Here is a 72,089-nt window from a genome sequence, read left to right as displayed (position 1 = left end):
GGAGTCTCTAGCCTCTATATAGGCCTCATACATACAATACCATAGGTCATTACCATGGTTCCCTTAATACCATCTATGGGCTTATTACATTATTGCTAACTACTTGTGGTCCCTTACATGATACTGGTTAACCACTTTATTTATTACTATGCCCATCCAATTATTACATTATTCCCTTGGGTACCTCCCTCTGTACCCCATACTGTCCCCCCTAGGTATACTACAGGATTGCTCACCAATTTTTCCTTTAGTCTGTTTAGCGCTACTTGACGACCTCTATCCATTTGAAGGCGTTTTTCTTCTTTAACAGTCTCTCCATGGGAGCAGTAATAGATGTGTAGTTTTGGATGAATCGATGGTAATATCTTGTGTGGCCCAGTGTTGATCACAACTGCTTCATATTGTTTGGTGGATCCATATTTATGATGGTCATAACCTTTGTGGGATCTATGCAAATGCCATCCTTGCAAATGATATGGCCTAGCAATGTTTCGAATGGAACTGCAAAGATACATTTCTTCAAGTTTAAAGAGATTTGCAAAAGGACCACATCCAGCAAAAGAAGATTCAAAAGAGGAGATCAGAGAACCATGGGTTGCACTTGATGAAGAGAATGCATCAGAATCAAAGATCGAGAAAGCGCTCTCATGGTTACCATCAAATCCTCCATGTACTCAAAAGAAAAATCAGCAAAAAGAGGAAGATGAGAAGGTCATGATAGAAGGTGACATGAAACATGATCCAGATCAACAAAAGGACCAAGGATATCAAAGCTATATTGAGACATGGTTCCAGACGGTCACTAAGTTGCAGCAGTACTCTCTTCTTCAGCTATGTTTGATCCCTTCAAAGTAAAATCATTTGGTCTCTGAAATCTGGATAGTTGTCAAAGCATGCATTTCAAGCCTCCACATCATTTTGTCTCTAATCTCGATGTGCACATGGCTCCATTGGAAGTATTCTTATACTTGAAAAGATTTTTGTTTTTCAAGTAGGGTAGGGTAGAAAGAAAAAAAAAATGGAAATAAGAGGAAAAATCTAAGGTGAAAACCTCCTCGGAGGCGCCTTAGATTGGCTCATTGATTGAAAACCTCCATGAGGCGGTCAATGGGTTGGAAAAAAAGAAGAAAAAAGAGAATAAGATCCCTGGGTGAAAACCTCCCTTGGAGGCGCCCAAGGCAAGCAATTAGGGTGAAAACCTCCATGAGGCGCCCTAGTTGTTTTCAAAAAAAGGAAAAAAGAAAAAAGAAAGCAGGACTAATCTCTGTGAAAAATTGCAGGTTGCAGTGAATACTTTGCAGGAAAAGAGGGGCGCACAAAACGAGGACAGGAGTCCGTACCAGGCTCCAGGACATCCCTTCAGACACTCCCTCCATGGCCACTCACCTCTCCTAGGATTTGGTCACATTCAGGTCAAGATTTGGCTTTCTACAGGAAGTTCCAGGCTTTTCTACAAAAAGCTCTGGGCGTTTCTACAAGAAGTTTTGAAACATCCTGTAGACCCTTCGGACGAACCAAATTCAATTTAAAAAGGGAATCTGATGGTTGGAATCTGTTGGTTAGGCCTGCAAGCACCCCTGTTTCCATCCCTCGCCTTTCTCCATCATTTTTCCACCTCATTGTGCTTCTACAGGAAGTTCCTGTAGAAATTAAAGGAAGCTAGAAATGGATTTCAAAAAGGTAGTTTGGCGAACATGATAGCTTCCTCAAGGGTTCAGAAATCCTCCTGCAATCTTCAAACTCCTCCTCCATCATCTCCATACCTGCATCACAGCCTAAGCTCATTTTTTTACCATGCAAAAACTTGCAGAATGCTTTGAAGAAAAAAATACATAGAACAGAATTTGTTTTTTCCCTAGCTTGAAAACCATGCATCCATTTGCAAAACTGTTACAGGGGGAGTTGTATAGGGACGATGGCAACATGCCCGAGCAATTTCAGCCAATTCTGGTGCATGGTTTCCAAGAAATCAACCTCCATCACCTTCAGCCATTTTTGCATTTTCTCCATATCCGTGCATCCATTTCAAAAAATGTTTCATGGGGAGATGCACATGGGTGATAGTAGCCTACCCAAGCAGTTTCAGCTGATTCCGACGCACAGTTTCCGAGAAATTGATCTCTGTAATCTTCAGCCATTTTCTGTTTTTCTCGAAATTTGTGAATCCATTGATCGTAATTTTTCTATGGGAGGTGCATCATGATGATAGGAACATGCTCAGCAAGTTTCAGAGTGATCCGATCTATCGTTCAGGAACAATGGCGAAACAAGTTTCGGTCCTGTGGAAAATCAACAACAACATCTTAAGGGTGCAGATCTAAACATGGAAGCCAGCTCCTGCAGTGTGGATCCAACCAGAGGATACCTGCATAAGAAAACAGCCATGAATCAGCAGCCAAGCCATCATGCAACCACCGAAACAAATGCATGCAGCAACAAAAAGCACCTCACATCAACCATTCGACTTCCAGGTATGTGACTAAAATTGGTTCCTCTATTGCATGAATCTAATTGAAGAACTGCATGAACGAATGGAATGGTGGGATTAAGCCTCGAATCTAGCAAGGTTAAACCGACATTGCCTTCTCTAGCGCTCAGCCAGAAGTCATGCAGTACACGTGGACAGTCGACTCACGTGAAAATTAAAACAACCGGGAGTGTTGGCCGCTTAAAACCTCAGTGCAATTGATGTCAGTGATTACAGAGGGAAAACATACAGTTCATGGACAACACTACTATCTGCATGTGGCCACGTACACCTGGCCACTTCACTCCCTCACCACAAATCATGCAGCAATTACAAAAATGCTCGGCTGACTCTCACCACCCTCTGTTCAACTACGGTCACAACTGGAGCACGCGTCCACCACGTCCAGATCAGTTAACCAGTGGTCCTCTGCAAGATTCCTGCCTGATTTCTCGAGATTTCTGCCGTTTTAAAAAAAAAAAATCCCGCCTATCGGGCTCTACAGGAAGCGCAGTTTCATTCTACAGGAAGTATTCTACAGGAAACGCAGAAAACAACCATGCAGAAAGAAAACCTGGGATTTTCGGCGAATTTCAAGCTCCAAATGAGGTAGGATCAGGGAAACTTCATTGTGCATGATTTGTTGGTGCAAAATGGTGAATTGAACATGGAATTAAATTTAAAAAATGAGAGGAAAAGTCTGCCTGCACATTGAAAAAAGGTGAAAAGTCTGCTTGCATATTTTCTGAGTTCTACACAGTTCTTTTTTCCCTCTGCATTCGAAGTTTGGCTTCTTCTTTCTCACCTTCTTCTGAAAAGAGAGATGCAACCATAGGAACTAAGCCTATGTGAAAGAATGAATTTGCAAGACTGTCCACTTTCTAGAAAAAAACTATGTTATTTGTTCTCTGATCTGTCAAAAAAAATTGATTTCTTTTCAAAAACTAAGAAGCAAATTCAGGTTGGAAAAGTTTGAAGAAAGGAAAAATTGGAGTTGTTGTTGTGAAATCCAGGAGAAATAACAAGTTTACAAGAGGGGAAATGAGCTATCTTTTTAGAAGAAAACACGGGTTTTTGCAAAATTTCTGGCTTCAAGAGAAGAAGAAAACAAACAGTTTTATTTGTTGCATGTTTATGCAAAAGCAGCGATGCAATTCTAGGAAAAAAACAGGCCTGAAGAATGTGAAAAAACCAATGATGAGGGAGCACAAATCATTCAAGAAGAGGGCAAAACAAAGGAAGAACAGAAAAGAAAAAGACTACAGCAGAGAAGGCAGAAGTTAAACAAGATGAGAAGAAAGCCAAAACAGAGCGTGAGGAAGCAAGCTAACAGAGGTAGAGAAGACAAAAGAAGAGGAAAAAAGGAGGAAGAGCCACATCCAGCCAAGCAGACCAAAATAGTTAAAACAATTTCTACAGGAAGCATGAAAACCGTTTCTACAGGAAGCCAGAAAACAGTCAGCACAGGACTTTCTACAGGAAGTCTAGAAACAGAGGAACAAAAAGGGAAAATCGCCTGAGATTTTAGCCAGGGAGGCAGTAGCTATGCTGGCCACCCTAAGCACATCTCCAAAGCAGAAAGGGAAGCGAAAGAGGGAGCCTTCCCTGTATATTAAGGCAAGAAGGAGCGTGAGGATAAAGACTAGCAGACCCCAACCACCATCAAAAGAACCAATCACGATTGTAGACACCCTAGCTACACAAAAGGAGAGGTCTCCCTCCAAGGCATCCATCACCTATGAACGGGGAAGCCCGAAGACATCCACCTGGAGAGAAAGAATGAAAATGTTGGACACAAAGGCCTCTCTACAGGATGCTGAGACAGTTCTACAGGAAGCTGAGAATTCTCTAGGAAAAAGAGCACAGGCAGTGGGAAGAAGCAGAGAGAAAAGCATGGTTTCATGACTGAGAAGAGGACATCACTTCAGAAGCTTGGCATGACAGGGAGGCCACCAAGGCCATCAAAGATGAGGAGATAGATTGGTTGCTCAGAGGATGAGCAACACTTTCAGTAGAGGAGTGATGATGAGCCCCAAAAATGGATAATTATATGGGCTCATTCAACCTCCTAATTCGACTTAATCCACCATTCTCATTAGTTTATTGCATGTTTTTTATTATATTTATGCTAATAGAGTGAATTGGGTTAGTCATTATGCCAACAAGTCTAATGGGTGCTTTGTGCGGAATTTTAGTCAATTTTGAGACAAAATCAAAGGTTTTAATAAGAACTTGGCGGCCAAATTCATGGAAGAACAAGGGCGAGGATTTGTAGCAAGGTGTCCCCTTCATTTATGGGCCCTTACTTCGAATTCTCCACCATCAGCTCGGAGTTCAAGGGCCACCAAATCAATTATCACAAGGGCAGTCGAGCAAGTGCTAGTAAAAGTGTTGTTAACTACAAGTTTTGGCAGCCGAGTTCCTAAAGTTTAGGAGGGTTGTTGGGGTCCTCAATTTGTATAAATAAGAGGGCTTAGGGCCTCATTTCAGTTAGTCACTTTGTAGGCAGAAGTTACCTAGTTTTTAGTTCGATTTTTAGTCATTTTTTAGGCAGTAGGTTAGCTGTGCATTTCAGCACATTTTCAAGTTTTCCTTGTGGACAGTTTTTGGAAAGTAACTATTATTTTGATCAATAAAGATGAATCCAGCTTTGCACCAGCTCTAAATCTCTCTTAGGAGGCTGTAGCTCTTAGGGTTGGGCCCATCTCAAGTCCCTAGTACCTCCTTTGTTTATCTTTATGTGTTTTTGTTGCATTCTTAGAATAAAATCTTCTATCTAGATTGAAATCTTGTTTTGTTATTTAGATTACTTTTGATTATTAAAAAGGAATTTTATGTCCAGATTGATTTGATAGGTTATTAACAGGGAAGATCTTCAGAAAAAGGCCATCAAGCACCTCTGACTTCACCTCTCCCTCAGTGGGATCAGGATCTGGGATCAAGGTGACCTTTCTGCCACCAAAAACATTGTCTTTGCTTCGCCATGAAATCATTAGTGTTCGATTTTTAATTGCAGAAGTTGGTTACATGTTCAGATTCTTGATTGCTTCGTTGCATAGTTATTTCATCTGATTTCAGTGCAAATAAACTTCAATTCCATTTCTTTGCAAAATAGACTAACGTAACTAGGTCTTTGATTTTCCAAATCCTTGTTTGTTTCGTTTGAAAAAACAACTTACAGAGCACCTGTTATCCTTCTTTATCTACCCATTCTCCATCAATCCCACCTACTTCATCCTCTACTTATAATCCTTGCCTTACGTTTTCCATTTGCTCACTCTGCCCTAAATTCCCATATTGTTGTGCAACATTGCTCTACCTCTCCTTGAACAAATCCAACCATCCTCGCCACTTCTCAGCTCCATTCCGCAAGTCCTGGACCTCCTCACACCCTTATCTCACCTCCATACCCACTCCTTCATCTTTCTTCCTCCATCTATCCTCCAAAATCCCATTTCTGAGAACCCTGTAGAAAAATTACAGACATCCTGTAGAAATTCCAAAACATCCTGTAGAACCCCTGCAGACTTCCTGTAGAAGCTCACGAATGAGGTTTCTTGATAGCCAAACTTTTTGAAACTCTCTGGAAGGGTGTTAGGGGCCCCTTAGGCCCTCTCTGAACCTTCCCGACCTCATCCAAGCATTCCCCCTCGCCAATCCACCTTTGCACAGTCCAAACAGTCAAATTGCATGCATGATAATTCTGACAACTCATTTAAAAATACAAAAAGATGTTTTTTTCAGATGTTACTGTAGAAGTAGCTTAAATACATGTATTTACCTTCCTAGAAGTCAATGTCATATCTTTCAGTAGCTTGCATCCTCTTTATTGCATCGGTAGGGATAGCTGGTAAAATTAGGGTTTGCTAGGGTTACGTTTCCTTTCAGCTTTCTAGTTTCTTTCTGCAAGTAGATCAGCCTTCTTTGAGTTAGATTTCTTCCATCAGTTAAAAAGCTTCTTCTCAGAGCTCATAGAAGTTGGCTTAAGCCCCTAGCAGACTTATGCCAGCTGACCAAGTGACAGCTGCGACAAGAGCTAGTACTTGTGCATACAGCACCATCGCTTCTAAGTTTGTTACGAACTACCGGGTTGATAAAAGTAAAGAAGGGAGTCCCAGGAGTTGCAGCATTATTGCTGCAATACTGGAGCTCACCATCTACATCGCTCAAACATCACCCGAAGGAGGTTGGTATGTTTCTTTAGCAAGCTGTAAATTGTCCAATCATTCATGTATACTTCTAAGAATCGGTGGATGTAATCCCTAAAGGTAGCTATGACAATACGAAAGAAGACAACAGGTGCATTATTCAGACCAATTGGCATGACATGATATGTGTGAGACCCCAATTCTATGGTGAATGTTTTTTTCTTCTTATCTTCTTCAGGTATGTGAACTTGATGGTATCCATGGAATCCATCAGTGAAAGAGTATGCTTCCTTGCCTGCAACATTATATAGGACCTCATCACTGAAGGGTGTTGGAAATGGGTCATGTACATATGCGTTATTTAGGCTCCTATAATCTACGCAGACCCTGATTTTCGTGGAATCCTTCTTATTTTGCATTACAATTGGGCTGATCCATTCTGCTTCGTCTACTGGGAATATAAATCTTGATTCTAACATCTTATCAATCTCTCTCTTGACCTTCTCTTTTACCCTTGGGTTGAGCCTGTATGGTTTATGCTTTACTGGTTGTGCATCTAGCTTTAGTATAATCTTCATTTCCCCAATGTTCCCTTTTATTCCTTTCAATTCAGCAACTGAAGCTAGGAATAAGTCTTCATACTCACGCAGCAAATCAAAAAAAAAATTAGTTGTTTGCTCATCTCGATAATCCCCAATGGACGCCATCTTAGGTTTATCTTCTGAGCCAATGTTTTGCTTCCGCAATTTTACTAAGAGAAAATGGGGGGTGTCTGTTGCAAGTCCCCCATTGAATATCTCGTTCTCTTTAGTTTCTTGAAATGTCAGATGTCTAAGTCCTTCCAAATCATCCTCATCTGGATCCACATTAACTTTTTTGTAAGAGATGAACTCTGGATACCCTGATTCATAGAAATATTGTAGGAACCACTCATTGATGCACCATTCCCATAATTGTCCTAGAGTGAATAGGATCCTTTTAATGGCATGCGGGGATTAATTCAATCATTGGTCACTATCTCTGTATGAGAAATTGATGTTGAATTTTTTAGCCATAGCATCCCAGTTTCCTATTTGTCTTCAAAGTTCCTCCTGTATATACCATGCTTGGGGAATCATACTAAAGTTATGTATGAACATGTGTACCCAAAATTCGTTTGGAACTCAATCTTTTCTCCATCTCTTTGTGCGGTCCTCTAGATGTTTCTTGGGGTCAGAGTCCCCCCTATACTTCACCATCTCCCACGGACGGTCTCCTTCTTGTCTAAACCTTTCCCTCATGGCTCTCTTGATTTTATCCCAGTCAGAAAGGGTGTTTCGATGTGCTCCCCACCATTATGATGGGGTGGCTTGCAATGCAATATCCAATAACGGGACCTTGTGGCTCTCCCTTATAGTTCTATCAACCTTATTTAGAAAATCATCTATTGATTCTATGCCATGGAAGGTTGGGTAATTACTTACCTCTGTTGCAATCCAGTTTACTCGACATATCTTGGCACAATGTCTGGTATCAACCTCATATCCTCCTTGTTGCCAAGCATCCCAAGCGGCTTCTGAGCTGGCTTCTAAGCTCTGTATGCTTCTCCAACTAATTAATCCTCCTACTGTGGGATTGATGTAGTCTTCTCTTTTTCCTGCAGTTAGCCTGTACAACTGATCTAGCATTCTAGGCTCATCTCGATCATCTACAGGTTCAGTGAACCTTGGTCCCTAGTACGGATCTAGTGGTTGTATTACCTACATCCCTTCTACTTCAAAAATCATCAAATCCTTTTTAAGGTCAATGATGGCATAATTCTCATATGCCTAGTCGATACCAAGGAGTGTTGGGTAAGGGTCCTTGTCGCCCATTATATCTATCACTTCAAATTCGGCATGAGTCTTTACCCCTGCTACATCTATCTCCATGTCTTCTAGCCTCCCAATGGGTAAGATGTAGTATTGGTTTGCCATCCGTAGTTGAATTGGTGAATACTTCAGTTGCGGCTTCCCCAACGCTTCCCATGGTTTCCTTGGTGGGATATTAACATCTGACCCTAGATCTAGCATTGTATCTTTAATCTGAAACCCTCCAACTTGAGAATCGATCTGGAATTCCCTACCTATCCTTTTCTTATTCCTCTAGATCCTCCTCATATGTCTTTCATTCATATTTATTGATACTGCTTCTTCTCTCACTTCTTCTTCGGGTAATATTTCTTTTAGACTCTTGCGCAACTCCCCTAGCATCTGTTCATTTTCAACAATTTGCAAGAATAGCCTAAACCATTCTTCAATTGGTTGAGAAATTGTCATTGTTCCTGAGTCCTATACCTTGTCCTTTTTAGCTTCTAGTAAGTTATCGAACAACTTGGTTGCTTCCTAATAGTATTTCTTTTGTTGAGTGGGATTGTACGACCGCTTTAGGGATGACACACAAACAATTGAGGGTTGTTTCGTCACTCCCTAATCATCCCCTGCCTTCTTACCCCCTCTAATCCGAATTTAAACAGGAACGCAACAAATTACAGATATAACCATAAATACAGAGATGCAGCAGAAATAACACTTCCTTTCATTAATATCAAATAATGAAATATGCTTACAAACAAAATGGAAATGAGACTAGCTTGGGTGATGGTAGCTTATCTTTGAGAAGAGATGTGGTGGCTACATGCCTCTGAACTAAGTTACAATGAGGCTCAAGGGAATTTTTATTATTGAACAATAAGAGAAAACCATAAACAACCAAAACCCTAACCCGAGGAGATGTAATACCAAGAGTTAATGGGCCCCATTGGGGTTAGTTGGGCAGCCAACTTCCTGAGGTCATAACTTGGTCATATTATCTCCGTTTGACGCACATGATACCTCGTTGGAAAGATCTCTCTGAGGACTACAACTAAAAGCACTATTGCAACAAAATCACTTAGAGGAATATTGCCAAAAAAATGTCGTTTAGGGCCTCAAAACGACTTCAAAAGTTTAGGACCCGAAAAACTGCAAAAAATAGTAAACTGCGTTATAATTAAGGAAACTGGAAAAATGAAAGAAACAATGGTGGGGCTCCAAGTGGTATAGGTGGGTGGCCACCAATATCCACCTGGATAATTCCTCCCACATTAGGAAGTAATGGTCTCCATTTCATTGATTTCCTCCATGAGATGAGGAAACTTCTACTGAACTTGGTCCCTAGTGAGCCATTTTCCTTGGTGCAAGAGTTGGATGGATTTGACAACTCGATAAAGTTGGATCTTTTGCTGGCGAACATTCTTGATCTACATGTCCATGATCTAATCAGTTGCAGCTTGTTCCATGCAGTTTGGATCTAACTATGTTGGTGTGAGCTGTTCTGCAATGTTAGATGTGTCCACTAATGGTGGAAAGTATGGCCGAAGGTGATCCACATTGAACACTAGGTGCAGGCCAAGGAATGGGGGAATGGAGCTCAAAAACATTATCTCCCACAGCCTTGGTGATGGTGTATGGCCCATATCAAAGTGGGCGAATCATGCGGTGGGGCCCAACGAGGCACTCCTTCTGCAAATGTAGCCAAAATTTGTCACCCACCTAGAACTTGTGTGGCACTCGATGTTGATCATGTCACTGCTTGTACTTAGCATTGGCTTTGTCCAATGTGACATGAACCTATTGGAGGATGTGTTGAATGTGCTCGATGAAGCTATTTGCCTTGTTAGCTTCGGACTAGACATGAGCCGAATCTGCCTGAGTCGCTGCAAATGGTATGGCCACATCAATGGGACATGATGGCTGGAATCACAAGCCCCCCTGAAAAGAGTTGTGGCTAGTCAAGTTGTGGAGAGCCCAGTTGTAGCTATGTTGTATATAGGGGAGGATCTCATCCCATGTGTGTGGATGCTTTGAGTTGTACATGCACAAAATTTGTACGATCATCCTGTTGACAACCTCTTTTTGGCCATCAGTTTGGGGATGGAAAACAGTGGACTTAGTGAGCTTGGTGTCTAGCATCTACCAAAGACTGGACCAAAATGTACTGAGGAACTTGTTGTCTCGATCTGAGATGATAGACTCTGGGACCCCAAAGTGTACCCACGCTCATTGAAAGAATAGTTTAGTAGTGGATTTTGTTGTGATACTCTTCTTGCAACCCGCCATAATGGCCATCTTCAAGAATCTGTCAATGACCACAAAAACACATTCGTTGACATGCTTAGTAGAAGTAAGGCCTGACATGTAATCCATGGAGATGGATTCCCAAGGTCGATTAGGGGTAGGCAGCGGAGTAGAGAGACCTTGCTTCTTGATGGTCAGTTTGGTAATGGCGCAGGCAGTGTAGGATCTTATGTACTTCCCGACATCCTATCAAAGATTCGGCCAATAGAAATACTTCTGCAGTACTGCCACCATTTTCTCGACCCCGAAATGCCTAGCAGCTTGATTGTAGTGCACTTCCCAAATATGTTGGGTGTGGAGCCTGATTATCTTATGTATTCAAAGGTATCACCACATTGGACCCCAGTTCGTAATGGGGCGATAACGCCGCCCGTAAAATATTCGCTGCAGCGCCCCCGAAGCTAAAAATAGATGTAAAATTGCCTTGTAAAATGTTGTAATTTTGTAGTCAATATGGGCCATTCATTAGGCGGAGATCTAATGGTAGAAATTATGTTTAATTTAGGGTTTTTTGCTCTAGAAGGAAACCCCTTGCTATATATAAGGAAATTTTATTGCGTCTATGTATATCTGTATTCTGAGCGAGGAAAAGAGAGGAGATTGAGAGCGAAGAGGGAATTACAGCAAATCTACTGTAGGTTTTATCTCTTCAGTTTGCTGGATACTATAAAAAGAAGGATTGGTTGTTTCTCCGTGGACGTAGCCCAAACTAGGTGAACCACGTATATCTGAGTCTCTCTTGTTTTATGCATTTTCTGTGTTTATATTTCTGCAATATTTTATGTGTTCCATTGCTCTGTAATATATAATTTTCTAACAAATGGTATTAGAGTCGAACGTCTATTTGGCTGATAAACTCGCAGGAGAGAAGGATTCCTGGTTCAAGTGGCAGCAATGGTGGAAGATGGTAGGTTTAGGGTCAAAAAATTCAATGGCCAAAACTACCATCTGTGGAATATGCAGATGGAAGATTATCTGTATCAGAGAGATCTGTACCAACCATTGAGTGGAAAGACAAAGAAGCCGATGAGTATGACAGACACAGAATGGGATATTCTCAACATAAAGGCACTTGGAACAATACAGTTGTGCCTAGCGGTGTCGGTAGTGTTTAATATTTCAAAGGAAACGACAACAGAGGGTTTAATGTCGACATTGGCCAAACTATATGAAAAACCCTCACCCTCAAATAAGGTATTTCTTATGAAGCGTTTATTTAATATGAAGATGTTAGAAGGTGGATCTGTCGCTGATCATTTGAATGAATTTAATACAGTTACAAGTTAGTTAATTTTTGTAGGGGTGACTATTGATGATGAAGTTAGGGCTCTATTATTTCTGTGCTCATTGCCAGAAATTTGGAATGGTTTAGTTATGGCCATTAGTAACTCTGTCTCTAGATCTAGTACTTTAAAGTTTGATGATGTTGTCGATGCAATCCTTAGTGAGGAAATGCGACGAAAAAGCTCTGGTGAGACATCAGGTAATGCTTTGACTGCAGAGACTAGGGGAAGAAAAATGGAAAGAGGAAAGAGCCTTGGATATCGCAGTAAGTCAAGAAAAGGCGGATCCAATTCTAGATCAGGGATAGTGTGCTGGAAATGCGGGAAGAAAGGACACCTGAAGAAAGACTGCAAGTCTCAAAAGGGAGAAGAAGGAGACGTGCAACAAGAAACTAATCATGAAGCAAATGTAACTGGTGATGTGTTTCAAGAAGCTTTGGTCCTTTCATTAGAAAATATTATTGATACCTGGGTAGTAGATTCATAGGCGTCATTCCATGCCACACCTGATAGGAAACATTTTTATGATTATGTTCAAGGAGATTTTGGACAGGTTCGATTGGGTGATGATAAGCCCTGTAAAATCATTGGAATGGGTACAGTTTTTATAAAACAGCAAAATGGAAATCAATGGCTATTGAATGAGGTAAGGCATGTTCCAGATCTGAAGAACAATCTGATTACAACAGGGTAGTTGAGAGGTGAAGGTTGCGTGACTACTTTCATAAATAAAACCTGGAAGGTCACTATAGGATCCCTGGTAATAGCGAAAGGAGGAAAGGTTGGTACATTGTATTTATGCAATGGTATTTCTAATTATGTTAATGCTTTAACCTCTACAGGAGAAGATACAGAATTGTGGCATCATAGGCTCGGGCACATGAGTGAGAAGGGGATGCAGATTCTTCACTCAAGAAATATGTTGCCAGGTTTGAAGCATGTTGATTTAAAATTCTGTGAGAATTGTGTTTATGGAAAACAAAGGAGAGTCAGATTCCTTAGAGTTGGGAAAGAAAAGAAGAGCGAAAAATTAGAGCTTGTGCATACAAATATATGGGGACCTGCTCAGGTATCATCTCTTGGTGGCTCTCATTATTATGTTATTTTTATTGATGATGCAACTAGAAAAACTTAGATTTATTGTATTTGAAATAAATCTGATGTATTTGATACTTTCAAGAAATGGAAAGCTTTGGTTGAAAATGAGACAAGAAAAAGGTTGAAGTGTCTTAGATCAGACAATGGAGGTGAATATTGCAACAAAGAGTTTGATAGGTACTATTCAAAGAATGGAATTCGTAGAGAGAAGACAGTTCCAGGAACACCACAAGAAAATGGTGTGTCAGAAATGATGAACAGGACAATCATGGAGCGTGCAAGGTGCATGAGATTGCATGCAGGATTACCTTTACAATTTTGGGCAGATGTTATAGATACTGTTGTTTATCTAATAAACAGAGGGCCTTCAAGTTCCTTGGATGGTGGTATTCCAGAGGAGGCATGGACAGGTAAAAAGGTAAACTACTCCTTTTTAAAGACTTTTGGTTGTGAAGCCTTTGTCCGCATTAATAAACAAAATAGAACAATGCTTGAGGCAAAATCAAAGAAATGTACCTTTATTGGATATGGTGTTAATGATTTTGGTTATCGCTTTTATGATTATGAAAAACACAAAATCATTAGGAGTAGAGATGTCATATTCAATGAAAAGGTTTTGTATAAGGATCAGTTGCAGGAAAAGAAACAGGAAAAAGAAAACAGAGAATACACAGTGCTTGACGAGATCATAGAAAAAGTGATGGTGCCTGAAAATCATAATGATCAACAGTGAGAACAACAACCACAACAGCAACAAGCACCTCAAACACCTTAAAGTGGTGTTAGAAGATCTACCAGGATAAGTAGACCCCCTGAACAATACTCTCCTTCATTATATTATGTATTGTTGACTGATTCTGGTGAACCACAATGTTATGAAGAAGCAGTACGGGTAGAAACCAAGAAGAAGTGGGAGCAAGCCATGAAATAAAAGATTGACTCCTTAGCACATAACCAGACTTGGGACTTAGTCAGGTTTCCTGCAGGTAAAACAACATTACATAATAAATGGGTTTACAAGTTGAAGGAAGAAGATGGAAGTAGAAAAAGGTATAAAGCTAGACTTGTGGTGAAAGGGTTTGCACAAAAAAGGGTATAGACTTTGATGAGATATTTTCTCCTATTGTTAAAATGACTTCAATCAGAACTATTTTAAGTCTAATAGAAGTTGAAGATTTGCATCTTGAGAAGCTAGATGTAAAGACAGCCTTTCTCCATCGGGATTTGGAGGAAGAGATATATATGTAGCAGCCACAAGGATATGAGGTGAAAGGGAAGGAGAAACTAGTGTGCAAGTTGAAGAAGAGTTTGTATGGCTTAAAACAGGCTCCAAGGCAGTGGTATCTAAAATTTGACAGTTTATGTCTGAACAAGGTTATACTAGATGTCACTCTGATCATTGTGTTTATCTCAAAAGGCAAAATGATGGCAGTTATATTATATTTTTATTGTATGTAGATGACATGCTTGTTGCAGGTTCTAACATGTAGGAAATAAATGTGCTCAAAAAAAATTGGCAAACTCATTTGCAATGAAGGAATTGGGTGTTGCAAAACAAATCCTTGGTATGAGAATAACTAGAGACAGGAAGAATCACAAATTAACATTTTCTCGAAGTGAGTACATAGAAAAGGTGTTGAAAAGGTTTAATATGCAGAATGCAAAACCAGTTAGTATGCCTTTGGCTAGCCATTTCAAATTAAGTAAGGAGGAGTGTCCTAAGACTCAGGAAGAAATGGCTCATATGTCTAAAGTTACATATTCATCAGCAGTTGGAAGCTTAATGTATGTAATGGTCTACACAAGGCCTGATATTGCACATGCAGTGGGAGTTGTAAGCAGGTACATGAACAATCCAAGAAAAGAACATTGGATGGCGATGAGGTGGATTCTCAGGTATTTGAGGGGTACCACAAATCAAGCAATATGCTTTGGTGGTTCAACATTTCTCTACAAGGATATGTTGATGCAGATATGGCGGGTGATAGAGATAACAAGAGGAGCACAACAGGGTATGTGTTTACGGTAGGTGGAACAGCTGTCAGCTGGGTCTCAAAACTGCAAAGTGTTGTTGCACTCTCAACAATAGAAGCAGAGTATGTTGCTGCTACAAAGTCTAGTAAAGAAATGATTTGGTTACAAAGGTTTCTGGATGAATTGGGTAAGAAGCAGGAGTTGGGAAAGTTATACAATGACAACCAGAGTGCCATACATCTTGCAAAGAGCTCTGCATTTCATTCTAAGACTAAACATATACAGCTCAAGTACAATTTTATACAGTCAACGTTGGAAGATGGACAGTGGAAGCTAGAAAAGATACACACTGGCCAAAATCCTGCAGATATGTTAACAAAAGTTGTAACCAGGGAGAAACTAAGAATCTGCTCAGTTTCAATTGGTCTTCAAGTATTATGAAGAAGATGAGAAATAGCCAGGTCCAAATTGGAGTCCCTGTCCAGTAAATGAAGAAGTGGTGGAGTTGCTATAATCAGTCTCCAAGTGGGAGATTGTTGGGTGTAGAGCCTGATTATCTTATGTATTCAAAGGTATCACCGCATTAGACCCCAGTTCATAATGGGGCGACAATACCGCCTATAAAATATTCGTTGTAGGGGGGGTCCAGGGGGGCGGCTGCGACCTTTGGGAGCCCCCTCCCTGGCGGGGGGATCGGGGGTAGCGCCCCCGATGGTAAGAATAGATGTAAAATTACCTTGTAAAATGTTGTAATTTCGTATTCAATCTGGGCCGTTCATTAAGCAGAGATCTAATGGTAGAAATTATGTTTAATTTTAGGTTTTTTGCCCTAGAAGGCAACCCCCCGCTATATATAAGGGAATTGTATTGTGTCTATGTATATCTGTATTCTGAGTGAGGAAGAGAGAGGACATTGAGAGCGAAGAGGGAATTACAGCAGATCTGTTGTACGTTGTATCTCTTCAGTTTGCTAGATAATATAAAAAGAAGGACTAGTTGTTTCTTCGTGGACGTAACCCAAACTAGGTGAACCATGTATATTTGTGTCTCTCTTGTTTTATGTGTTTTCTGTGTTTATATTTTTGCAATATTTTATGTGTTCCATTGCTCTGTAATATATAATTTTCTAACAAAATAATCTTCACATGCTCGCTTGAAGTAACATAAAGGTGTCCCGGGTGGCATAACAGATCATCTTAGAGGTGAAAATCTGGAACTTGCTGACCCTCCAAGAGCGTATGGTATGTGTGGCCGAATTCTGGGTCGCTTTTGTAGAGAAGTGGCCAATCAAAAGTCTTCTGCCCACAAGAGTTGAGCACGATGGTTAACGCCATGATTACTGATTGGCTGAGGCATTTTGCAACATTATTTGTGATGCCCTTCTTGTACTTGATATTCAAATGGAACTATTGTAGGTACGTGGAACACTTTTGATGGAGATCATTCTAAAACTTCCCTTGCATCTGTATGAACTATAGGGGTCGGTGGTCTGTGTGGATGACCATTTCCTTCCCCAAAATATAATGCTTCCATTATCGGTAGGCCTGCACAATGGAACACATATCTTTTTCATAAGTGGGATACGTCCTGAGTCTGTATGAAAGTGTCTCACTGTGATATTCCATTGGATGCCCCTGTTGAGTAAGGACTGCCCCAATAGCATAGTCAAAGGAATTTGTCTCGATCTCAAATGGTTGTTGCAAGTCTGGTAATGTGAGCATTGGTGCAGAGCAGAGGTGGTGTTTCAACTCTACAAATGCCTTATGTTAAGATCAGGCCAAAAGAATTTTTCTTTCGCTCCTCCTTTAGTGACTTGACTCAAGGGCCAAGTGATATGAGAGAACCCCAACACGAACCTACGATCGAAATTGACAAGACCCAGAAAGATGCGGAGCTCTATCAGAGTGGTTGGGGCTTGCCAATCCCAAATGACTTGGATCTTCGTTGGATCCACATGCACCCCCCTTTCATCAATCATGTATCCTAGATACTGAACCTTGGTCATGCCAAAAGTTCATTTATCCGAATTGGCACACAGCTTGTGTTGCCGCAATGTTTGGAGAACCTGTCAGATGTGGTGTAGTTGCTCTTCCCAACTCTAGCTAAATATCAAGATGTCATCCAAGTATACCACTACAAATGAGTTTGTGAATGGTTGCATGATGTCATCCATCAGCCTCATGAAGGTTGTAGGAGCATTCGTCAACCCGAAAGGCATAACCAACCATTCAAAAAATCCCTCCTTGGTTTTGAAGGCAGTCTTCCACACATCGGAGGGTTCGATTGGTACCTAGTGATATTCAGACTTCAAGTCGATCTTGCTGAAATATTTTTCCCCCTTAAGTTGGTCATGTTGTAACATGCATTTTTGTTGCTTGTAGTATTCATTTTTCATTCAAGAATCACTTGAAAATATTAAAAAAAAAAAGATAAAAGCAAAATGAAGAAGTGATAATGGCATAGCGGAATCGCTAAAAGAACAAGTATAAAAGAATCGGCCCCGATATACGCATGTGACCAAGTTAAATCATATTATAAATGGTTATATGGAGCCATAACCAATGTGTGTGTGTTTGTGTGTGTTAAGTGATGCGGTTAATTGCAATAGGCAGTTATGTTATTACCACAGGAATCACCGATTCCCGATTGCGATGAGAAGTTATATGATATCACCCCTGGCCAGACCCAAAATATTATATATCGCGTTTATTACTTCTGCGGGTCCGCAAAGCAATGGATGTTGGTTCCGCTGATTGCAATTTGTGATAGGCGAAACCGAAAACATATATGTTGCATTTTATAAGCCCAGCGGGTCCGCGATATCACATGATGCTTTATGCATATGCGTTGGGTTCCGCCGATTGCGATATGCGATGGCCAAACCCCAAAATATATATATATATATATATATATCATATTTTATAATTTTGGCGGATCCATCATATCACATAACGTGTTATATATATGTAATTAGTTCATTCGTCAATTGCAATATGCGATGGGATTCCAGACCCGATATTGTTATGTATTACGTTTAATAACTTCGGCGGGTCCGTCATGTCTTAGATTGTTAAATATTGGGTTGATACATCATTTGAAATGGGCCGATTGCGATTTGCGATGGGAATTTAATGCAACACTGAACGGGCGGATCCGATGGAGTTATTAAACTGGGTTAATTCTTTTTCAGTTCCGCTTTTGCATGCTTTGCGTTAATTTTTCCGTGTAAAGGAAAAAATCAGTGTTAAAGCCAAATTTGAAGAAAAGGTAGTTGGTCGAGTTTCTTGGTGTTTTGGCCAATTGAAATGTGCCCTACATGTGTAAGCCCAGGTTTACACAAGTCAAACACAATTCATTATGGCTAAAGTGGATTAATCATTATTAAAGCATCCACAGAGGAACTCAAGAGCCGATTAACAGAGCCAAAAAGCCAACAGTCATTGTCATCTTCTAAGTTCAGTTATTTCCTATTATTTCATGTTCTATGAGGTGTCTTTTACCCTCTGTGTAATTTTCCTTTATATTTTTTACTTCAGATAGTTAGGGAAGCAGTTTAGTAGTTTGAAAGTTTCAAAGATCAGCAACTATTTCACAATGTATAAGAAGAGGAAAATTTACAAAGAAAGGGTTCGAATTTTGGAGAACCCGAAGAGAAGGCCATTGTATTCATGATATAATTGTTGATTAATGAAGAATCAGAATTTTCCATGCATTTCTTGGGTATGATTTTGTGACTTCTTTGTTATGTGTCATCTTATGTTTTCTTCCTTCAAGTATGGTAATGAAGCTGCAGGTCTTTATTTGCTTAGGTAGATAAAGTTAAAGTTCCTTAAAAGAGCGCTCCTGTACTTGAAATTTTCACCTTTCTTTCTAAGTTACAGATAGTAGTTTCTATGCAAGCCACCATATTATCTTTAACTTTTCCAAGAGACATAGATAGTAGGTTCTGTGTTAAACAGCATATTGTCCATGATTCAGTTCTCACCTTCATAATTCTTCTAAGTTACAGATAGTAGTTTCTGCGTAAGGCAGCATACTATTCTTAACTTCTTCAAGCTTTCTTCATTTATCATTCATATTCAGCTATCAAATGGCATTCTAATATTTCCTTGTCACCTAAGTATTGAGAGTAAAAAACCAAGTCTCCGGGTCCTTCATTTGAGAACACAACATATATCTAAGTGACAAATAAGTGACAGTAAATAATATTTATTAATGTCTTAAGCATAATTTCTCTACAGCCAGGAAACTGGTTTCTTAAGGTACAACATTAATTGGAGCCGTTGCCAGGGAGAGAAGATAAGAACACTTTTCCCTGGGTTTTTCAATATTTTCCTCTGGTTGTTAGTGAGGAAGAAATACTTGGTTGTTTTGAATCAAAGCAATAACTCTAGCTTCAAGAAGACCCCATACAAGATCAAACACTTCGCAACAGAAGGTTCAAGCTCTTTCAAATCCTGAAAAGCTGGTTTCTAGGAGGGCTGGAAAGTCTAAGATCCCAATTACACCCATCCCTACATTGTCTGCATCAGGCAGTAACTTATTCGAACATTCATCTGATAAAGAGTCATCTTTTTCATCATCTTCATTTCAGGAACCTAACTGTCAAGAGAAATCTTTAGAGTCCGTTACTTTTCATTTACCTACTATAATTATTCAACCTGAACCAATATCCACATTACCACCTCTGCACACTCCATTTACTTCTAAGTCAGGTTCTGCATTTGTTGGTAATCAAGGTTCAATAAACATGGCAGTACCTGCATTCTTGATGAATAGGTATGCACCTCTTCAATTGCCACAACCATTAAATCAAATGCCACAAGAATACCTCAAGATTCTTCCTCGTTTTACAAGGGAAGATGAACAAACTGCAGAGAATCATGTGTCAGTATTTTGCAATTTTGCAGAAAACAAAAATGTTGAACATGTAGATGTTGTTCTAAGACTTTTTGTTCAGTCCTTGGATGGAGAAGCAAGGAAATGGTTTAAAGGACTTCCTAATAATTCTATTCCTTCTTGGGAAGAGATGGAACGTTTATTCATTCAGAAATGGGGAGAAAAAAAGACCATGGGTATTCATTAACAGAGTTTAATGCCATAAAGAAGAAGTATGATGAAACTATGGCTGAATTTGTTAGAAGATTTAACAAATTGTACAATAGTCTCCGAGCGGAGATTAAGCCTCCTCTTGCTGGTGCAAAAATAACTTTTGTAGGGGCTTTTGAATCAAATTTTGGATTCACATTAAGGGAAAGAAGAGCTCCAACCCTTGATCAAATCCAAATAGATGCATTAGAGATAGAAGCAAATCTGGTGGCTGCAGGAAAAGCACCAAAGACACAACCTATCCAAGACAAGGGAAAGGCAAAGATGGAATCCTCTCAAAGTCAAGCATTGGAGGATATGTGTAATGTAATTAGAACTTTTTCAGATAAGTTAAATAAATTAGAGTTAGAAAATAAGAATTTTCAAAAGCAAACACAGTATAATAAGAACTTTAATCCCCAATACAGAAGACAACCTTTGCAAATCTTGCAGAAGGAAAGAAAATATCAAAATCAGATTCAAGCACCATTATATATAGAAGCAGATCCTGGTGAATAACAACCTGAAGATCAAATTTCTACGTTATATGCAGTAGATGAAGATGAACTTGGTATCGAAGGAGAAGAGTATGTATATGATGAAACAGATGCCATTCATGATGAAAATGAAATTGATGAATATTGGAAGAAATTTTCTGATTTTATGCAGGTTGAACTACATAAGAAGTATGACTTGAGATCGAGAAAAAGATCAAGAAATCAAGAAAATGAAAGTGAACAGCAAGTCTCAACTTCCTCACCAAAGGTGACTCCACAAGAATCTCAGCTTGTAAAACAAGTAAATAAAGGAATGCAGCAACAGAACGCAAATGGCAAGATACAAATACTTCAAGGTGAGTCTTCTCATGATCAAACTGAAAAAATTCCTTTGGAGAAACTTGTTTCAATTCCTCAAGTACTTCCAGTCATGAAGAAAGGTGAAGATGAGAACGAAAGGACTGCAAAACAAGGTCACTTGTTTAGTCTTACTAAGGAATTGGAAATGTAAGAATTCAAGTTCCCCTTACAGAGTTGGCAAAAACACGTATTTATCAAAAGGAGATTGTTGAGTTTATTAATTTAAAATAAAATGAGAGTATAAATGACACTGTAAATATGCAAGAGGATAAACCAGTAGTGGTTTTTCGTCCACATGTAGAGGAAGTAGATTCTTTAATACCTCCTTTTTATACTTTCTTATTGGTTCATGATTTCCTCCTACATAATTGTATGTTTGATTCGAAAGCTTCACATAATATTATGCCTTTGTCAATGATGAAGCAACTAAATCTACAAGTGACCAAACTTTATAGGGACGTGTATTCTTTTGATTCAAACAAAGTCAAGTGTCTAGGGGTTATTAAGGATCTAGCAATGTCACTAGCCCAAATTCCCACTAGAAGCTTGGTCATGGATGTAGTAGTAGCAAATATCCCTGTTAGATTTGGAATGCTTCTATCTAGGTCTTGGGGGGCCAAATTAGGTGGTGTTCTGAAACTAGATTTTACATATGCTATTATACTGATTTTGGTGGGGAAGAGAGGAGATTGTACAGAGAAACTAGATTTGTAAAAACAATTACAAAAAATGGAGCAAGTAATTCACCTGTATATAGCCAGGAGAAGGATGACTTTGCTTATTTCACACTGCATGATAATGTAGAGCTGGTTGAAGATAATCAGAAGTAGCTTACTTCAGCCAATGTAATTACAGAGCTACAAATTAAAGGAGTGTGGAAATGTTTCTTTGATGGAGCTTATTCCAAGGAAGGAACAGGTGTTGGTTTTCTTCTAATTGCACCTGGAGGTAATATGTTCCCTTTTCCTTTAAATTAGAGTTCGAGGCAACAAACAATGTGGTAGAATATGAGTCCTTGATTATTTCTCTACAAACAGCTAAACAGATGGGAGTTAAGTCAATTTCTGCTTTTGGAGATTTGGAGCTGATTATTAAGCAAATAAAATATCACTGCCAAACAAAGCACCCTAGGCTTAGGGCATACAGAAATGAGGTATGGGATTTGATTGAGAAATTTTTTGAAGCTTTTAACATTTAATTCATTCCAAGAGATGAGAATATATTAGCAGATTCATTGGCTATGGCTGCTAGTACTTTCAAGCCTCCTATTAATCCAAGACTAAGATATGAGGTAGAAATGAGGCACAGACCCTTTATTCCTAATAATGTTAAAAATTGGCAAGTTTTTGAAGATGATCAGCAGATTAAAGAGTTTTTGACTATGGTTGAAGAGTTTGAGGGCACAGAAATTGATCAGGATGAGGAAGAGACAACAGAAATTGCAGAAGTCAGTGATTTAAAAGATTCAATAGCAAATCAGAAGATCTTTCAATTGAAAGATAATATTATGCCAAAGGGACTTGTTCCTCTTGAAAGGCTTTTTAATTCCAATGATGTGGTTGTTAACTCAGGGAAAATTTCATGAGATTAACATATTCAGGATCACAACATTGGAACTCAACAGAAACCCAGGTTAGTAAAATTGTACAGTGGACTTTCACCTAATTTTCAAGAGAGATATATTAAAATTTTCAAGAATTATGTTGATGTCTTTGCATGGTCCTATGAAGATCTCAAAACCTATGATGTAAATATTATTTAGCACAAGATTCCCTCGAAGGAGGGAATTAAACCCTTCAAATAGAAGCTTAGACAAATAAATCCTTTGCTTCTACCATCAATTGAAAAGGAGGTCAAAAAAATTATTGATGCCAAAATAATAGTTCCACTCAGGTATTCTAATTGGGTGGCTAATTTAGTGCCTATGAGAAAGAAAAATGGATAAATAAGGTTATGTGTGGACTTCAGAAATCTCAATAGGGATTCTTTGAAAGATAACTATCCATTGCCTAAAATGGATCACGTACTGCAAAAGGTGACAGGATCTTTTAGAATGTCAATGCTGGATGGATTTTCTGGGTATAACCAAGTGGCCGTGAATAAGGAGGATTAGAAAAAGATGGCATTCACAACTCCCTGGGGAACCTTTATGTATGCCAGAATGCCTTTTGGATTGATGAACGCAGGTGCTACGTTTCAGAGGGCTATGGACATTGCTTTTGTGGGAGATAAATTTGTAGTAATATATTTGGATGATATTATTGTTTTCTCAAAGTCTAATGAAGAACATTTGGACCATTTGAAAAATACTTTTGATAAATGTAGAAGATTTGGGCTTTCCCTGAATCCCAAGAAATCCATTTTTTCTCTGGAAGAAGCAAAACTATTGGGGCACATTGTTTCTAGAGATGGAGTAAAGATAGATCCGGCCAGAGTACAAGCCGTGCAAAAAATACCACTACCTAGAAGTAAAAAGGATATCCAAAAATTTCTGGGAAAGATTAACTTCCTAAGACGATTTGTGTCCAACTATGCAGAAATCGTGAAAGAAATCACTGATATGCTGAAGAAGGAGAATGAAGTGCGTTGGACCAAGGAAGCTAAAGAATCATTTTCTAGGATTAAAGAGGCATTGCAGGCAACTCCAGTCCTAATCAGCCCTGATTATCAAAATCCTTTCCAAGTTTTTTCATTTGCGTCCTCAAATTCAATAGCCATTGTCTTATTGCAGAAAAATGATGAAGAGAAAGAACAGCCAGTCGCATTCTTCAGCAAGATTCTCAGGGATGCTGAGCTTAAATATAATATTCTTGAGAAACAGGTATATGCTTTGGTAAAAGCCCTGAAAGCTTTTAGAACTTATGTGCTGCATTCACAAATCATTTCTTATGTGCCAAATGTTGCAGTAAAATATGTATTAGTATAGGCTAACGTAGAAGGCAGAAGAGGAAAATGGATAGCCAAGATCCAAGAATATGACTTGGACATAAAACCCACAAAGTTGGTGAAAGGGAAAGGATTGGAAAAAATGTTAACGGAATCAAACTTTCAGGCATTGGGAATCAACCTGCTGACACCTATGAATGAAGGAGCAGCTGAAGAAAATGAAGGAAAGCAAGGCCCAGGTATGAAGATCAGGTATAAGTTTTTGTGTTCAGAATGGTATAAGCATATAATTCATTATTTGTGCTTTCTTTCCTGCCCCCAATCTCTAGATAGAACAAAGTATAGAGCACTAAAGATCAAAGCGCAGCCATATATGATTGTGGAAGGTAGTTTATACTGGAAGGATCCTGTTGGAATTTTATTATTATGTTTAACAGAGGATGAGTTTACAGGAACAATCAAAGATTATCATGAGGGGTTATGTGGAGGACATTACAGTTGGAAGATGACTGCACATAAAATTCTTCAGGTAGGATTTTATTGGCCTACTTTATTTGGTGATACATATAAGTTTGTTAGAATTTGTCAGAAGTGTCAGCTTTTTGCTTAGAAAAAGAGATTGGCTCCTTTACCTTTGATTCAAGTTTTCATAGAGGAACCACTCAGACAATGGGGATTAGATTTTGTAGGAGAGATTAATCCACCTTTAAGTGGACAACACAAGTGGGTTCTCACAGCAACTGATTACTTCACCAAATGGGTAGAGGCAATCCCTACTAAGAAAGTAATTGATCAAATAGTAATGAAGTTCCTGGAGGAGAATATTTTCAGCAGATTTGGATGCCCCATCAAAATTATAACAGACAATGCTCAGGTATTTAATTCAAGTAAGTTCATTGCTTTTTGTCACAAGTATAATGTTATTTTGTCCCATTCAACAACTTACCATCCACAGGGAAATGGATTAGCTGAATCTACTAACAAAACTTTGATGAAGATCCTTAAGAAAACCATTGCAAAAAATCAAAGAGACTGGGATTCTAAGTTAAAGTTTGCTCTATGGGTTGATAGATTAACTATAAGAAGATCTACAGGGAAATCGCCTTTTGAATTATTATATGGGACTCGGGCTCTATTCCAAGTCAACTTGTGAAGCCAATGATTGCAATGATTCAGGAGGCAAAAGAAGAACCAAATGATTTGATAAGAAGAATGAATAAAGTGGTGGAGCTAAGCGAGAACAAGTACAAGGTAAGAGACAACTTGATTATGTATCAATCCAAGATTAAAAGTATTTTTGACAGAAAAGCTAAGGAAATTGAATTTAAAGTTGCAGATTTAGTGTTAAGATGGGATACGAGGAGGGAAGATAAGGGTAAGCATGGGAAGTTTGATCGTCTCTGGCATGGCCTTTTCAGAATTGTAGAAGCAAGATCCAATAACACTTTTATTCTTGAGAATCTTGATGGTGAAATTCTACAGCTGCCTATCAATGGGCAGTACCTCAAGCATTACTTCCAATTCTGAAGAATAATAGTCTTTCATTGTAAATATCAGGTGAAACCAGTGTACATATGCCATAGAATTTAAATTTATGCAAAGCAGTATATGACTCCATGCTCGAGGTGAAGGCACTAATCTGCGATTCTTAGTGCTTCTGTGGCAAAAGCACAATCCCTAGGTGGAGCCAGATGTTGTAACATGCATTTTTGTTGCATGTAGTATTCATTTTTCATTCAAGAATCACTTGAAAATATTTCAAAAAAAGATAAAAGCAAGATGAAGAAGTGATAATGGCATAGTGGAATCGCTAAAATAACATGTATAAAAGAATCGGCCCCGTATACCCATGCAACCAAGTTAAATCATATTATAAATAGTTATATGGATGCATAACCAAAATATATACATGTGTGTGTGTGTGTTAAGTGATGCGGTTAATCGCAATCGCAAAGATGTGGCAAGAAGTTATGTTATTACCACAGGAATCACCAATTCCTGATTGCGATGAGTAGTTATATGATATCACCCCTGGCCAAACTCGAAAGATTATATATCACGTTTATTACTTCCGCGGGTCCACAGAGCAATGGATGTTGGTTCCGCCGATTGCGATTTGCGATAGGCGGATCCGAAAACATATATGTTGCATTTTATAAGCCCGACGGGTCCACGATATCGCATAATGCTTTATGCATATGCATTGGGTTCTACCGATTGCGATATGCAATGGCCAGACCCAAAAATATATATATCATGTTTTATAATTTCGGTGGTCCGTCATATCGCATAACATATTATATATATGTGATTAGTTCATTCACTGATTGCGATATGCGATGGGATTCCGGACCCGATATTGTTATGTATTACGTTTAATAACTTCGACGGGTCTGTCATGTCTCAGATTGTTAAAGATTGGGTTGATACATCATTTGAAATGGGCCGATTGCAATTTGCGATGGGAAGTTAATGCAACGCTGAATGGGCAGATCCGATGGAGTTATTAAACTAGGTTAATTCTTTTTCAGTTCCTCTTTTGCATGCTTTGCATTAATTTTGTCGTGTAAAGGAAAAAATCAGTGTTAAAGCCGAATTTGAAGAAAAGGCAGTTGGTTGAGTTTCTTGGTGTTTTGGCCAATTGAAATGCGCCTGATACATGCGTAAGCCCAGGTTTACACAAGTCAAACACAGTTCGTTACAGCTAAAGTGGATTAAGCATTATTAAAGCATCCACAGAGGAACTCAAGAGCCGATTAACAGAGCTGAAAAGCCAACAGTCATTGTCATCTTCTAAGTTCAGTTATTTCCTGTTATTTCATGTTCTATGAGGTGTCTTTTACCCTCTGTGTAATTTTTCGTAATAGTTTTTACTTCAGATAGTTAGGGAAGCAGTTTAGTAGTTTGACAGTTTCAAATATCAGCAACTATTTCACAATGTATAAGAAGAGGAAAATTTACAGAGAAAGGGTTCGAATTTTGGAGAACCCGGAGACAAAGCCATTGTATTCATGATATAATTGTTAATTAATGAAGAATCGGAAGTTTCCATGCATTTTTTGGGTATGATTTTTTGACTTCTTTGTTATGAGTCATCTTATGTTTTCTTCCTTCAAGTATGGTAATGAAGCTGCAGGCCTTTATTTGCTTAGGTAGATAAAGTTAAAGTTCCTTAAAAGAGTGCTCCTATACTTGAAATTTTCACCTTTCTTTCTAAGTTACAGATAGTAGTTTCTATGCAAGCCACCATATTATCTTTAACTTCTCCAAGAGTCATAAATAGTAGGTTCTGTGTTAAACAGCATATTGTCCATGATTCAGTTCTCACCTTCATAATTCTTCTAAGTTACAGACAGTAGTTTCTGCGTAAGGCAGCATACTATTTTTAACTTCTTCAAGCTTTCTTCATTTATCATTCATACTCAGCTATCAAATGGCATTCTGATATTTCCTTGTCACCTAAGTATTGAGAGTAAAAAAACCAAGTCTCCAGGTCCTTCATTTGAGAACACAACATATATCTAAGTGACAAATAAGTGACAATAAATAATATTTATTAATGTCTTAAGCACAATTTCTCTACAGCCAGGAAATTGGTTTCTTAAGGTACAACAGGTCCAAAGAATCATCAATCCGTGGGATCGGGTACCTATTTTGGACAGTGATATTGTTCAGTGCCCGATAGTCAATATAGAGTCTCCAAGTCCCATCCTTCTTTTGTACCAACACGATCAGGCTCCCACAAGGTGATGAACTCGGCCGAATGTGACCTTTCTGCAGCAACTCCTAAATTTGCCTCTTGATTTAATTGTTCTCTAGAACAAAGCACTGATAGATTGGTCCATTGGGTAACGGCACACCTGGGGTCAGATCGATGGAGTGCTTGACCTGACAGTGCAAATACAACCCTGCGGAAGAGGTGAAGATGTTCTCATACTCCTCCACGACCTTGTCCATATGTTTTCGTCATGTGGAGGGGCCATGTCTAGAGGTCGTGGCCATCGTCTTCTTCTTTTCTTGAGGGCATATAATCAAGAAAACAAATTTCTCGGTTTTTGAAATGAGCTCACCACATTGGTTTGCAGTAACCAGAGAGATGGCAGTAGGCGGTACTATCTTCGGTATCCTGTAAAACTATTTTCTCAATGTAATAATAACAGCGTGATGCCTTGACTGATACGCAGCATGTTGCTTCCACAAGTATGGTTGGCCTAATAATACATCACAAACATCAAGGGGATCAATGGCACATAATACCGCATCCATGAAGGGCTTGACGTTGTATGAAGGTGGCCTTGTTGGCTCACGTGCAGATCTTGTCCTTGATGAAGCCATCCGATGGTGTACGATTGTGGGTGTGTTGTGGTCGGTAAGCCCAACCGCTTCATGATCTCTCTGTAATGAGATTCTTTTAGCTCCTGCTATCAACAATGAATTGTAGCGGGGAACCCTTTACCCACATCTGGGAGTGGAAGAGATGCTCCTCCTCCTCTAGATCTTTGGGTTCCTCTTTTTGGATCTTTGTGGTGGCAACGTGGCATTGGGCTCCACCTCAATAATCTAATTCCGTTTGTCATTCCCCTTGTCGGGTTCTGACTCAGAGTCAAAACATGAATCTGATTCTGAAGCCTTAAGCTCAGCCACTAGTGACTCCTTGGCCTGACACTAACTTGTGTTGTGGGTGGAGCTCTTATTGAACTCACACCACTCTCCCATGTCCTTCTTTTGCTTCACAATGTTTTCCTTTACTTTTGGGCTTGGCAGGTTGTCTTGGGTCGTCCCACCTTGGATTTGTCCTTTGTTTTGCAGTTTGGAGGCACCTTTCCCCTACTTCGGATTCGTAGATCCAAAGTCTCGCTTCTTTTGTTTAAACTTTTGCTCGATCTTGAAGGTGTATCGGTACGTTGTGCCGAGCGAAGAGATGTGCAGGAACTCCATCTCGTCCTGGATGTATCTATATAGGCAGTCACGGTACTTGAGTACCAAATGTTTCTCATAATCCTTGATACCCAACTTCGTGTGAAGGGTATGAAAAGAAATGGTAAACTCTGACACATCTTGGTCCCGTCCCTGCCGCAGCATGGTCCACTTTATGTATTTGTCCTCATAGCTCCCAACAGTCTCCTTGATGGCATCCCGGAATGAATTCCAAGTGGAAGTGGCTGAAAACGGTGAGGTTTTACTTTCATCCTTATGCTAATAATAGGTTTCCCACCAATCCTTGACATGGGGGGCGGATTTGAGAAGAGAAAAAGTAATCTTTTCTCGGCTAGAAAAATCATGAACAAAAAAATATCCTTCTAGCAGATTCAACCATTTATCTACGACATCTACATCTATTTAGCCCTAAAATATGGGAATGTCAAAGTTTACTTGTACCATAAAAAGGTGTGGAGGCTCCAGAGTCGCTGTTGGATGTGGATGCATCGCGAGTGGGCAACTGTTGAAGGATCTGGGCAAATTATCCATCATCGCGTTCCTTTGTTTCTCGAGGGCCTCCTTGAGAAATATTATGATATGATCTCCTGCTCCCTTGTCTTTCTTTTCTTCCCCCATGGGAGGTCGTCGGGATTTATGAGGTTGGTATTGCAAAGGTTCGACCAGTTCGAGCCCTAACTCCTTATATCCCGACCTCGTTGAGGACATGCAAAGAAAAATAGAGAAAGAGCAGACACCTCTAATACCACTAATCTGAATTTAAACAGGAACGCAACAAATTTCAGATATAACCATAAATACAGAGATGCAGCAGAAATAACACTTCCTTTCATTAATATCAAATAATGAAATATGCTTACAAACAAAATGGAAATGAGCCTAGCTCAGGCGATGCTAGCTTCTTTCTGAGAAGAGATATGGCAGCTACATGCCTCTGAACTGAGTTAAAATGAAGCTAAAGGGCATTTTTATTATTGAAAAATAAGAGAAAACCCTAAACAACCAAAACCCTAACCCAAGGAGATGTAACACCAAGAGTTAATGGGCCCCGTTGGGGTTAGTTGGGCAACCAACTTCTTGAGGTCGTAACTTTGTCATATTATCTCTGTTTGACGGGCATGATACCTCATTGGAAAGATCTCTCTGAGGGATAAAACTTAAAATGTGATTTCAATGAAATTACCAAGAGGAATATTGCTAAAAAAAACGTCGTTTAAGGCTTGAAAACAACTTCGGAAGTTCAGGACCCGAAAAACTGCCAAAAATAGTAAATTGTGCTATAATTAAGGAAACCGAAAATCTAAAAGAAACAATGGTGGGGCTCCAAGTGGGATAGGTGGGTAGCCACCAATATCCACCTAGATCACTCTCTGGTAACTATGTTTATATTTTTTACTGGGAGAATGTCAATGGTCTATGGTTTTGCATTGATCAAGTTAGTTCCTCATTGCCTGGTCCTTTCTTCCCATCTTACAATCAGCTTAGGGAAATCTTCTGTGGCATGTTCGTTGACTTGATACTGTGAGCACCAAGGCCTTCTTGGGAGTGGGTAGTCTTTGGCAACATGTCCCTCCTGATCATAGTTGTAGCACCTCACGAGTCCTCTACCCCCTGTTCTTCCTCCTCTCATACCTCCTCCCCATCCTCCACGACCAGTTTCATTAATTCTAAATGTTGATTGGTCTAGTCATTCTGCCAAGGTGTCTAACGCCCGACACTAATCGGTGTGGTGAGTCGTGGATGCACAGAACTCACAGTAATTATTGTTGGGTACATTGGAGTACTTCTACAATATTGGACATAGTCGTGAAAGATGTCCATAGCTTCTACAGACTTCATAGTAGTCTTGTGAATTTTGGCCCAGGAATGCTCCTTGTGATCATACTGCCGCAACACCTGTTGTTGGCGGGGCCCTTGATGATCTTGCAAGGCCTACTGAACTACTTGTGCCTCTCAGTCTTGGGCATTCATTTGCTACATGGCCTTCTATCAGGCAGTGAGTGCACCATACATTGGGTCTCACCAGTCGAACCGGTTGTAAGTCTTTTAGCTTCTTTGTTAGACTGGCAATCTGATTTTGGAGGCCCATGATCGATGGATCCTGAGATCCCATTCCTCCCCGATACTCATGGGGGTACCCTGCCATGGCCTCTATGCACGTTGCTTGCTCCAGAGCATCTTAGAGGGTTTTGATCTTCTGTTGTGTCAGTGGTGTCCTAGTAAGGGGTAGGAGTGCTTTAATGAACCAATCCCTTTGATTATTACGATCTATTGTATAGCTTAACTTGTTGATTTCATCTTTCAACCTTTGCATTAATTCCCAAGCAGTCTCTCCTTCCTTCTACTTGATCTCCCACATTTCCAACAATTCATATTGATCTATTTGTGGTACTTTGAACCCTTGCGCAAAGCTCTTCTTGATGTCATCCACTGAGGGATTCTAATTCAGCTCTGCCCATTTGATAAACCACCTTATAGCTCTCTCCCTTAGCGTAGTCTATAATTCAATTGACTTCACGTTATCTGGTGTTTGGCGGGCTCTCCATATTGCTTCGCATAGGTACCAATGTTGTTCCACATCTTCGTTCCCTCTACCAGAGAACTCCAGATATCTAGTAAAGGATCCTGCCATGTTGGTTCAAGTATGTGCTAGGAGCACAAATCCTTGGGCTCCGAGTTGCTGAGATCCTTGCAATCCCAGGTTACTAATATTGCTAGCCATACTACTATTATATGTTTCAAAACTTGTCCTATATCTATCATGCACACTATGTACGTGTATCACTTTAAGTAATTTAGCAACAAATTTACCACGGCTATTATAAAGCACCAAGGGAAGGTCGGGGTGAATACTACCTAAAATTTGGGGATTTAGCTTTTGAACTTCGTCTAACGTATCATTTTCTGCAGACAATCACCTCATCACATCGTGCATCTCATCTTCCATATCTTCCTTAGAAATGTTGCAATTGCTTCCTTCTGGTATCTTCCCCGCAACCTAGGAGGGAGGGTTCCTATCATTCTCCTAGATCCCATCTGTCCTGTCGACATCCCTCTCTTGCTCTGGGTCCTTTACCATCTTATTTCTCTCTTTCAGACTCTCTGACACTGCTCCTGCTTGGTGGGGTCCTACAAGTCTCTCCTTCAGCACCTGTACCGCTCTTTCCTGCCACTTTTCTGCTATCATCGCTCTCCTTTGCGCTCTAACATCTCTAGCTCTTCGTGATCCTTCTATATCCATTCCTTCAGTAGCATCCCAGTTCCCCAAATGGTAGCATTCTCCCCTTATATCCTTCCCCTAGCACTGGGGTTTTACGCTACCATACTCACTCCGTGTAAAGTTAACAACCCTTCCTCCACCATCAACATCTTAATCCAAAAGGGTACCTCTTTCACTAGTTTTCCCCTCAACCCTAATCTGAACATGTTCACTTTTGAGAAGAGCTGGTAGCTATCTGCTGTGAACTCGACAACATACCCCTCTATGGTAGTCTGTACCCAAAAATCTACTTCCCTTGTCAGGTCACTATCCAAGCATTCGAGCGTCATGAGATCTGCAAGGACCTAATTGCAACGTGATGGCGTCGATTCTTCTAGCTGATTCTTCACTTTTAGTATCCTTAACCAGTGGTACAACTCTTTTGGAAATTTACTCCAGAAGATCTCGTACAGATCGCTTGTAGCCTCCGAGTACAAGATTTCTTCGTTCACCTTAGCAGTAGATTAGCTTCAAAGGGTAGCCTATTCTGACACGAACCGATCCACTCGATTATCCCATTAGTCCCATATCTCCTTAAATATCCTTGATACCATATTCTGAACTGCTTCTTGTGATTTCTGGTCCCAACAATGGAACCATTTGTTGGCACAAAAATGTCATCAGGGAAGAGACCCTGGGTTCAAGCACAAGGGGCCAACAAGGATTTGTTGTAGTCTAGGCCAACACCGACATTTTCACCTTACCTAAGGGGTAAGGAGTCTCACCCGAGGAGTGTTGCGACTAGAATTAAGAAGGGTTAGAGAGATATCAAGGGTGATCCATACATTAACTATCAATAGCTTAAAGAGATCATTCATCACAACGTTATGCTGTTACAATTACCATATTCATCTAGTAAAAGGCCATTAATTAAAATTTTGAGCGAGTCTATAAACTAGAACAATGCACTTGACCATAACACCATTCAAAGTGTCTCATTCATTCATTAGCATCAACTTAAGGAAGATTCATTACAATATACATCAGGCGTAAATCCTTTCATTAGATACATAAAATACCATAGACATAGGATGCCTTAGACCTCTGACCGAGTCTAGCTCTGGCCATTCCAAAACTGCTCAGGCCCTTAGGACCATGTTCTTCCATACTTTTGACCCCTACTAGATACCAAATACTCTCCCTTGTTGTCTTATGATTTTATCTTCTCTTTCGTCGTTCCTACTACCAGTTTTGTTCAGCTATCCTTGCCCTCGACTTCTTTCCGCTCTCCTCCTTGTCCGCTCAGTTATTCCTGTTTTCTCTCGACACCTTGCTACAACTTCTCGTCTACTATATGTTCTTGCCTCCATCCCCAGCTATCATCTCTGCAACTCAACCATTGCTCCCGCCACCTATTCTCCGCCTTGATTCTCTCAAAACTTCAAAATTCAAAATGAAGGCCCCAACATCTCTACCTTTGCAGTAGAAGAACCTCGACACAGTTGCATTGCACACTCACCAAGCACATTCCCCTTGCTTTTCGAAGATACCATTGCATCACTCTCTTGTGCTGACAGTTAGAGTCAAGGCAAATCCTTAAGAATTTGGCAATCCAGCCTTTATACCGGATGAGACTCATATTCCAAATAGTGTGAGGTCTAATTGGGACTTCATATCGGAGAGATCCCCTCAATGTTGGAGGGTCCAACACCATCAACACAACCTACTAATGAACTTATTCAACTATAAAAGGTTATCTTCTATCAAACAAGATATCATATACTTATGTCGATGCCCTCTCTGTTGTGCTAGCGAAGAAACCATGGACCATATATTTGCATGATGTCTATTTTCAAGGTAGTTTTGGTATCTACTAAAGCCTATTTTCAATCCACTATCTACTTCCTGAGATAAACTGACACTCGAAGACTGCGTGAAGAATTGGGTAGTTGATAAACCAATGAAGGATTTGATGATTTTTCTAGATTCTTTCGTTTAGAGTATTTGGTGGTGTTGATGTGAATATTCAACCTCCTCCCCCCCATTTTTGACTTATTTATTTCAAATAATGGGGACCCTTTCCATAATTTTTTGGCTAAACCAACTTTTTAATATTTTATTTTAGTTAAGTGTCCTACAATTTTGCCAATTTTTCATTTTCATTGGATTTCTATTTTGATTGCTTCATTGAGTTCAAACTTTTGCTAGCTTCATTGAGTTCAAACTTTCGCTAGCTTTCCATCGGTACTTGTTCCATATCATTTGGTTACATGATTTGCAAATGGTGCCCATCCAAAGTTCGATATTTTTTACCACTTGCGTTAAAAAGGTACAAAATCTATATTATTTTAATTTTTGTAAGTAAATTAGTAATTGATTATAAATATTAATTCCTAGTTAATTTTTTACTAATTAATTTATTTTTCACTAACGTTCGTACAAAACTGCTACAGCCAAATTGTAGAACAATTAAAATTATGTGTTTTCAGGATCTCGGTAACTTATTCCAATTCTCAATTTTAAAAGAAATTATGAAACCTGAAATCTCAAAATTGCAAAGTGGTTGTAGTTCATTTTGTCAGATTTTTAATTACCAAGTGGTTGTAGTTTATAATGGATGAGTCTCACTCCAAGTGGGCCCCACTTCACCTCACCTCCTCCCTTACTCTTTTATAAAAACCCCGATTTAAGAAAAAAAAATCCCGATAAGAAAAGCTTGATATAAAAAGCCCAATATAAAAAGTCCAATAAAAAATCTCGATATAAAAAAAAAGTTCTGATATATATATATATATATGTGTGTGTGTGTGTGTGTGTGTGTGTGTATGTATATATATATCTATATATATGTATATATACATATAGATATATAGATACATATATACATATAGATATATATATATATATATATATATATATATATATATATATATATACATATACATATACATATACATATACATATACCTCAGGCATTTTGGACATTGGAAAATTGTTTCAAAAACTTACGATAAAGCATATCTCCGATATTCAATATTCTTTGCGTGGATGGCTCACCGCTTAATACGATACTCCATTATTTTCGAATATCTCCTCTCCGTTTTTATATAAGGCCTCCACTTCATTAAAACCCCTCCTCATTTTGTATGGCTCATACGGGAGCCCAAATGCCACTCATCACCCATCCTTATGGGACCAAGCCACTAGAATGATGACATGTTTCCCCTGTTTGATTTTTTTAATATAATTTTTAATTATTTCATTTTTGTAATTTTAATTTAATAAACTAGTTTAATAATTTTGATTAATTAATTTGGAATTAATATAGTTTAATTTTTAATTGTAATTAAATTGTATATTTAGTTAATAAAATAATTAATCAATTTAATTAATTGTGTATATTTAATTGAGTAACTCTTAATTAGGATTAGTTGATTTAATCTAAGATTATAATTTTTAATTAAATTTTCATAATTTTAGCTTGGGCGGGCAATCATTTTTCCAAAATTTTGGCAGATTTGACTCTTCAACTTTGGGAGCTCAAAAGTTGAGTTTTACTTGACCAAATGAGGCCCAGGATGGCTCGTTAGATAGATAAAATCATGGAGAATATCTCTAAAGTGGTTTCATGACCAGATTCAATCATTAAATGAATCTAAAAATTATCAAAACATTAAGCTCTGAATTTGTAACAAAAGCTAATTTTCTGAGTTTAATTTTTGCGTTTTTCATTTGTTCAACGCTTATGTTGAGTGCAGAACCATTTGATGATGTTCTATTTGACCAATAAGATCTTTACGTGGATCAATGGGAAGCACAGATTTTATTTATTTATTTATTTATTTAAATTTGATTCGAGATGTTTGTTTTCCAAATTTGGTATTTATTTTTGTTAATTTAATTTTGATTGGTTTTTGGCAGGAGAACAGTTGGGGAGATGAGGAAGAGAAGATTTGAATCAATGGAATTGCTCCAACAAGAGTAGAAAAATAATTTTGACCAATGAAAATTGTTAGAACAAATTTGTTCTTAAACAACTCTCATATTTGGAATTCATTTTTGTAATTATAAATAATGGTTTGTAGAACAAAGAATAGGCTTCTCTCTTCTGCAGTTTTGTAATTCTTAAAGCATTATTGTAATGAGGGTTTCATGTTGTAGATAGAGAGGATCAATCTCAAATCTGGGAATTATTGGGATTTGTCTCTTTTCATTCTGAACTATGTATGAGAGGCAGAACTTGCACTATTGCAACTCTTGCTTTTAGCAGCAGAGTTTATGATTTGGAGGAGATTGTAGGAGATTGGATTTAAATATCAAAACAGGAGAACAAGTTCAAATAAATTTGTATTAGAAATACTATTACTTTTAATGTGAATTTCACTCTTGATAGCATAATTATGTTAATGAGATTTATATTGTGCATTATTGTCAATATGAATACTTGTCTTACATATTAGATATTTAATTTGTTCGTCCTATGATCTGTTTTCAATTATATATTTTTCTATGATATATTAAAAAAAGATTTATGAGTAACTATTTACTCATAAATATGTCATCTAATTCTGATTCAATTTCCATTGGCATTATGTGAACTACTTCCTAATGTTATTGGTTCATCACTCATTGTTAATAGATCTCTAAATAACATGTTTGTTAATTAATTATTAGTTAACTAAACTATTTCATTAGCTATATATTCATACTAAGCCACACATGTTAAAATCCCAATTATGTTAATATCTTGCTCTCGGTTGGGTTAGATGTACATCTTTTTGATCGAGATAGGCTTAGGATCTTTTTCCTTTTGCTTGCATTATAGAGTAAATTTTCATTTAGATTAAATATCACATTCTAGAATTCCTCTTATAAAAGAGGAAAAACCATAGTTGTGGTTTGGTTGAACCTTAAATCAGCTTAAGGATTTGCTTCCTTGCCCATGCACAGCAGGAAGGCTAATATGATTCCTCTTTCTTTGTTGGCTAGTTAAAAACATCTTTTAAGCCATCAAATATAGAGAGAAGGTAATTGGACCTAGTTGAACCAGTCGAAACCACAATTCCAAATGGAAAAGGAGCTGCTTTAAGTTCCCGACAAGGTGGTCTCCCCTATAACGTTGAATGGTCATTTCGAGCCTTCAATGGGTGGGCAAGGAACTATGCTAAGTTCCAAGACAAATCTATCCCTATTGAGATTGTTGCTAGCACTATTGAACACATTGTTAAGAATTTCAAATCAAAAGTAAAAGAGAAGAAACAGAGGTTTCTTATCATGACATCGTTGGAAGATGGAATTCCCTAGTGTTTCTTCAACGAAGCATGCCAGGGAGATCTTCCCATATGTGGGGCTGGGGCTGTCATGTTTATAAACCATGCACATTATTATTATATACAATATTCACATGGTAGAGGAACAAATTAACAGACAAAATTATTGACGTTATAGGGATTGGTGCATACCGCAAATTTCTATGGAGTCAAAAATATCCAAATCCATGGAGATTCAAAAGTAGTAATTAATTAGATCAATAACCATAATAGTATTTTCGCCAAACATCTAGCAGGCATCTTGTTTGTTATTAAAAGCAAATTTGAACAATTAGAATGGTGCACACACGGACATATTTATTGAGATCTAAACACTTTGGCAGATCGATTACCCAAATATGCCACCATAGGAAGACAAGGCCAACTAGTGGTACATGAGTTTTTTAAGGGTAGTTATTGGAGGTTGTCATGGTGGAGAATTAATGTATATCTCAATTGTATAACTATTAGGAAAGGGTTGACTATAAAATGGTTTTTTTGGCTTTTTTGCCTCTTTATTTTTAAAATATAGACTCGAGGAGGAAGATTTATGCTAGAACTTTTGTAGGGCATATGGGTTAGCATGATGTATATTTCAATAATGAGATATAAAGATTTTTCTTGGTGAAAAAAACTATATTGGATACTTAATTTTTTTTTATCTATATAATGAAATTACTAAGGAATTTGCTTGCAGATGGAGAAAATCAATGAAAGTTGGAGCCAAATTAAATCAAAGAAAAAAAATATGGCAAGAATGCCTTGATATAGCATAATATTAATTACAAATTTGGCCACATATCATAGAGATAGATTAACTAGAGTCCATGTAGCAATTTGTACAACAACTTGTCAATTAAAATATTTAGTTACAGTTGGAGAATAAAGAATTACAACATCAAAATAAAAGATAAAACACTAACCATATTGTTGTAATTTTTGTAGACATAATTCAACAAATTTTAGTAGAATCACCAATCCTTGGAAGCAACATCACAACATGCCACTAGAATGCACTATTTTTAATAAATCGCCAATGTATTTTGCTTCTACATGCAATCGACTACAAATACTAACAAGTCTTTTGTAGTTGTCAAACGGTCTTATAAAACACTTAACTGATAAACAAAACTAGACTCTCGACTACAAATACTAACAAGCCTTTTGAAGCAAATAATTGAAGGAAAAGATGTAAAAGTGGCCATGATCCAAGGAGAAAAATAGTGGTTCAAAGAAGGGAAATGAGCACAGATGGAAGTAGGGAATGCAGTTAACCATCTTAGTAAATCAGTCCAACAAGTGTAACATCTTCAACCCCAAAAGGCAAATATGATTGCAACTAAATTGGAAGACCTAACACAAATGGCATATTTGGGGGTGCAGACTCAGTTTTCAAATGATGAGTGGAAAAAAATTGATCAATAATTGTAGTGAGCTATCCCCCCATTTTCACAAAATAACATATGGTTGGGAATAGGATCAACTAAAACCATGGGCTTACACTTTTCCTTCCCCTCCCCAACCCCATTTAAATTCTTTAGCCCAACCATGTAAAAATCAAATTTTCCATCTCTAAGCTAATAGTCAAAAATAACAGAGACAAAAGCAAAATATTCCCACTGCATAGCTTAATGTTGACATAATAAAGGGGTTAAATCATTAACCAAAGAAGTACCCTTCCATGTTTATATAGAAACAATGTTTGAAGAACCTCGTCAACTAGGATAATCAACACCAACTCCCCTTTAGACATCAATAGATATAGGACAAGGCTTAAACCCAATACAAGGAAAAGTAGACACTCCAATCTAACAAGTGATAGATACAACACCACAATAGTTAAAAACTTAAGTAAGAAGACTTAATTGTAACATTTCTAGCCCCTTAAACCCTAATTAAGGTTGTGGGGTATCTAGAAATGACCTCCTAAATCACCTTAAGGAAGTAAATTTATCAAAATGCTTCTTCCTTTAAGCACCTTGAAACTTATTTTTGAGACCACCGTCATCTTCTCCTCGTCAAGAACTTTCTGATGATATAAAATTCATCCAAGTCCGAGATTTGGACACAAAATTATAGCCATTTGAATATTTTCCATTGAAATGCCACATCAATTGTTGTACCATGATACTTTGTAGAGATACAAAAATCATTTTTCTGGCATGTCACCATCATGCATGTCATGTCAATTAACATATCAACCTACCTAGTCCACTAGTTGTCATATCGGTCATTAGGGAAACATGCCACCAAGGTAATATTATTGCTTTCCTTCCTGTTTGATCCCAATCTGATCTGATAATGGACAATATACTATCGCCACTCCTCTTTCTTTCTGTCCACTGAAATTTCACCCCATCGAGTCAGTGGGCCTATAGAAAATTATATAACCTTGATGCTTTCCCGACCCAATAGATGGACATCAATCGATGGGAATTGTCCCTGTTAATTAATGGATGTATCAAGATTTTTTAGTATCGAGAGATTGCAATGGGGTTACTCAAGGCATTACCCAACTCCTAACATGGATACACCAATAATTGAAATCTCGATAAAACGATAACATATTACTCTAAAGGCCAATGAGGTGTTATTGCCTCATTCCAATAGCATGAATTCCCAATAGCCAATATCTCATTCTCCATTATCCATATCATCCTTCGCCTTAGTTGCCACTTAGTCTCCACCTTAGTGCCATTATGCACTCTAGTCCATGTTAGCTTATCACAATAACATACCACATCAACACCACGTTAGCAAGCTACATCATAAAACAGATGCCCATGCACCACATCATCTAACCATCTCAACATGCAACATCACCCAGGCCCGACACACCAGCATGCCACGTATACACCTTATTATGATTCGTAAGTATTGGAAGGAAACCTAGATAGCTAATGTCTTGACTTCCTGATTCCTGATTTCCAATGGCCCGATAAGTCAAGAACGAATCATCAACTAATTGACTTTCTTATCAGTCTGCTAATGTTTTGGGATCCATCAAATTTCAAGGGTTACGTTAGCAATTGTTTGTTGTATTATCTGACACTCGATATTCTGATCATTGATACATTGTTGTCCTAATAAAGGGAATTACTCCATTATATGACAGACGTTTTCAAGGTATGTTTGTATTGGGAGTTTGAGTTAGCCATGGCTTGAAGTGTTACCCAATAACAATAGGCTGATATGCCAATATCCAATATCACACCTACCAGACTTAGGCACCTCCCAACTAAGCTCTTGGCCATAGTTCCCCCACATGACCAAGGGTTTGGGTCATGTTGTGCAGGAAATCCTTTCTGTGGACAAAAACGGTCCCTCTAGTCCTATGGGAGGATCTAGCAACAAACTAGACAAATATGTGAAAACTTTCCTAGTTTATATCAAAAAATACAAAGGAGAATAAATGACCTACCTCACTCTGATGCTAACACCCATTGATGTCGTCTTTGATCTTCCCACTTCCAAGTTCATTCCTCTTTACACCATTGTGGATGAATACCTACAATGAAGATAAAATAGAGATGAAAAAAGCATACATAGCATAATTCATTATAACCTAAACTATGTGGCAGATCAAGGAGTATCACACTAAATGAGTAATTATTTACACACTTATGGAAAGAAAACACATAATGTATTATTAATAGAAAGTAAGGGAAGCATACAACCACTTAAGCCTTGATGTTGGAAACCTCCTTTAGATGAGTTTCCAAGTCCTAGCCAAGACCTTTAAGCACTCCTTTCTCCTTAACAAAATGGGCAGCATTTAGGCATAATTTCAGCATAGGAAAGCAACCAAGAAATAGCCAACCAACAACTAACCAAAAGTAGATGGTAGGGGTTTGATTTATATGGAAGGAGAGGGAGTTTAGGATCCATTAAAGGAGGGAGAGGTTCCACATTTCAAGGGGAAGATCCATGAAATTAGGATCAAGAACTAGGAATAGGAGGTCATGCTCTAATCCTCATTCAACTGTAACCATCTCATCGTTCTCGAGACTTCTGGTAGGAGAAGCTTCTCCTCCATTTTAGGAAAAATTGTCTAAAGAGGGCCAACGTGGATTTTCCTATCAAAAGTAGCATTATCAATGTTAGTCACTAGTTAGAAAAAAGTTACTAGCATGGGTTTACCTCTTAAAAGTAGTGTTGGGCTTGCAAAAAAAGGTCTTGGACAAATTCTTCATAGTTTCTTCAAGGCAAGTCTTCTTCTTCCTTCAAGGATGCTTCTAAACATGTTTCATGGTGAATACGTTGTTTTTGACAACTTTCGTCACTTTGCGACACTTGCAACATTGATGACAAGTTCTTCATAATTTCTTCAAGGAAAGTCTTCTTCTTCCTTCAAGGATGCTTCTAAACATGTTTCATGGTGAATACATTGTTTTTGACAACTTTTGTCACTTTGTGACATTGATGACACAAAGTGCGACACTTAGGATATGAGACTGGGAGTGCGACAAAATATTGTATAACAGATGCCCCCTAAAGCATGAAGTCAGAATGGGAAGTGATGGTTGAAATGCTTTACAAATCAAGGCAAGGACTTTGGAGAACCACCATCAAGAGACCTGCAAATCAAACATAATACAATATATCTGACATCTTTGATGTAAGTATGCTCAAAGTGTAAGCATCTAAAAATACATAGATCCACGACATGGACACAGCCATATGACTAGAAAGGATCATGTGCATAGATCCATGACATGGATGCATCCATCTGACTAGAAAGGATCATGTGAATAGATCCACGGCATGGATGCAGCCATCCAAATAGAAGGGATCATGTGTATGAATCCATGGCATGGGCACAACCATCTGAATAGAAGGGATCATGTGTACAATCATGAATACTTAATAACTCCACGCAGCCTGGATTTATCAGATGAAACCCAAGGTCTTCATCTCTGTCTCAATCCAACCAAAGTATGAATCCCACCATGTGAATAGACATGTCGGAGTTGAACATGGTAGAAAACCACCTGATTACAGGTCAATGATGTGAATTTTTAACAGGCACAAGAGAAACCACCAATAATGGAAATGGCTCTTGAGGTACAACAACACAATCCATGAGAATGAACAAGGAAGCTAAAGTCGAACACTCCCATAATCATTTAATCAAAGGCCAGTGATGTGACTTATCGTCGAATGCAAAGAATGTGCCATTGAGGCATGCAAGCTCCAAGGTACTAAAAGGGAGTTTCTAGATCATCTTCTTCGATAATGAGTTGGAGTCGACAGGAAGTGATTCATCGAAGGAGGGCCATAATATTTCCCACATCATTGACACGAAACATAGGATTTTGCAGAGTTGGTAAGAGTTGTTAGAGCCTAGATTGACCTCAGGCTGAAGGGAGGCAATTCTATGGTAACCACAAACCACGCTTAACCTAGTAGCTAGCCCTACTAGGTCGGGAGAGGGCTCTCTCCTTATGGATCTAAATCAAGATGACTTGATCAGATAGGGATTTTAGGCTAGGTATAGTAGCTTTAAAGGTTTTTATTGAATTTGTTGGTGTTTGCTGGATCAGATGGAGTTGGGCAGTTTAGGTCTCAGAAATTAGGTCAGAATGCAGGGTGTTCTATGGGGCAAGGTAGGTATAGGCTTTAGCACTTGAAATTAAGTGAAGTGAGGTGTCTAAGAGTGGTGAGGAGCTGAGGAGGGCATGTGGAAATCATGGATCCTTGTCAAACAGCAGAAAACATAGAATACTGAATGATTTCCCAATGTAGAGCACTGCAAGCAATGGATTCTACCTATCTATCTTGACATCATTCAATTAGAAGCAGTGATATAGATGATGGCATACATAAAATATGTAAATAAATGATAAAAAAAGAATAAACTATGCTAAAACACCATACCACAGGGATCCCATAAAAATAGCTGCAATTCCCATTAATTTCCTTGCCAAACTGCTTACAATGGTGTACAATCAAGCTCAGAGCATCCAAGTGAGTCCAACCCTTGCAAATGAGAAAGAAAATACATAATATAGACATCAAAACCACTCATCCTGACCATCAGGGGTCGAATCCATGAGAAGAGGGGTGGTTTCAACCATTTCCAAACAAGAACCAGGAATATAGGCAGTCAAACTACTTGCCTCTATAAGCATGGAAACTGATTCATTAGCCTCAAAACCACCTCTAACTAATGAATCTACCCTATAAGACTATTTTACCATTACATTTACATGCCATGTCATCAATTACATCAGTGAAATCATCCATGAGGAGAGATAAAGTGAATTTACAGTGAAAACAGGCGAAATTTTGATTTTTTGGGCAAACTGGTCAAAAGCGCAGCGCCACTAGTCAAAAGCGTAGTGTCGCTTTCCACCTGCTTTTGTAGGCCTTAACTTTAACCAAATTGAGCCCAAGATAGCTCATTGGAAAGGTCTTAAGTCTAGTTTCTAGAACAACTTGAATTTTTGAATTTAGAGGTGATTTGTCCCCTCAAAACTTGAATCTCTCAAGACAGCTTCTGTGTGCCCAAAAAGAGGCAGAGAGATCATTTTTTGGTAGTTTTTGGACCTTTTGCTGGCCCAGATATGCTCCAAAACATCTGAAACTTTCTAGAGTGTATGTTCTCATCATGCTAAATTCAAAAATACAAACTTTTTCTCCATCTGATGCTCCAGGAAAAACTAGCGCTGCGCTTCTGGGCAAAATTCCTACGTTGTGAATTTCAAAATTTCAAAAGTGCAAAAATTTCTCAAAATTTTCCCAAGTTTGGCATGGAGAACCACCATCAAGTGCTTTGGTTGGCCAAAGAAGCTTCAACCAATATTTTGAGTCTATCTTCCTCCCTTGTGTGGTTTTCTTTGTTGCCTAGCTCTGCCTGCTGAGGTGTCACTGCCTGTGTTTTCCTCCTCCTTATAGTCTCGGTCTTCTTGGTCCATGTTTGCAAGGTTGAGGTGTATTAAGGGAATGAGTGAAAGTGTTTTTAGGAATGAGGGGATGGGAGATGAGCTTATGGGCTAGAAAATGAATGAGGGAGTAGGAATCATAAAATGAGAGGGAGGGCTTGGCTTGTTTGAGAAATTGCCCTTTGGGAAGAGGGATAAATGGATAGGGATGATATGGAATAGGGATAAAGGGATAGGGAAAAAATTTATAGCTGTAGTGATAGGTGATAGGAGAACAATGGGGGTTTTAGGGTTTACGCATAACCAAGGGAGATTTTTAGGGTTTCACACTTTCCATGGGGAATGATGCTAAAACTTTTGAAATGCAAACCAAAAATGTAGTAAGGGATGTTAACTTACTTGAATTGAAGGCAAAATAGGACAATATTGAGGTTTCTTGAAGTTTTGAGGCCTTTATGGCTCTCCTGCCAAAAGCGCAGCGCCACATTCAAGACAACTTTTGACTGCCTTCCCAGTGTCCAAATTAGGCATGGGATAGCTCGTTGGAAATATTGTCGAGTCTACTTTCCATAACATCTTGAATTTTTCAATTTGGAGTTCATTTTCCCTGTCAAAAGCTCAATCTCCCAAGACTAGTCAAAATGTGCAGAATGAGGCTGCCAAAATGCATAGTGCTATTGCAGTCAACTTTTGAAGGTCTTCCTCAACTCCAAATTGAGCTCATGATAGCTCATTGGAAATCTCTCTATGTCTAGTTATCATTTGACTCATCAAGCAAGTCATTTGGTCAAATTATCTAGGAGAAAAATTGATTTTCTCAAGGTCACTCCAGAAGTGCAGCAACTCTCTTGTAGCGACTGTATTTTTGACATTTCTCTAAACCCATGAGACCCGTGTACAAACTGAAGGAGGGTTTTTTTCTTGGGCCTATGATGAACAAAAACCTCTCTCACTTTTGTGAAATTCATCTTTTCTTGCTCAAAAACAGAGTTTGAATCAAAACAGTCCTTTATGTGTGGTGAATGGCTTGTTCCTTGGAATGACTTCTTGACAAATAATGGAGACCTGATGTTTGATGATATGAAATGGCCTCGTACCTTCTGATATCTCTCATGCCTCCTCTGCTCAGATATATCTGATCCCATAGCCAACCCTAGCTCAATGGGAGAGGAATTTAGGGTTTTAGTGCTTGTTTCTCTTTTGCTTTTGCAGGTGAATTGGTGCTCATGATGACTTGATTTTTGCAGTGGCAGGTACTTGGCAAAATCAAAAGATGTTTAGGAGCAACTGGGAACCAATATTACATATGAAAACATAAAATTACATCATTAATGGAGATAAAAACAGAATACCCTGTTTTCACCTCAAGACAAGTTTTGAGGTGAGAACTACATTAGGCTTTCAAAATGATAAATTATGGCTTTACCAATCATTATTGACCTCCTCATGTCCTTGCTAATCATTATTGGCATATAATCACTGAATTTGACCATGATGAAACCCTAAAACCTAATGAGACCAAACCCTAAGATCTAATGAAATAAACTACATAGTGAACATCAGCCATGACTGAAATATATGGAAGAGGATCAGCAAGTATAGATCATGTGGGAAAAACTGAATTAAACCCTACCATCAGTGGATCCATGACCTAATGGAATGCAACATCATCAGAATGAGACTCCTACTATGAAATGCAAAAGAGCAGATTTTGATCACTGATGGTAGTGTGAAGATACTGACACTAACAAGAGTAATTTAGGATGGTTACAAAAAAGTCAAATGGGGTATAAGCAGTTTGAAGTGTAGATGGGACTTCTCTTAAACATATAGGCGAAACGATCCTGGACTTTGGCAACATTTGACTCAACATACGATCATAGGTCATGAAGAAAATAGGATATAATCGGATGAGAGGCAAATGGATTCCCAAAGCCCAAAAAGGAAAGTGATGAAGAGAGGATAACCCAAACCCGACACGAGCAACATATAAGTGTCATGTTCAAGAGAGACATGATGCCTTTTATACAAAAACATGATATATGTTTCCTTTCATTTTTCCCCATTATTTCTAGTGAGTATCTCTTTATTTTTAATCCCAAGATTGAAGAGGATACCATAAGCTTGTCATGTAAGTTCATCCTTCGGATGAATCCATCCTAGTGTTGAAAATAGTAACAAGAAATGCTAAAAATAGCATTGCTATAGATGGCATTTCAGGATATATTCCAATTTTAATTTGTCCTCGAATTAAAATTGAGAATTAAAATTCGAATTTAGTCTCACTAGTTGTTTGAAAAATAATTAATTAATTCATCTTGAGTTAATTAGTTGGTGAAATTCAAACATGAAGTCTTTGTGAAGACATGCAATAGTTATCCCTTTGATTGAGGAAGTTATCCCTTAATTAAGGAGATAAGGATGAGTTGTATTTGAGTTGTAATTAGTTAGCTCAGTTAACTGAGTTAAGTCCAGTTAAATTAGTTCCAAATAGTTTGTGGAACTAATTGTGAGTTCAGTCAGTTAATGCATGCATGCATGCAACTAGTGTTCTCCAGATAACTAAATATTCTCTCATAAATAACCAATGCATGTCAGTTCAGACAAAGACCCAGTTGAGATTAAAGGCAGGGACAGTGTACTATCAGTTGCTAGAATATTCCCATGTGAATATCTCTTGCATGCAGAAGGAATTCATTCCTTGAGGATTGCGCAGTTACTACAGAGGTCAGAGCAGTGTGTGAGGAGAGAATCACACAGGTGGCAGCTGGAGGACCCAGGAGAAACTGCACAAGGAAATATGAGGCTTGGAGGACTGAAGGAAGGCATTTGTGTTGTTTATTATGTCTATGAGCAACAGTGAGGGATTGTACTGAGAGCTGGATAGCTTAAGAGCTAAAGCTTTGTGTAATCCTGAGATATTTCCACTTGTATGATAATACAAATAGCGGGGTTTTAGCTAAGGCTTTCCCCAGAGTATTCTTCTATGTTTCATGTGTGATTGATTCATCTTCTCTGTTATATGTGTTCTATTTGATCTTGCTCAAAATCGATTAAGCTTCCGCAAGTTTGATTGCAGAAGTAGATTGAGTATTTTTCTTTAGTACATTGCATAATCAGTACATTGAGGCATGCAACACAGCGGTTTACTTGTAGAATAGAAGCCTGCATCGCATACTTGGGATGAAGACACCAGAGGAAGCTTTCTCCGGGAAGAGACCAGATGTGGGTCACTTTAAGATCTTTGGCTCATTGGTTTATTTCCATATGACCAAGGATGCCTGGAAGAAGCTAGTGTCGATAGTAGAGTTGGGGATACTTGTGGGGTACACTGATACTCCTCACAACTACCGAGTGTATTTGCCTACTAGTCAGAGGACAGTGGTTCGCAGAGATCTTAAGTTCGATGAGCTGAAGGCCATGCGAGTTTCCCTTGAGAGGGAGCTCAAGTTGCAGGCAAAGGAGGAACTTTTGGTTCCTAAGGAGGAGGAGCCTTAGACTGATGTGGAGCAGCTACATGCAGAGGTTCCAAGAGTGGAGACATCCACTCATGCAGAGTCTTCCAGAGAGGGGCAGAAACGCACAAGGGAGGCTGACAGATTGTTGATGGATGCGAGAGAGAATGTGGGAGAGCCATCTTCTCAGCATAAATAGAGGAGGTCACCTGAGCGGTACACTGGTTACATGGCCCTTGTTGGGGAATGTGTAGAGACCAAACCATCTTCCTTTGAGGAAGCAGTGCAGCAGCCAGTTTGGGTTGATGCTATGGTGGAGGAGTATGACTCCATAGTTCGGAATAGTGTTTGGGATGTTGTTCCAAGACCGGAGAACAAGTCAGTTGTGAGTTCCCATTGGCTTTACAAGGTAAAGCATGCTGTTGATGGTAGTGTGGAGAAACATAAGGAAAGGTTTGTTGCCCGTGGTTTCTCAAAGGCCTAGGGGATTGACTATGATGAATTTTGCTCCTGTAGCAAGGTAATCATCTATCAGATCGATGTTAGCACTATCAGCACAGATGGGTTGGAAGATCCATTAGATGGATGTGAAGACTACATTCCTCAAAGGAAAGATTGAGGAAGAGGTGTACATAGAGCAGCCGGAAGGTTTTGAGACCTTCAATTGTGAGTCACATGTGTGTCTACTCAAGAGAGATTTGTACGAGCTGAAGCAAGCACCTCGTGCTTGGTACACCAAGATGGAAAACTACTTCATCGGGTTGGCCTTCATAAAGAGTGAAGCGGATGCGAACTTGTACCACATCATGGTGGAAGGTAAGCAGTTGATCATTGTTGTTTATGTTGATGATCTGATATTGATTAGTGATGATCAGTTGATCATGTCTTGCAAGGAGTACCTTGCAAGAGAGTTCGAGATGAAAGACATGGGTCTCATGCACTACTTTCTAGGCATGGAAGTGTGGTAGAAGGATGGGGAAGTGTTTGTGTCTCAAGGCAAGTATGCCAATGAGATACTCAGCAGATTCCACATGGAGAAGCGCAAGCCCATGTAGACTCCTCTAGCAGGTAACTGGAGGAAGGAGGATCCTACTTCAGGAGAAGTAGTAGAGGCTACTGTGTATCGATAGCTTGTGGGTTCATTGATGTATTTAGTGAACACATGACCAGATTTGTGCTTTGAGGTGAACCAACTAAGTCAAGCTATGGTTCAGCCTACCAAGTTGTTTTAGAAGGCAATGAAGCATGTTTTGAGATACCTCAGAGGCACATATCAGTATGGATTATGGCATAGACGGATAGAGGGAGTGAAGCTTTATGGCTTCACAGATGCAGATTGGGTAGGGATTCCATCAGATCGGAAGAGCACATCATGAGGAATTTTCAACCTTGGTTCAGTTGCAGTTTCTTGGTACAGCAGGAAACAGAGGTCAGTTGCACTTAGCTCAGCAAAGGCTAAATACATGGTTGCAAGTCAGGCAGCATGTGAGACCATTTGGATGCGGAAAATTCTAGGTTGTTTGTTTGATCAGAGGATGGATCCAACTATGATCTATTGTGATAATCAAAGTTGTATCAAACTCTCTAAGAATCCAGTATTTCATGATAGGTCCAAGCATATCGACATTCGGTATCATCATCTCAGAGACTGTGTGGCGAGGAGGATCATGTCATTGGAGTATATTTCGACCAAGGAGCAAGATGCTGACATTTTGACTAAGGCATTGTCAAAGTGTAAATTTGAGTTCCATAGAGACAGGATCGGGGTGGCAGATAATCCCTTTCTTGTTGAGAGGGAGTGTTGAAAATAGCAACAATAAAAGCTAAAAATAGCATTGCTATAGATAGCATTTTAGGATATCTTCTAATTTTAATTTGTCCTTGAATTAAAATGGAGAATTAAAATTCGAATTTAGTCTCTCTAGATGTTTGAAAATAATTAATTAATTCATCTTCAGTTAGTTAGCTGGTGAAATTCAAACATGAAGTCTTTGTGAAGACATGCAACAGTTATCCCTTTGATTGAGGAAGTTATCCCTTAATTAAGGAGATAAGGATGAGTTGTATTTGAGTTGTAATTAGTTAGCTCAGTTAACTGAGTTAAGTCCAGTTAAATTAGTTCCAAACAGTTTGTGGAACTAATTGTGAGTTTAGTTAGTTAATGCATGCGTGCATGCAAGTAGTGTTCTCTAGATAACTGAATATTCTCTCATAAATAACCAATGCATGTCAGTTCAGACAAAGACCCAGTTGAGATTAAAAGTAGGGACAGTGTACTATCAGTTGCTAGTATATTTCCATTTGAATATCTCTTGCATGTAGAAGGAATTCATTCCTTGAGGATTGCGCAGTTACTACAAAGGTCAAAGTAGTGTGTGAGGAGAGAATCACACAGGTGGCAGCTGGAGGACCCAGGAGAAACTGCGCATGGAAATAGGAGGCTTGGAGGACTAAAGGAAGGCATATGCATTGTCTATTCTGTCTGTGAGCAACAGTGATGGATTGTATTGAGAGCTAAAGCTTTGTGTAATCCTGAGATATTTCCACTTGTATGAGAATACAGTTAGCAGGGTTTTTAGCTGAGGCTTTCCCCAAAGGATTCTTCTATATTCCATGTGTGATTGATTCATCTTCTTTGTTATATGTGTTATGTTTGATCTTGCTCAAAATCGATTAAGCTTCCACAAGTTTGATTGTAGAAGTACATTAAGTATTTTGCTTTAGTACATTGCATAATCAGTTTAATCTATACTGTGAATTTCTACACTTAGTATTTAAAACAAGCCCTAGGAAGGAGTAGCTCGTTCTCGTCATGGTGACAAGTCCTTCGCCATTTTAGTTTTGTGAGTCTGACAGAGGGGTAAATCAACATCTTTTTCATGTTTAGAGAGTTTGAAAAAGAGTCGGAAAAGAAAACTCTAGATGTCCCTTTTCGTAGATAGCCTCTTAAATCTGAAAAGTTGTAAAACAATACTCAAGAGAACCTCTTAGCCATGTTTGACTAAGGTATTCCTTTTTTGTAGCTAGTCTATCTCAGTCCAGAAAAGTGTTAAACTTATACTAAGTAGCTGAGTTTTCATTTACTTTAATGATTTCGATGGAACTATGCTTGGATTTGGTTTCATTTTTACACAAGATTGAAACAGAGACAAACTATGCTTAAGATTGGTTTCATTTTTACACAATCTTGAAACAAAAGAAAAACTATGCTTGAGATCAGTTTCATTGTTACACAAGCTTGAAACATAGAAAAACATGCTTGATATTAGTTTGCATGCCCCAAACATAATGACTCAATTCGAGGTACATGCCCCCCAAGCTTCATTTCATTCACATAAGTAGACTACCAGTTACTAACAAGTGGATGGAATGAAGGTTCACTTACGAGATAAAGTGAAAGACTCAACTGGGAATTTTCGAGATCTAATCAAATACTCAAATTGGAAGGGGATTTGTTTCATTTTTTAATGAGCTTGACACAGGAAAAGAACCATGCTCATGATAGCTTGTTTCATTTTTTAATGAGCTTGACATAAGGAATTATGCTCATAAGGACCTATTTCATTTTTTAACATGGTTGACATAGTAAAAAATCTATCCTCATGGTACCTTGATTACGGACTATAAGAGGTCATAGCTTCCAAGAGGTTCTCATTAGATGAGAGAACAATGCTTTGGAAGGGATACATGTCAAGGGATCTAATGGAAAGATTAGGTTCCAATGCCCCTAGTATATGACACACTATATTACTGACTAGATCATCAGTAGACATGGGCATGGAACAGGTGGTCACATAATTAACCTGAGGCGGGGATGATGTCGCTTGCATACAAGGACCATTTAGGGAATATGGTCTATGGGGAGTCAAATTAGGACCAACGAACAAAAGTTGATCAATGGCCATAATTATTCCTTTATGGGGGGAACAAATGACATGAAAGAGAGAAGAGACAAGAGCTCCCATGACATAAACATAGTCACGACCAAGGAGTAAATTAAAATCCAAAGGACCTTGTACAACCATCATGCCGAGATAGGCGATTTTTCCTCCCAAAGTAATAGGAAACTTCGGAAGGATCCCTAAGGGTTGACTGGTTCCCCTGTTAAAAGCTAACATATTCTGGGTAACAGGCACAAGCTGCGGAGAACCTAAAGCTGGCCAAGTATTTCAAGATAGAATACTAATAGATGTTCCTTCATATATGATTGTGCCAGATACATGTATTATAAGCTTATACTGTGATTTGAAAGGGCACGTAAGAAGAAATACGATATCCTTCCATTCTACTCCAATTAAAAGAATGGACCATACTACTTGGAGGGGGTGCCATGGAATGGGAGAACTACCTACTTGCATTATGGGAATGAGAGGATCGCCCCCTAGTACCGTGGCAACGAGAGGATTTCCCCCTAATTCATTTGAAGAAACAAGAATAACCTGAGCATATGAAGTTCACTCTCCACGGGAAAGGTACAATCAACTGAAGGTGGAATCTAGTCAACCATTTTTTCAATCAATGGTTGGTTGGGAACAGGCTCATGGGATTCACATTCAGAGAGATTGGGATTGACTAGAGACGAATTATGGTCAATCACTTGGTCAACTAGTCGATAACCAGTCAGAAGACGAGGTTGAGAAATGGTAAGGTTATCCAAAATGTTATAGGCTTCATCCATATAAGGGAAAAGGTGAATAAGATGATCCCCTTCACGTAAACTACCAGGAAATTTCACCTTTCCCTTTTTCCCATGGGATTTATTGTCACTAGTTGAACGTTTATCACCAACATGATCTCCAGAGGATGATGACAAAGGTCGATGTGAACCTGTGGACCACACTTCTAATATATTGGGAATATAAATACATTCTTGAAGAAGGTGGTCACTGTTATGAAACCAATTCACAAAAAGATAGAAAAGAGAGATAAATGCTTTAGAATTCAACCTCTTCAAGGGGAAACCTCCTTTACATTACATAAATGAACAATTCTTGGATGATACAAATGACAAGACCTCATTTCTATATATAGGAGTCTATGGGGTCATAATATAATCAGAGCCGACATAACAATAATAATGTAAGGGCACAATAATAAAAATAGTGGGCTTCTATGGGGCACAATAATAACAATATGGGGACTACATGGGCACAACATTATGAGGGGTTACACTAGTAGTATAGGGACTTAACATGCCCCTATCCTTCAAAAAGTGTTGTCCTCAATGCTTGAGTAGTTTTGGATGCTTCTGTAAAAAATTATCAACCTTCCATGTGGAATCTTCAGCGGGTAAGTTCTTCCACTTGATGAGATACTCTGAAATTGATCGATTTTGTAGTTGTCAATATGTTTTTTTCCTTCCTTGTCAAGTTCTGGAAATATTGTTTGAACTGAGATCTTCTACAACTTTTGAATGAGTTCCCAACCTGCTTTGTCATTCTTCCATTCATCCCTTGCTTTGTTTATCGAATTTGGTTGGATAATTATACCAACCTCTAGCATTTCTGCAACCATACGTTCAATTTCACTCCTTTGGGCATATGGATATCTGTAAGGCCTGATGTTTGGAGGAACACTTCCTGGAATCAAATGATCATGATCACGAATAGGTGGGAGGCCTTTGGGAGTCTCAAATACCTTTGAATGATTGTCCAAGACTTTTTGGAGATCTGGAGAAATAGATGATTTCGATATGGGAACCTCTAGCAAACATAATTGTGAAATTATGCCTCGTTGTTCTTTCTTTAGAAGCTTTATCATTCCGTTAGAGTTTATTATCTTTCCATGATTCCCTGTGATACTCCTTAATTCAACTTCCTTTCCTTCCGAAGAAAATTTCATGAAACGTTCTTGAAAATTAAAAGCTATTGTACCCAAGGATTGTAGCCATTGGACTTCTAGTACAACATTAGCACCACCCATTGGAATGGAAAGGATTGGGGTATTCAATACATATTCTCCCATGGATAGCTTGATATTATGGCACTTTCTAGAGCAATTTATGATTCCTCCATTTACAGCCATTACTTGACACTCTGGTGTTGGATATAGGAAGCAATTCAATTCCTTAGCTATCTTACAATGAATAAAATTATGGGTACTACCCGAATCAATCAACACTATTACCTTTTTCTTCTTGATATGTCCTTCTATCTTGATAGTTTGAGGAGTGGTAATTCCGGCCAATGCATTACAAGATATTTTCAGATTCATTTCTTGATGCTCGACGTGATCTTTCGCTTCTTGAACCTTTTTCTTCTTGATATGTCCTTCTATCTTGAGAGTTTGAGGAATGGTAATTTCTGTCAATGCATTACAAGATATGGTCAGATTCATTTCTTGATGCTCGATGTGATCTTTCACTTCTTGAACATTTTTCTTCTTGATATGTCCTTCTATCTTCAAAGTTTGCGGAGTGGTAATTCTTGCTAATGCTTTACAAGATATGGTCTGATTCATTTCTTCTTTCTCTAGGATTGGTTCCTAGTGTATATACTCTTCTTTTGACATTTCTTGATCCTTTTCTTCCTCCTCTTCACAATCAATGTAAAATAACTTCTTCTCGGCACACTTATGACCTTTTTTGTATTTGTTATCACAATTGTAAGAAAGCCCTTTTTCTCTTTTTTCTTCCAATTGTTGTGGTGTCAACCTTGTAGGTTGTGGAAGGCTAGGAGAAACAACACTTCCATCTTTATAGTTGTGAGGGGTAGACTTCCTTGTTGCCATATTTTTGCTTTCCACTTTTCTTTCCAACCTGAATGCCTTCTCCAATGAATCAGGTTCCCAAAGACAAACCTCATGTTGAATGTTATCCTTTAAATTACCTATGGAGACATCAATCCTCTGCTTCTCTGGAATATCATTTTCCCTTATATTCAATTTTTTAAGTCCTCAATGTGCTCTTCCATTGAAAACTTTTGTTTGAGATTTATCAATTGGCTAAAGAAGGTGTTTCTCTTTGTATCCTCATAACGTGATATCATTTCCTCCCTGAAAATTGACCACGTAACAAGTGGTTTACGAGAACAAAGCCCTTTATATCATAAAAATTGATCTGGTTCTAAATATGAAGATGCAATACATACCTTTTGTAATAGTTGCACCTCATGTAGAACAAAATATTGCTCTATCTGTAGTATCCAATTTACCAGATCCTTGCCATCAAACTTCCTCATATCGTTTTTTCTTGATTTTAGGAGCTCGATATTGAAACGACTGTAACTCTGTAATTTCAGATCTCCAAGTTTTGAAATCATGTCCTGTAGTAGCCCTATGAGACCTCTTTCTAACCCCACAAGTCTGATCAAGATTTGATTCTCCAAGGAAGAGTTATGTCAAATCTCCCACGATCACTTGATTATAAACTTGTTCACTAGAGCAAACTTGCACGAAGTGTCATGTGTCACTATTTCAGCCTTAGGCTCTAAAAATGATACCAAATAAACTAAAGTCCATATGATTTCTATCACTTTTACGAAAATTGAATCAGATCCTCAAAGAGAGAGTTATGACGATTTTTCCAAGGTCACCTGTTTAGGATGTAATTCGGGAGTCTGCGAAAACCCTAACTTCCTTAGATCATATATCTGAAAATATAGTGAGACAAGATTTGAAATTTGGACCCTAGGTTCAGACCTATTTCTTCTCAAATGGTTTTGTTTTTAGCTTTTGAAACTTCGTATCGAAAAAGTTATAGCGCAAATTCCACGATGACTTGTTTTAGATGAAATTCTGGAGCTTTCACAAACCCTAACTTCCTCAAATCATATCTTTGAAACTATAGTGAGACAAGATCTGAAATTCGGACCTGAGATTCAGTGAGATTTTGTCTCCAATGGGTTTTTTGTTTTAGCTTCTGAAACATCGCAGAAAAAAGTTATAGCAACAATGCCACGATGACCTGTTTGGAGCAGCAAAACCCTAGAATCCAAAGCTCTGATACCAAATGTTAGCTCACAAAAAGATAGAAAAGAGAGATAAACGCCTTAGAATTTAGCCTCTTCAAGGGGGAAACCTCCTTTACATTACACAAATGAACAATTCTTGGATGATACGAATGACAAGACCTCATTTCTATATATAGGAGTCTAAGGGGTCATAATATAATCAAAGCCGACATAACAATAATAATGTAAGGGCACAATAATAACAATAATGGGCTTCTATGGGGCTCAATAATAACAATATGGGGACTACATGGGTACAACAATATAATAAGGGAGATGCACTAATAACAATAAGGGGTTACACTAGTAGTATAGGGACCTAACAGTCACCCTTACAAATCTTGCAAGGGAATTTCACTTTACGAGGTTTCTTGGAAGATTTTTCAACATCAGTTGCATCTGTAGCAATGATCGCTTGGTTGGCTCTTTTCTTATTTTTATTTTCCTTAATCTTCCTTTTCTTCTTCTTCTTATCCACCTGGTTACTAGCTTGCAGGCTTTCACCAGACAAAGAGGAAGAAGATCGAACAGGTGAAGAAGGAAAAGAGTCAACTTTAGGCTCAACCAAAGGTTGATACTGTTCAGGTGGAGGAGAGCTTGGTTGAGGAGAAGTTTGGAAATTCAGAACCATAGGGGTCAAAAATAACCAAACTGGAAAACCAACGATAAACCTAAGGAGGGACAACATTTCCATATAGGGAGTACCAACATTTCCAAAAGAAGGAAAAGGACCAAGATTCCCGTCAGAGGGGTTTCCCTGGTTGGTGAACTCGAGAACTGTTGCCATTAGTCTCAACCTAAGATCTACTAAGGAGTATTTCCATAGGAAGGATGTTTTTCCATAGTCAATTAATTGATTTTAGAACTTAACAAAAATAAATCAAAAAGGGGTAACTAGGCATAAAGTTTTACCAAGCAACCGTGAACTGCAATATACACCTTGGTGAACCAAGGACTTAACGTATGACAACCAATCTCCCTGAATGTTGTGTTCGGTGTATCACAGTATACAAGGGTGGAAAACTCGGTTACCTATGGATGGATAGCAACCTATTGGAGACTCCCAAAATATACATGATGGTACGTGGGAGTGTTGTCCATAATAGTGTTGTCTATGCATAATTGTTTGATGAGATCATTCCTATATACTTACCATGCATGGAGCGCCTCTGATATACCTGAAAGTACTGGAGAACGGTCTTATACACTTCCATACATGGAACATGATTTCACCCCCAGGATACAATGTTGGAAAATAATGACAACTCCTACGTTTAACGACGCTGGAACATGTCTCTAGCCTAGACCTCTAAATGTTTTCATTAATGTTCCAAATGCTCCTTAGGTTAATTGAGGTAAATTTTAACGTTGATCTTGGATTAAGTTTCAATTTTAAGGCTCAAAGATCGATGTCACCTGAACACACCTATGATGCAACTAATATGAGAAAAAAAATCTTTTCATTTCAATGAAAGCTATCTAGTGTAGGGAAAAAATGTAAACATTGATGCAACAATCAAGTATGCAAAAAACAAAGCTTCCTAACTAGAATTTTCTCTTTCACTATTCCAATGCACCTACCAAAAGTAAAATGATTTTTTTTTACTTTTCTTCTCAATGGATGAAAATGCACTTTTCAGCTTTCAACACTAAGCAATGTAATCTATGCTCAATGATAATCCCAAAAATGACTTTTCAATGCAATGTAATCTAATGCAATTCAAAAAGTAAACTTTGAGATGAAAGCTAAGCAAATGCAAATGTGATTTCTTTTATGGTTCTCAAAATAACTAATAATGCTTTAATCAACAACAAATCAATATTCCTTCCACACATACAAGCAACAAACAATAAATTCAATTGACCCAATAACTAAAAAATCAACCAAAATTCACTTTCACTACTTCAAATAATGGGATGGGCTTTTGAAAACCAATAAGAAATCAACAAAAATAATGGAAAATTCTATGCACAGATAGCAGGAGAACACTTCATAGAACAAGGCACGCTAGATATTTATGATTAAAACTCTAAAAAAATATCGATCAACACTAATTTTATTGTCAAAATACATGATGATAAGGTGGATCAACACTACTTTTATGGTCAAAACCCGTGCTGCCAAGCTCTTCAATGTGACTGTAATGAACAAAACCAGCGTTGACAATGCGACTATTTCTGACAAAAAGTGCGCAGAGAATGGAAGAATTAGGAAAATGAGGAGAAATCCAAAGAGATATCTAGACTTGACACTCTAAAGAATATACTACTCAAAATGTAGGCCCAAAATGACCCTAAATCACAGATCACAACGAGGTTGGTCAAACTAATCAAAAAGACCAAACTTAAAAAGGAGGTTTGAAGGGCTATAAGCTCCCCGGTGGAATCTCCATTTTGTTGCACGGGAAATCCTTTCTACGAATAGAAATGATCCCTCTAGTCCTATGGGAGGATCTAGCAACAAACTAGACAAATATGTGCAAACTTTCCTAGTTTATATCAGAAAATACAAAGGAGGATAGATGACCTACCTCACTTTGATGCTAACACCCATTGATGTCTTCCTTGATCTTCTTGCTTCCAAGTTCAATCCTCTCTATGTTGTTGTGGATGAATACCTGCAAGGAATATCAAACAAAGATGACAAAAGCATACATAACATAATTCATTCTAACATAAACTATGTGATAGATCAAGGAGTATCACACTAAATGAGTAATGATTTACACACTTATGGAAAGAAAACACATAATGTATTATTAATAGAAAGTAAGGGAAGCATACAACCACTTAAGCCTTGATGTTGGAAGCCTCCTTTGGATGATTTTCCAAGTCTTATCCAAAAACTTCAAGCACTCCTTTCTCCTTAGTAAAATAGGTAGCATTTAGGCATAGTTTCAACATAGGAAGGCAACCAAGAAATAGCCAACCAAAAGCTAACCAAAAGTATATGGTAGGGGTTTTATTTATAGGGAAGGAGAGGGAGTTGAGGATCCATAAAAGGAGGGAGAGGTTCCAAATTTCAAGGGGAATATCCATGAAAGTAGGAACAAGAACCAGGAATGGGAGGTCTCGCTCTAATCCTCATTCAACTGCAACCAACTCGCCATTCTCGGGACTTCTAGTAGGAGAAGATTCTCCTCTATGTTTAGGAAAAACTACCTGAAGAGGACCAACGTTGATTTTCCTATCAAAAAGGCGTGCTGCCAGCACTAGCCACTAGTTAGACAAAAGGTTACTAGCATGGATTTGTCTGCTAAAAGTAGTGATGGGATTGAAAAACATGGTTTTAGGAAAGTTCTTCAAAATTTATTCAAGGTGAGTCTTCTTCTTCCTTCGGATATGGTTTTGAACATGTTTCATGGTGAATACATTGTTTTTGGCAGCTTTCGTCACTTTGCGACATTGACGACACAAAGTGCAACAGTTAGGATATGAGATTGGCAGTGTGACAAGATATTGTATAACAAGCCAAGGCCTGTAATCCCCAAAATTCCAAAACTTACATTAGCTTCATAACTTCCTGCTTGAACCAATAACAAAGAATAATCTATGGAACAATCCCCATTCACTCGAAAACATAATAGGATATAGTGGCATAAGGGGTTTGCAATGGAGGTTCTTCATTGTACTGACAGCACTTGACACCTAATAGCATGATAGCTTGTCAACCTGTCCTTTGGGATCAAACTCCCTTTTCACTAAGTGCTTGGTCATGACCTCGTATCGAATCATAAGACCAAGGGCTAAGGCTAAGGATCCCCAAATCCCAAATTTCTATAACTTCCACTATTAGTCCCTGAGATTCTAAACATCACCAACTCCTTATAGTCTTTTCCAGTCTACTTTAGGGGCTTAAAAGAGACTTAGATAGGGAATTTGTTGGGAATTGGATAATCAAATGTTCCTCGTGTGTTTCATAACATGTTCTTAATCACCTCTTGAGGATCTATTAACTTTGATGATGTGTCTATTCACTAACACTTGCAGGTCTTGGTGTAATGGAAATGGTGATTACACCAAGTGGTATAAGATCCAAAGGTCTCGAGTTTGAAACACCCATAGCTCGTGCACGGGGGGATGGGGAGATTGTTGGGCATTAGATAATCCAATGCTCCCCGTGTGTTTCACAACATGTGCTTAACTGCCTCTTGAGGATTTGTTACCTCTGGTGATGCATCCATTTACTAACACTTGTGGGTTTTGGTGTAACGAAAATCATGATTCCAATAGAATTCAACTACCTAGAAGACTTATGAAGCTATGGATGTCTTCAATAGCCTATAAAGGCATCCCAAACATTGTCTTCAACAAAACATCTCCAACCTAGAAGACATAGAATAGCTAATGGCCAACTCTTCTCAATTTCACCTGACTAAATCAAAATTCTTCTCATTTCTCTAGGACTACAAATTTCACACTTCAAACTTCAAACACTCACATGAAAAGAGGCCAACACTTTGACTTACCTCTAGAAGAATAAAATCTACCCTCACTAAGGGATTTTTTATTTTTCTCATTCAAGCAAGGATATGATATGATTATTTCATTCCACAGTTGGTCTGGTAAGGCCAAGCACACTAATTTAAAACAAGGAGAGCCTTAGGCTCAAATCAACCTTTAATTTTTTCTCCAAAATACATTATAAGTATCTGAATCATTACATGAAAGCATACTTTAGGGGATATTTCTACATACAGTCTTCATTCATGACATAACAGCCCCTGGTTAATTTTCCATGTAAATAAAATAAGACCAACGTCATGGGACATGTATTCCAAGTTGAATGTTGGGAAAAACACTTTAGTGGGTATCACTTGAGATTAATTAATGGAGATGGAAATTGGAAAAGTTAAAGAGGCAGTAATTGGCATTTATTTATGAAAATAAAGGTAAATAGGAGAAAAGGAAGGTGAAGAGACACATATTTGCATGCAAGAGAAATTAGAGGGAAAATGAAGAAAATAGAGATATCAATGATAAAAATACATCAGAGAATCAATTGCTAGCCTTTTGATAGTTTTGAGTTGAACTCTCATTTCATTCTCTCTCTCTTACACTCTTGCACACTTAGAAAATTCTTGGGGCATGCTTGGAGCACTCTAGCATTCACTTGGACTTGGAGAAAGAAGGCAAAGGAAAGAAAGGGAGCGCAAGGGAACAGTTGGATCAACAACTACAACTATATTGATTTGTAGTTAATAGGTTGCATGTGTGATTTCCTTGCTGATTTTGTATGAATGGTATATGCATGTGGTTCCTTGGTTATGTGTTTTCATTGGCATGGAGATTTTTTTGGATTAACAGTGGTTTTAACCTTACCTCGCCATTTCCTCGATAAACATGGTGTTGTGGGTTTTCCACTTGTTTTTTTATTATCAGTGCTCAGTTTTCCAGTGTTTTTGGTATGGGACAAACGCTCTAGCAACCTTGGAACAACTTGGGTTGAGTTACTAGTTCCTGGAGTCGTAAGTTGGGATAAACGCTCTAGAGCCCTTGGTGGGTTGAGTTACTAGTCCCTGGAGCTGTGATTGGAACAAACACTCTGGAGCCCTAGAAGGTTGTGGGTTGATTTGATAGTTCCTGGATCCCTGGACAACTTGGGTAAAGACCAATATGCTTGATGTTAGTGATTTCCAGACCGTAGAGGTGGAATCACTATGGTTGAGGGTTGAGGTGGTTTGGCCTCTGGAAGCCCTGGTTGGTTTTGTCTTGGTTTATTCCATGAGATCCCACATTCATGCTTGGAATATGGCATGGGGGTGATTGGATGAAAGAGAGATTTGGTTCAGCCCAATCTATGGTCGGGTGGTACATGGAAGTCCCTAACTTGGTTGGAATTTTCATATATTAATAAGAGTTATTTTCCTACTATGATTTATGAATACTTGTACTGGTTATGATGTTGATATTATGGTTGATTTTCCATGGTTTTTATGTTGGTTATTTGTTGGTTATATGATGTAATCTATCTATGGCTATTAACATGTTTTGATAAGTTATTGATTGGTTAATGAATGCATGGACTAACAAGTGTTATTGCAGCTAGCTAGAGAGGGCTTGTAGCCTTCTTGGTGATTCTCATATGAAGACTAACAATTTATGATCAGATATCCATTCATGACATGTAGCTTACAAGTTTTCCATATGTTTGATGAAAATTCTGTTATGGATTAGGAAATATCGGTCAAGTTCTTGCTTCAAGTATGAATGTTTGGCATTGTTGTCATGTTAATTATGTTTCTGGAAAGTTATGGGTAGTTCTAGGTAGTGGTATGGATGCTAGCCTGAAAAATTGGCTCAGGTCTTTAAACTGCTGGCAATGAACTGGATATTTTAGGTCATAATCGCATGGAAGCATGCTTGTGCATGTGGTTAGGGCCTCATAATCGCACTCTTGCCATGTTGTACAAGTGGTTGGGGGTTAAGCTTATGAAAAGTAGTTCTAGCTCATAATCTGGCCATCAAAGGTTGTGGATTGACTTTTAGGTGATTTAGTGTTCTTGAGGGATGTTTGTAAGTGTCGGTGTGTTGGCCCCACTTCCATAACTGGAACTTGGTGATCAGATCATGTCATAGTGACACTCGTATCATGTTTACCCTAGCGAGCTTGTGAATTGGGGTAAATGTTGGAGGAGGCAGTTACAGGGTGGTATCAGAACGGGTTATGTTCTCTTTGGGTGATACCTAATACCACGGGGTGGTATTAGAGTGAGTTTGCAACACTGGACCTCAGGGTAGATGTGATTGTTATGCATGCATGTTAGTTGTCAATATGTTTGTTATACATGCATCATTATGGTCATTGTTGTTTTTTGCACCATCATGATGACATTGGTGTGTGATGATGTTTAGATGATTGATATGTTGATGTCATTATGTATATCTATATCATGCTAATCTGGATTGATTATGCAGATGAGATAGCCTCCCCTGAACTTCAGTAAGGTATGATTTTGAATATGTCTATATTTGGTTTATCTAACAAGGCATGTTTGCAGGAAATAGAAGATCATAGATGATGATAAAAATGGTGGATTATAATTCACATGACTCTCCTTATAGATCAATTGAGTAGTAAGGAGGCGAGTACTCTCCTAATATAGCAGATGTAGAAATTCCTTGTAGATTCAAACTGCTAATTGTAATTTACTAAAACAATAGACTTGAATCTACTCTACCAACTGCGGAAATAATTAACGATTGTGAAATCATGAAGCATACAAGAGAAAGAGTTAAATCAACACATTGCACAATGAATTCTTGGGGAAAGCCACACCTAAAAACCCCTGCTATTTGTATATTGCATTAGATCAGAAAAATAGAGAACAAATATAATGCTTGTTCAAGCATGAACAATCTCTGCACAAGTATAATTTATCTCACTGCTTCCTAGACAACCTCTGGTTAATACTTAGCCAATTCCCTACCTTCCAAGCTCCTATTTCCTTGTGTTATTCAATAAGGAATTAGGCCCCTATTTAATAAGAATTTTCCTCCATTGGATTACGCAGTTCCTTTAGGCTCTTCCTCTGAGTGCATACACCATCTGTACAATTCAAATAATTATACAATTGATAGTACACTGCCCTTGAACTCCAATATCAACTGGGTAACTCTCAGATCTGACATGCATGAGTTATTTATGACTGAATTATCAGTTAATTGGTTGAACACATGAAACAACACCCCACTATCTGACCTCCTACTAGTTCCTCCATCGGTTGAAACTAGTTTAACTGACTTTAACTCAATTAAACCAAATTAATTAATTACAAATCAAAATAAACTCAACCAAGGATCCTATAAAGTAGGAGACACTCTACATGACTCTAGTTAGACCCTCAACTCGAATTAACTGAGCCAACTAAGTCAAATTAACTTAGTTAACTCGTACAAGTTGTCTTGTGATGTGGAATTATAATTTTATGCATAATTTAATTCAAGGGAAAATTAAATCATTATTTTTCTTATTGCATTTTCAACACTCCCTCTCAACAAAAAATGGATTCACATCTACTCCAATCTTTCACCTTTGGAATATACTGCATGCAACACTTCTCATTATTGTTGTTGCTACTACAACATCTGCAACTGAAAAACATAAAAAAAAACAAAAAACAAAACAAAACAAAACAAAAACAACAAAAAACAAAAACAAAACAAAACAAAAAAAAAACAAAAACAAAAACAAAAAACAAAAAAACAAAAAACAAAAAACAAAAAACAAAAACAAAAACAAAAAAACAAAAACAAAAGAAAAAACCAAAAAAAGAAAAAAACAAACAAACAAACAAACTGAATCAACTATGTTTGCAACTATTTACTGGGAAAATTGTGATGCTTTTGACTCTACTATTGAGCCTCGTGCTCTACTTTCAATACTCCTCTACACTCGTCAGTATGTGGCTGACATTTATCCTTATGCTATTAAATACTATGGGCCCCCATTGAAAGGTAATGATCCATGAGACAAAAAAACACCTCGATGGACCCTGCCCAAATTTTTACACTCTTAGGACTATTACTTCACATCGCCCCACCTCACACTAGGAGGTATAACTGCATGCAAAGCGAACTCTGATCTACTGCTACTGCTACTACTTTATTGTTGCTTCTTCACTTCTACTGCAACTACTGCAATAATGAGTTTGATCTCCCCATACCATGAAGTACTAGCTTCCATAGGGTTGTTCCCTCTGAAACTATACTCCCTCTGAGTCTCGACCTCCCTATGGGAAATCTCTCCACTCCTCAATCTACCAATGTTAATTATCACAAATCCTTTTTGTGTCACTAAACATTGGCTCACTGATCTACCCACTAGAAGTCTTCTAGCTCCATTAAGTTTGCACATAAGGTCTTCTAGATTTGCCCTAAACTAGAGCTCCATCAATATGCAATTCAAAATTCCTAATCTAATGTGAATCTTGCTCTGATAGTGATTCTTTCTATGACACCATGTAGAAATTCCTTGTAGATTCAAACTGCTAATTGTAATTTATTAAAACAATAGACTTGAATCTACTCTACCAACTGTGGAAACAATTAACGATTGTGAAATAACGAAGCATACAAGAAAAATAACTCAATCAACACATTACTCAATGATTTATTGGGGAAAGCCACTGTTAAAAACCCCTATTATTTGTATATTGCATTAGATTAGAAAAATAAGGAATAAATACAATGCTTGTTCAAGCCTGAACAATCTTTGCACAAGTATAATCCATCTCGCTGCTTCCTAGACAAACTATAGTCAATACTTAGCCAATTCCCTGCCTTTTAAGCTCTTATTTCCTTGTGTCGTTCAATGAGGAATTAGGCCGCTATTTAATAGAAATTTTCCTCAATTGGATTGTGCAGTTCCTTTAGGCTCTTCCACTGACTGCATGCACCATATGTACAATTCAGATAATTATACAACTGATAGTACACTGCCCTTGAAATCCAATCTCAAATGGGTAACTCTCAGATCTGACATACATGAGTTATTTATGACTGAATTATCAGTTAACTAGTTGAACACATGAAGCAACACCGCATTGTATGACCTCCTACTAGTTCCTCCATCAGTTGGAACTAATTTAACTCATTTTAACTCAGTTAAACTGAATTAATTAATTACAACTGAAAATAAACTCAACCAGGGCTCCTATAAAGTAGGAGACACTCTACATGACTCTAGTTAGACCCTCAACTCGAATTAACTTAGTTAACTCGTACAAGTTGTCTTGTGATGTAGAATTACAATTGTATTCCTTATTTAATTCAAGGGAAAATTAAATGAGGAATTTTCTTCTTACATTTTCAACATCAGATACACTGAGAAGTCTGAAGGCAAAAATCAGAAGTTGTAAGGCAGATAATGACAGGATAATTCAGTCATAGGAAAGACTTGCTAGATCTCAGGAAAAGCAAGCTGAGGTTAATGCACTAATCCTTCATAGCATATTGGATTTGCAAAGACAGGGGCAACCAAGAATCAATCATGGACAGGAGGAGAGGACTAACGGGGCATATGGTAGCAGGTCTCATGGAATATACAGGTTGGTAGGGATAACACAATCATATGTGGGGTATGGTTGGATACACTTAATAGGAGAGGTAGTGATTATGGGATTTACTCTAATTCTAGTTCAAAGAGACATCACGATCATCACTTCCATCATTCTTATAGGAGGAAAGAGAAGTAATACTTGCCATATTAATGCCTCCTACATTTGATGGAGAGATGAAGAAACTAGAAGATGCAAAAGCATGGATGCTTGGGATGAACAAGTTCTTCGAGTTTCATGATTATAAAGATAATATGAAAACCAATATAGTTTTTTTAGTCTCAAGGGAAAAGTGGATATCTAGTCGAAATACGTCAAGCGTGTCAGAGACATCAAGATAGAGGAGTTGAGTTGGCATGAGTTCAAAAGACTCTTAAGAAATAAGTACTTGTCCGAAATATACTACGATGGAAAGGCTAAGGAGTTCTATGAGTTGAAGATGGGTTCTATGATAGATGAAGAGTATACGACTAAGTTTCTAGAGTTGTTGAGGTATGTGCCATATCTTAAGGATGAGAAGACAAAGGTTCAAAGGTTCATCAATGGATTTCCTTTAGCATTTAAAGATCAAATTGAGTATGATGAGCCTTGATCATTGGAGGAAGTCATTGGGAAGTTGAAGCATTGTTATGAGTAGTTTAAGCGTAAGTATGATCCTAAGCAGGATTAGAAAGGTAATGATAAGACTAAAGGAAAGTGGGTTAAGAAGTGAGGAAGACCTCAAGATGCAGGTGATAAGGAGAATGTAGCACCTTATAAGAAGTTCAATGCAGTTGACAGAGGACATGGATTTCAGGCTAAGGAGTAAAACAAAGGCGATGGCGGGAAGCCTTTGTAATGTTGGATTTTTGGCAGAGAGCATCACAGGAGAGATTGTCCACAACATCAGGTGGCATATCTTAGATATATAGTGCTTAAGAGACATAAACAATTGGAGATATTAGGCAGAGTATTCTTTGGATTTATGCAGCAATGGATAATAAGAAGGTTGATCATCAGGCATCCATTATTGAGATGGAATGTAAGGTTTTTTATCAAGATGTTTCTATTTTGATTGACCCTGGATCTAACTATAGTTATATCAGTCCTGACCTGGTGGATAAGTGTTCGTTGAATAAAGAAGTGCATGAAAAATCTTGGTTGGTACAATTGGCTACAGGGACTAAGAGAAGAGTTCATTATTGAGTGAGAGCTTGTGCATTTGAGCTGAATGGTATGCCTACATCAAAACATCTAAATGTGCTTCCTTTAGCTTCATACAATATGTTTGCGGGCATGGATTGGTTCTTCATTCACGGAACTAAAGTGGATTGCTATGACAAGGCTATTGAGTGCCTGGATGATGATGGGGAAAGAATATTTTTTTAGGGTAAGAAGAAGATTACATCAATGAGAATGGTTACAAATATGTAGGCAAAGCATAGTTGCAGGAAAGGATGTGTCTTGTTTGCAGTTCATATTTCCAGTGAAAAATGGAAGGATGTTGAGGATGATGAAGTCCTGAAGAGGTATTCTACTTTCCAATAGTTTCGGGATGTGTTTCTTGTGGATATTTTAGAGTTTCCTCCTCATATAGAAGTGGATTTCTCTATTGAGTTGGTGTCATGAGCAACACTAGCATCAAAGGCACCTTACAGGATGCACACTCCATAGTTGGTCGAATTTAAGTTGCAACTTACGGAAATGCTTGATAAGGGATACATTAGGCCAAGTGTGTCGCCTTGGGGTGCACCAATGCATTTTGTAAAGAAGAAGGATGGTACTCTAAGATTGTGCATTGATTACAGGAAGTTGAACAAAGTGGCTATTAAGAACATGTATCCATTGTTGTGGATTGGTGATTTATTTGATTAGTTGAAGGGGGAAACAATATTCTCAAAGATTGATTTGAGATCGGGATATCATTAGGTGCACCTCGAAGAAGAAGATATTTACAAGACCACATTATGTACCAAGTATGGGCATTATGAGTTTGTGTTCATTCCTTTGGTATTACTAATGCTCTAGCCACTTTCACGTGTTTGATGAATAATTTGTTGCATCCTTATCTGGACAATTTTGTGATAATGTTTATTGATGACATACTGATATATTCTAAGAATGAGGAAGAGCATGCAAAGCACCTGGCAGTAATGTTGAGATTGTTGAGAGAGCATCAGTTGTATGCCAAGCTCAGTGAGTGTAGCTTCTTTCATACTGAATTTCACTACTTGGGGCATGTTGTTTCCAAGGAAGGTATAGTAGTGGACCCAAAAAGTATTAAAGCTATCATGGAGTGGCCAACTCCTAGGAATGTAGATGAGCTAAGATCATTCATGGGACTAGCAGGTTATTTCAAGAGGTTCATATGGAACTTCTCACAGATTTCTTATCCTATTACATCTTTGCAATGACAAAGAAAAAATTTATAATGCATTGAGGAGTGTGCAACTAATTTTGAGCAGTTGAAGCATTTGCTTGCAAATGCTCTGGTCTTGAAGATTACAAATCCAGATAAAGAGTTCATGGTATGTACATATGCTTGCAAGAGAGGACTTGGTGGAGTCCTAATGTAGGAAGGACAAGTGGTTTTCTACGAGTCAAGGAAGTTGAATGAGCATGAGAAAAACTATGTGACTCATGATATTGAGTTGGTAGTTATCATTCATGCCTTGAAGATGTGGAGACATTATCTTCTTGGCAGGAGTTTTATTTTAATGAGTTATCGTAGTGGATTGAGGTACTTTTTTGACCAACCCAATTTGAATACCAGGCAAGTTAGATGGTTGGCTACTCTTAGTGAGTTTGATTCTGAGATCAAGTACATTAAGGGTAAGGCAAAGAAGGTTGCAGATGCTCTTAGTGGGAGAGTGCTGGTGAATCATAGTGCAGTAGTAATTTCTTATGGGACAAACTTGCAGGAGCAGATCTTGTAGGCAGAGTGACATGATGACAAGTACCAACAGTTGAAGCATAGGTTACAATAGCAGGGTGAAGGTGATAGGGATGAGGAGTATCACCTCACGACAGATGGCTTGGTCAAATTCAGGAACATGATTTATGTGTCAGACAACAGTGAGCTTAAGAAGCTTATCTTGAGGGAGTTTCATGTCAAGTTGTATTCAAGTCACCTAGGATATCAAAAGACATTGACAGCAGTTAAGAAGTTCTATCATTGGTCGAACTTGAAGAAAGAGGTGGCTGAGTTTGTTGCTAGATGTTTGGACTATCATTAGGTGACAATTGAGTGTAAGCACCTAGCTGGTTTTTTTTAGTTGATTCCTATTCCAGAGTGGAAATGGGAGGTCATTTCCATGGAATTCATTACAAGTTTTTCAAGGACATTGAAGAAACATGTTTCCATCATGGTTGTGGTTGACAGGTTAAGTAAGGTAGCTCACTTCATTACAATGAAGTCTATGAATTCAGCTATTAGGTAGCTCAGATCTTCATCAGGGAGATAATGAGATTGCATGGTGTTCCCAAGAAGATATATCAGATAGAGATGCCAATTTCACTTCCAGGTTTTGGAGGGAGTTGTTTGCAGGCTTGGGGACAAAGTTAGCTTTCAGTATAGCTTATAATCCGCAGACATATGGACAAACAGAGAGGGTGAACAAGATTCTTGATGACATGTTGAGGATATATGTTATTCATCAATAGAGGAAGCGGGAGGAGTATCTTCCATTGGTAAAATTTTCATATAACAATGGGTATCAGGAATACTTAAGGATGATTCTGTTTAAGGCACTTTACAAGTAGAGTTATAATACTCCTATCAGCTGAAGTGATCCAATGAATAGGGTGTTGATTGGACTATACATGTTGGCTGAGATGGAGCAGGAAATCTAGGTTATCAAGAGGAATCTAAAGGAAAAATAGGACAAGCAGAAGAGTTATGCAAATCAACATAGAGCATTCAAGGAATTTTAGGTTGGAGAGCATGTGTACTTACACATCAAGCCCAAGAGTAGCTCCTTGAGGATTGGATCATGTGCCAAGATGGAACCTCGATATTGTGGGCATTTCAAGATCCTTGAGAGGATTGGATCGGTGGCCTACATACTTGCACTACCGCCAACAATGAAAGTCCATGATGTTTTCCATGTTTTATTGTTTAAGAAGTATGTATAGGATGTTGATCATGTGATTGATTGGTCTGTATTACAGGAGGAACCAAAGGGAGAATTCTAGCCAAAACCTAAGTGTATTTTGCAGCGAAAAAAATCTCATGCTCCTGAACCGAGCAATCAAGCAAGTTAAAATGCAATGGAAGCACTTTGGTCCCAATGAAGCTACATGGGAGATGGTTGATCAGATGAAGGCTATGTATCTGTTGATAGTGTTTGACCTGCCAACATGTCAAGGGATCTACCTGGTAAGAAGTCTCAATCAAACATCAGACCGTTTGGTGTAGGAGTCCTAGTAGTGGGTCGTATGGTAATGCCTTGACCGTGATTTAGCATAGAGGCATGTAAGATTTCCCTGTTGGTAGCAAGGGTGTGACAACTATGGGGAGTCAAGGAAGGTGCATGAGAGGTTCTAACACATGGGGAGTGAGGTGAGTGCACCCCTTGGAAACCTGTAATAGTACTCAGTTTGGAAGGGAACATACGAGCAAAGATGCATCACAGGATGGAAAGCAAGATAACAATCAATCCAAAGTGATGTTCAAACCAACAACACATTTGCAACAAGATTCATACAATTGCATACAAAATAGTTCATATACAAATGTGTAAGTTAAATAACATACATTGCTACAGCGACTAGAATAGTTCAACTACAATAAAAAAAATATGCATGAAAATGTGTTGGCTCTGTTATATTAAGAAGTGTAAGTTCCAGTCATACAATACATCCATGTCCAACCACTAGTTCCAATAGTGGAATGTTACAGCCACAACCGCCTACTCCTCCAAAGAGATATACTAGCTCTGCGCAGTGGAGAAGCCAAGGCGCATTACAATACTATCCAAGCTTTCTCTAAGATACTCCTATCGAAGCTTGGCTGACCAAAAGCCCCTACAATGAGTTATGAGGGACTATTTATAGCAAAGGGTGGGGTGACCCTTGACATTCCCCTTTGAGACAGTTCATCTACCCTCATGACTCTTCATCTACTCTATGACTGTTACATCCAACTATTGACACTTGAACTTCCACTTGAAAAGACGTTACATTACAATGCACATGTGCCCATGTGAGACAAAATGACTTGAGCAAGCCATGCAAGACATCACTAACACTCGGACCGTTGTGGTGAGACCAACTCTTTGACATGCTTGTGATGGTCAAAGGTGGTGAGCTAATGCCAAGCTTGGTTGTTTGTGATGGTTTTCGTGCGCTCAATGGTGACATCTTGCTAAAGCGAACTCTTGCCTTCATTGCATCTGGGTGCACTCATATGTCTCCTCTATCCAACTCGTCTGATAGCATGTGCATGGTCATCCTGGTGCGACCGGATCGGTAACATTTTGATGCATAATGTCTACGCTACTCTCCAAGCATGTGTTGGTAGCCATGCGCATCAACTTGTCGGAGTACATGTTAAACTCCAGTCAGACTTGCTTCTTGTCTTCGCCTCAGTGAGTGTGCCAAATGGCTAGGATTGCATGCGTGCGCACAATGAAATGCATGATGATGTGTTCCCTTGCATGCGATCAACAACACTGCTCACTTTGTCTGCTCTGTCCCAACTGCTGGGATGGATCTATAACTTGTATGGGCGCAATTTCATCCATGAGTGAATGTTGTGCCCCCTGCTGTACCTGTTCCTTCTACAACTCATTATCTTGTCTATGTAGCTCTTGTTCTTCCTTGAGTTTTTGCTTGAAAACATGCAACTCCTTCTCTATTCCATTCTCTGCCTTCGCACGATTTTCATGTCATATCGTCACCTCATAGCCCGAGTCTCCGAAGTTTCTTTCATCTCAATTGGATCTACTTGAGCTTGCAACTTTGTTCCGCCTCTATGTTGTTAACAACCTTCCTCTTGCGTTCGTTGCATCTGGTATGATGCCTTCAGCTGTAGTTGATGGTGCTGCTTGTTGTGATGATGTGATCATCATATGTTCATGTCTTTGTCTACGAACAACTTGTCTTCGTGGGTAGGCAAGTTCATGGACACTTGATCAACCGCATCCCCAAGTGTGCTCTAAACAGTGTCTTTAACTCTACTCTCCTATAAACCATTGTACCTATGCTGCTGAGAGGCAGATGAACACCTACGATACTTGGACAAATGGCAACACTCATGGCAAGCAATCTATCAGTTGAAAACCAAAACGAACTTGAGAACTGACTTGCAACATACCTGTGTGATTGATCACGAAGGTTGCATAATTTCCGCTAGGAAGTCGGGAGACTCACTACCAAAAC

The sequence above is a fragment of the Pinus tabuliformis genome, chromosome 8 (assembly GCF_031772625.1).
Source record: "Pinus tabuliformis cultivar Carrire ecotype Pingquan chromosome 8, CPIR1, whole genome shotgun sequence".
Lineage (NCBI taxonomy): Eukaryota > Viridiplantae > Streptophyta > Pinopsida > Pinales > Pinaceae > Pinus > Pinus tabuliformis.
This window is presented reverse-complemented; position numbering follows the sequence as displayed.